General features: G+C 33.7%; 1 protein-coding gene and 1 long non-coding RNA gene across 5 annotated transcripts; one reads left to right on the top strand and one right to left on the bottom strand.

The window, feature by feature from the left end:
• Positions 1-25,219: 25,219 nt before the first annotated feature.
• Positions 25,220-28,965, top strand: LOC127148414 (uncharacterized). Its single transcript, XR_007819405.1, has 3 exons — positions 25,220-25,334; positions 26,082-26,304; positions 28,318-28,965. It is a non-coding gene; the product is annotated as an uncharacterized LOC127148414 (long non-coding RNA).
• Positions 28,966-40,984: 12,019 nt separating this feature from the next.
• On the bottom strand, positions 40,985-45,387 carry LOC103485436 (probable LL-diaminopimelate aminotransferase, chloroplastic). Of its 4 annotated transcripts, XM_008443028.3 has the most exons (10): positions 45,238-45,387; positions 44,927-44,955; positions 44,469-44,536; positions 43,978-44,094; positions 43,325-43,387; positions 42,757-42,861; positions 42,598-42,648; positions 42,175-42,495; positions 41,889-42,095; positions 40,985-41,499 (listed from the first exon to the last, which is right to left on the bottom strand). In XM_008443028.3, the coding sequence occupies exons 1-10, from the start codon at positions 45,318-45,320 to the stop codon at positions 41,191-41,193; spliced, it is 1,353 nt and encodes a 450-aa protein (XP_008441250.2). In that variant the 5' UTR covers positions 45,321-45,387; the 3' UTR covers positions 40,985-41,190. The 4 variants fall into 4 exon arrangements, with proteins under 4 accessions (XP_008441250.2, XP_016899412.2, XP_050937946.1 ...); XM_017043923.2 differs by lacking the exon at positions 43,978-44,094; XM_051081989.1 differs by lacking the exon at positions 44,927-44,955 and having other exon boundaries at positions 45,238-45,370.
• Positions 45,388-53,090: the final 7,703 nt, after the last annotated feature.

Raw genomic sequence — 53,090 nt, 5'->3', positions numbered from 1 at the left:
TAAGGATTTTAATTTTTCAAATAAACTCTTAATGTACGACAAGTACAAGATTATTGTATCTTTTCCAAATATATTTGGAAAATAAAATTCTCATATGGTTCTAATCAAATAAACCCTTATTCTCTATTAACATAATTTCGGTCTTACTAAATATTGTAACATTCACTTCAGGGAATGCTATTAAATTATTTGATCAAAATTTACCATCCTTTTTTTTTTTATAGAAACATATGCTCAATATATAATATAATATTTCAAACTTTCTCTATCAAATTGTTATTGTAAGAGCAAAAATGTTTTGATATGTGCAACTACTGGTGCACGACAAAAACAATGAGCACTAATTGATTTATGCAACTTCAGGTGCATTAAATCAACATTGAGTTTAAGAAGTAATTAATTATTATACGTAACTTTCATAAACTTTGTCATAAGAGAATTTAATCAAATATATATAATCACTACATATAAAAATTTTAAGACTCATAAAGTTCACATGAGAATAATTTAAATATTCAACAATCAAATAAGTTTCAAGCACAACATTGAGAATTTATTCTCATATTTGAAAAACAACATTAACATTATATAATCTTAACGTATAGAAGATAAATATTACCACAACATTTGTCAAGTAAAATGAAATCCAATTAGGAAAATAAATATTCTAATTTAAACTTTCATATAAAATTAATGAGAAAAACATCTCAATCAAATATTTCAAATATAAGAATTATATTTAAATATAAGGCATGATTTACCACCTTAATCTAAATAATATTAAAACATTTATAACATAAATCTAAAATGATATAACATATTTGACAAATCTATAAGTTTTAACCAAAAAATTAAAGTCAAGAAATACTTGATTATTCAATATCTTTTCTATTTTTGGATCACTTAAAACAAGGTTATTTAAATTTCTCGAACATAAATTTTATTCCTCAACAAATATGAAAATTATTTATGGCCTAAAATAGTAACCACACACATATATATACATATACTTCAAATAGAATTTAAGTTTGAATATATACTTATTCAACACATATGTCATGATATACATATCTCATGCACCCAAAATTTAATATCACAAAATTTTACCATGAAATGTCATACATAACTTGAAACCAAATTAAGGATAGTTTCATTAAGTCTATGCAATCGCAAATTTTTGAAGGATATTTAGCAAAATTTGAGATTAGTGTACATTGACTAAGGAAGACGAATTGTGGTTCAATTTTGAAGGATATTTAGCAAAATTTGGGATTAGGGAATTTGAAGCTATTGTTGTATTAAATTATAGACCATTGCCCCCTGTAGATATGGATAAAGTATGAAGAATGAAAACCATATTCCTAGATCACGGGTCTTATTCATTTTTAATGATTCGAAAAAATTAAAAAATGTGGATAGGGTGAAGATGACAAAAATTTACTTCCTCGAAAATTTCTTATTAGAAAAATAATTAACGACAGGATAGATTTAGACCACATCAAATTGGTAGATGATGAAAGTCAATTTGATGTATATCCATGAGGCAGAATAAGATATCATGTTTTATTATATTCTATAACGAAATCGATAAAAAACATACTGCCCTAGCGATTGGAATTGCTAGGTTTGCCTTTTCTCTTCTGGTGTGGGTGTATGAGTGTATACCCTTGTTGACCAGACCTTCAATATTCTACGCAAAAAAAGTAGATGGGAGGAATGTCTACATGCTTAACTGAGTTGTTAACAGCCACCCAGAATGGAAGAAGCTTGCGGAGAGAGTATTCAACAATGAGCAAGTATGTTGTATATTATTAAATTATTGTGAATATTAATAATGTACCAACATATACTGTATTAATATTCGTATGTCATTCCTACAATAGTTTGAATTCAAGCCTATGTTTCCTGAAGAAGAATTCATGGAATAAAGCACGTTCCATGAGGATAAAACTATAAAGGAAACTGAGAAAACTTTTGAAAAAGGAGAATGCTCAAGACAAGCTGAGGATATTAATGTTCAGGTGCCTGAGTACTTCTTAAGATTCCAAGAATTAATTTTGGCCAGTCATGAGGCATTAAACATCAAGGGAAAATTGCCAAAAATAGGTTAAAAAAGGAGGGTTAAATGACTTTTGGGATAACTTTTCAAAATGAAGAGTTTTAGGACAATTTAGGTGTGAATAGACAAAAATGCCATTCATTAAATTTCTCTTTCTCTTTTCCTTTCCCTTCTCTCCATTATCGCTTTCCCTTCTCTTTTGCGTAGAACACCTGAAGTAAAAAAAAAAAAATCTCCTTTTGTTGGCTTTTGAAATTTCTCGCTTTGCTCTTCGAAGATACTCCGACTGTTTGTCGCTTATCGTTCGTCAGTTCTCCAGTGCATTTCGTCGCTTCTCCTTTTCGAACCATTCAATCAACTTTGAGCGTTTTCTCTTATTTCAGTGAGTTTTATCTCTAACTCATTTTCAATTTATTTGCTGTAAATGTTTGGTTTAGGTATTTATTGTGAGTTTCATTCGTCTGGTTTAGGCTTTTTTGGAATCGACTTATTTGCTAGAAATTAGTTTAGTCAAAGTTTGGTTTAGGTTCTTAGAAAGTTAAATGGGTAGTGAAATGAATTGAAGTTAAATATAGTTGGCATTTTGCTCCTTTTTCTTTGGATCCCTTCTTTAACTTTAAATTTGTTCCTTTTTGTTCAGGCTTCAATTATGACATCGACATCGACCGACGGACCCGTGTACAAGATTAATCCTTTCCATCATTTTTATGCCCTAGTAAGTTGTTTGTCTCATTTAGAAAAGACAACACATAATATTAATGCCAAACTCAAACCCGATCAATTAGCCTTATTTAGAAAAACAAAGTTTTGGGCACTTTTTGGACCTAAATATTGTCTTTAATGGGTCACTCATCCACTACTTATTGTTAAGGGAGGTGGAAGATGAAGGAAAGGATTATATAAGTTTCTTACTAGGGGGCGTTGTTTTTACTTTTGGTAGGAGAGAGTTTAACATCATAACGGGTCTATGGGGTTCTAAAGAGGAGTCTATTTAGTTGGTTGGGAATAGTAGATTATTGGAGAAGTTTTTCAAAGACAAGAAGTGTATTTATGTAAGCGACATAGATGATATATTTTTGGAATATGAGGGTGATAACGATGATATGGTGAAATTAGCTTTAGTCTACTTTATAGAGCTATCTTTGTTAGGAAAAGATAGGCGAACCAAAGTCGACATTGGTTTTTTCAAGATTGTTGATGATTGGAATACATTTAATAATTATGATTGGGGCGGGATTATTTTTGGACGCACGGTAAGTGCCTTGAAAAGAGTCTTGGACATGCAATATGCCAAGGGAAAGAAGAAATCAACTAAGACAAAAAAATATACTATCAGTGGATTTTCGCATGCATTACAGGCATGCTACTTCTTACTTCTTACTTCAAAACTTATGCATACATTTATATATCTATATATACCTTGTGGCTCTTCCTAAACTTGTTTGTCAAATGTGGAATAGGTTTGGGGATATGAGTCTATACCAACCATCATTGGATGTGGTGTAGATAAAGTAAACGATGATGCCATATCACGAATGTTGAGGTGGGTGTGCCAACAATCACCAAAGTCCCAAACTATAAGCCAGGTGTTTGACTCGTCAATGGTAAGTAGCAAGCAATAGTAACTAACTTAAAGATCGCATGATTTTGTGCTTATTTCTTTCTCCTAAATACATTTGCCTTTTCTTTTTGTAGTTGATAATTAAGGCGGTCATGAGATGACACCTGAAGAGGAGCAGTTGAAAATTGCTTCAGGTGAATTTTTTGAAAACCTTCGCTCATCTACTGTTCAGTCGAAGAATGGTGGTTCAAAAAGAGGAAGACAATTTGGTAATGATGAAGGTGATTTCAAAAAAGAGTAAGAAATAGAAGTCGAAGTCTAAGATGAAAAAGGCTATTCGAAATCTCCAAGATCAAGTAGCGGTTGTTGAAGGGCAACTTACTAGTATAAAATCAGATATTGACAAATTGAAGGGCATGATGTCAACCATATTGAAGCACATTGGACTTCAAAGAAAGGTTAGGAATCAAACTGTTAATTGTATTGACTTTAGTTGTTTCATATTTGGTAATTACTCATACGTTAAGTTGCATGTTCTTGCTAATCTTGATGTTTACGTTCTATTGTTATCCAAACTAATTCATTTTGAGGTTCCATAGGGTGAAGAAGGAGACCGCAAGGGGTTTGAAGGCTTAGTAGATCATACACTAGAAAGTGAAGAAGTGGATAATGCTAAGACCAAAGATGTTGACACAGGCGGTACCTCTCATTGGTTGAGGATGCTAAAGAAGGATGACACAAGTAATGGAGCGAAACACATTGAACTTAAAAAGAAGTTTTGGTTCCATGTTCTTACTAATATTGATGTTTAATTTCTATCATTATACACACTAATGCATTATGAGCTTCCATAGGGAGACGAAGATGTTCACACCGTCGGTAACCCTCCATGGTTGAGGTTTAATATTGAGTTAGAGAAGCCAATCGACGTGTTGGAGAAGAAGGTTGAGATTGGTTTAGAGGAGCCAATAGATGTCGTTGACGACGAGGTTGAAATTGAGGACATTAGGAAAAAACTTCGTACTCATTTTGATTCAGACGTCACAGAGATAGAACCATTTCCCACTCAATGACCACATGTTCAGCCCGCCCGTAGGAAGCGTGCAAGTGTTTACCTATCAACCCCATTTACAACTCTACCTAAACGATCTACGACATCAACTTCTCAGTGTGAACCAATTGTTTATGATCTCATGCACAAAATACTTGACGTCAATTTAGATAGACTTCGAGCTTGGATTACAGACAAGCGTACAAACAATGAGGTGCGTGAAACTTTTCATGGAAAAAAATCGAAGATATTTTTCAGAGACTTGTTTATGTGTCGCCGGTGGCTAGCAGATGAGGTAAGGGATTATCTTATTATTTATGCCATTATAATTTTTTTTTATTGTTATGGTTCTATACATTTAGTGCTTACTTTTATTTCTATTAGCATTTGGATGCACTTTTTATTTTCATTCGCTTCAAGATTAAGGCAACCGGAATACCTTCTGCTCAAAACTTCACAACTGCAGACACAATATTTATGGTTTGGAATCATAACGTTACTTTATGTATGTATTTGCGTTTGATATTTGTCTTTCGGTTTGATATTTGCGTTTGTATGTTTTTCTTTGCAGCGACTTTTAGTTGCGAAGTGGTCCCAATACAAAGAATGTATTAAAGAGAATCGTCCGTTTGACTAGAAGGAAAAGTATAGGTTGGTTGACTATGTTGTCGGGTCAAAAGAGGACTTCCAAGATCCTTGGGCAAGTGTTGATTACGTTTATCCTCTATTCAATGTCTATGTCAACCATTGGGTTCTATTATGCTTAGATTTGGTACGTTGTCAAGCCAGGGTATAGGATTCGCTTCCGTCACTTACAAGTGTCGAAAAGATGAGAAACATATTACTGCCGATTCGAGAGTTGGTGCCAAATTTGTTAGATAGTACATGATTCTTTGCTAGGAGAGATGAATCATCTGTTGGGTTTTATGTCCTAAAACTCGTAGATAGTAAATATAATCAATTGACCGTCATTAATAAAGTGTTTTATTATTATAATTTCAATAAGTGTTATTGATTATATTATTAGTTTTGTCTTAATAACCTAAATCCAATAAACTAACATCCTAAGCTGTTTGATGAGTCTTGAACAGTATGTAGAGACATACGGGGATCAATGTTCAAGATCAGCTTAAATGGTCTATAGTATAGGGTTAAGGTTGGGTACCTTATCCTGTTAACACTATGGATACGACTCACTTTGTATTTGATACAAACACATTGATCCAATGTGTTCATGATACGACATGCGAGTGAGGGTATCCTATGCAATGAGTTTGCATAAGACTGGACCATGAAATAGTAATCACTAGATGTAACTCCGTTAGTTAGTTGGATTTCTATTTCATTAGGATGACCTAGGTCACTTAGTCTTAATCCTGAGTGTATTATGAGCTCCTGTTTGCGAGGGATTGTCCTTTGATTTGTACGGGTGAGAGTGGCCAAATTACCGACTCAATATGCTTATCATTTTGGGGACAAGACCGAGTGGGTAGCTGGGAACATAATCACACAAGATGGAATTCACTCCTTCCCACCTTTAGGGTAAGTAGATAAGTGTTCTCTTAAATGGTGTCTCCGAGACTTGAACAAAGGGCCCTACCCTCTCTATCGCACGAGAGAGGTTTCTGTTTCGTGGTTGGACCATAAACAGGCTGTTCATTAGAAGAGCACTGGTATTTAAGGACTAGAGGTAACCTAGGGGTAAAACGATAATTTGACCCAGCTAGTGTTACGAACACTTGTGAAGGACTAACTTACTGGTATTGGTCTATATCTGTGGACACAGAAATATATCTACAGTGAGAAGAGTTCAGCTGTGAGTCTTTAGTGGAGTGTACACACAATTAACGAATATTGATTAATGTAGTTAATGAGTTTAGCTAATTAATCTCATATTGTTGTAGCTTCTGATCTGTAGGTTCATTAGGTCCCCTTCCTAGCTCATAAAGAGTAATGAGATTTATTTATATTGGTTATAATTTGAAATGTTCAAATTTACTTTGGGAATTAATATAATGTATATTGATACATTATAATATAAAGTTTATATTTTAAGTAGACTTTATTATATAAATTTAATTTTGGATATGATTCAAAATTAAATTACGAGAGAATAAAATATTTGAATAAGTTCAAATATGGGATCTCTGCATTATGAATGTTGGTTTTGCAAATGAATGTTTCTGTAATTTTGGCCGTAGATTTACTGTTTTGATAAGATCAAAATGTAAAGGCCCATGCAGTTTTGGCATTTTAATTTGTAAATATGTAATTAAGAGTCCAATTGTTGGATTCAGAGTGTTTTTCTGAGTTTTTTTACACCAAATTTGCTCAAAACGGACAACCGGAAGGCCATCAACGGAGAGTTTTTCGATTCTGTACGAAAACCGAAGCGAAAAAAAATTATGCGTCTGGAGGTTGAAGAAGGGATGACGTCACCGGCAGTACGGACGGCTTGGCTCGGCTCGCTGTACGGACGGCTCGGCTCGGCTCGCCGCTCGACTCGGCTTGTATGGATGGCTCCGCAGCTTGGCTCGGCTTTCGTATGGATGGCTTCACGGCTCGGCTCGGCTTGTACGGATGGCTCGGCGGCACTTGTACGGTCGACTCGATTTGGCTCCGGTTCTACGTTTTTTGGCCGGTTTGGAGTGGTTTTTGACTGGTTCAAGGTTTTTGGGCTCGGTTTGAAGCTCTATGAAGGTTTTGAGATCGTTTTGGAGCTTTGGAAGTACTTTTAGGATAAATTTAAGGCTTTATTATTGTAATTTTTGCTTTATTTTTATCCTAGGGGCCAATTTTACAGGTTCAATTGTTATTTAAATGCTTTATGGATGTCATTTAGATAAATCCCACCTTAGGTTAAGCATGTTCATGCATTTTTATATATTATAAATGTTACAATGTATGGTTTTAATGCATGATTGTGAATTTCATGAGTAATTTAAAATATGTTGATATTTTAAATATATGAAATTGAATAAGCATGATGCATGACATTACTTAGTTAAATATAATTTTTTATATTTAAATTAAAATCTTGTATATGCTTGATTGATTTTCATATTTTATTTAATATAATTGTTATATTAATAAAGATGAAAATTAATTTGCATTGTGCATATTACATCTATAGTTTAATATAATTGTTATGTTAATATAATGTATGCATGTAATATGGTTTTATTTAATTATAATTTGATTTTAATTATTTAAACCATAGTATGCATGATTATAGGGCTAATTAACTAATTTTATAATAGTTATAAAATTTGATTATTAGAAACCGTCAACCTATAATAAAGAGTTGCATCCAAACATAGGATCTTAGGATTAATTTGATTTAATTTTAAATTGTTTAAAATTAAATAAACCTAAGATCACATTAATTCTAATAGGATTAGAATTAAGTCTTATTTTTAGTTTAATGAAACTAAATAGGACAAATAGGATTTAAGGTTATAAGGGAACTCCACCGGTAAAGTTCTGTCTAAGGCTGAGGGTACTTAAGTTGACGGTTTACGAAACACCTCCTACCTGGGAACTGGCCCGGAACCGGCGTTGAATTAACCTTATTCCTATTAGCATAAGATCTCACTAGGTAAATTAAATGGTTTAACACACCTAGAAACTTTAGTATAAAGTTTTATTATAAGTGTTATAATAAGAATAGACTTAGTTAGATTCATTTAGCCGGAATTTAGCTAAGTGCAACTAAACCCTAAATTAATAGAACATTTTAGTGGGAGAAAAATGGTATATATGATATATCAATTTTTTGCTCTCACGTCCCTAAGAGTTCATACGTGAGACATACTCGGCTTCGTGTCGCCCTGGGCGCGGCCTCCCTTCGGAAAGTGTTTGTATGGGTCAATAACAAGGTGAATAGGGGAAATGTTCATAGTAAGTGGGAGAAGGACGCGTGTCAACGAATCCTACGATCTCCTTCATTAGGTTGCACTGTAAGATTTCTATGATCTGCCTGCTTGTCATCTTGGAGCGACCATCCCTTCGGAGGGCTTGATCATATAAGTTGGAACATCGCAAACTCCAGAAATGGATAAGATTTCTTAGGTTAATCTTCAACAGTTGTCTTTCTTAACGGTAGCCTGTTGAAGCGTACCTCTGGAATCTGAAAATGGTAGGGTCACACTTATGGGATGAATTAAGTTAGTTAATGAATCCTTGACCGAACAACGATAGCTAAGAACTATAGGAATAAGAGTTATTCTGGTATTAGTAATTAGTTGAGATTGCCTCAATTCAGAAGAGAAGTAATTGATCACCCTTCGGTGATTGTTGCTCTAAACTTCTGAGGTATCGTTGCAAAAACTAAATCACTAGTTTTATTAGGATTCTTTGATTGTTTGTTTTTTGCTGAATTGATTGGATTGTTTTATGTAATGGGTTAAGACAAAGATAACTAATACGATCAATTGTTTGCTATTTTAGCATGTCTTCCTCAATTATTGCATTGCTTAAAAAAGATCAATTAACCGGTGAAAATTATGCGACGTGGAAATTGAAACTGAATATGATTCTAGTTATCGCTGATCTACGCTTCGTCTTAATGAAGGAATGTCCTCCTTTCCCCACTAAATATGCATCTCGAAGTGTTAGGGATGCATATGACCGCTGGACAAAGGCCAATGACAAGGCTCGCCTCCACATCTTGGCTAGTATGTCTGACATATTGAGCAGGAAACATGAGATCATGGTCACTGCACATCAGATCATGGACTCTCTTAGAGAGATGTTTGGGCAACCGTCCATTCAGATCAAACAAGAGGCAAATGTTGCCCATTCTAAGAGGTTTGCACCTTCATCTTCTGGATCTGAGAAAATTCAAAAGAGAAAAGAAGGAAAAGGGAAAGGTCCTACTATTGCTGTTGAGGGCAAAAGGAAGGCTAAGGTAGTCATCAAGGGAAAATGTTTCCACTGCAATGTTGATGAGCATTCGAAAACAAATTGCCCTAAGTACCTTGTTAAGAAGAAAGAAAAGGAAGGTAAATATGATTTACTTGTCTTTGAAACATGTTTAGTGGAAAATGACAAAAATGCCTGGATACTTGATTCAGGGGCCACTAACCATGTTTGTTCTTCTTTACAAGAAACTAGTTCCTTCAAGCAGCTTGAGGAGAGTGAGATGACGTCACTCAAGGTTGGAACGGGAGATGTCATTTCAGCTCGTGCAGTGGGAGATGCTAAGTTGTTTTTCGGAAATAAATTCATGTTTTTGGAAAACTTGAACATAGTTCCTAAAAATAAAAGGAACTTAGTTTCCGTTTCTTGTCTTATTGAACATATGTACTCAATTAATTTTTCTATGAATGAAGCATTCATTTCTAAGAATGGTGTACATATTTGTTCGGCTAAGCTTGAAAACAACTTGTATGTATTAAGACCTAATGAAGCAAAAGCAGTTTTAAATCATGAGATGTTTAGAACTGCTAATACTCAAAATAAAAGACAAAGATTTTCTCCAAATAACAATACCTATCTTTGGCATTTAAGATTAGGTCACATAAATCTCGATCGGATCGGGAGATTGGTAAAGAATGGACTTCTAAAAAAGTTAGAAGATGATTCATTTACCTCCATGTGAATCTTGTCTTGAAGGAAAAATGACAAAGAGACCTTTTACTGGAAAAGATTATAGAGCCAAAGAGCCTTTAGAACTTATACATTCAGACCTCTGTGGTCCGATGAATGTAAAAGCTAGAGGGAGTTTTGAATACTTCATCTCTTTCATAGATGATTATTCTAGGTATGGTTATTTATACTTAATGGAGCATAAGAAGCTCTTGAAAAGTTCAAGGAGTATAAGACTGAAGTTGAAAATCTATTAAGTAAAAAGATTAAAATACTTCGATCTGATCGAGGTGGAGAGTACATGGATTTGAGATTCCAGAACTATATGATAGAACATGGAATCCAATCCCAACTCTCAGCACCTGGTACACCATAATAAAATGGTGTATCATAAAGGAGAAATAGAACCTTGTTAGACATGGTTCGTTCAATGATGAGTTACGCTCAATTGCCTAGCTCGTTTTGGGGGTATGCAGTAGAGACTGCAGTTCATATCTTGAACAATGTTCCCTCGAAGAGTGTTTCTAAAACACCTTTCGAGTTATGGAGAGGACGTAAACCTAGTTTAAGTCATTTCAGAATTATGGGTTGTCCAGCACACGTGTTAGTGACAAATCCCAAGAAGTTGGAACCTCGTTCAAGGTTATGCCAATTTGTTGGTTACCCTAAAGAGACGAGAGGTGGTCTATTCTTCGATCCACAAGAAAATAGAGTGTTTGTATCGACAAATGCTACTTTCTTGGAAGAAGACCACATGAGAGATCCTAAACCACGAAGCAAATTAGTATTAAATGAAGCTACTGATGAATCAACAAGGGTTGTTGATGAAGTTGGTCCCTCATCAAGAGTTGATGAAACCACCACATCAGGTCAATTTCATCCTTCTCAATCGTTGAGAATGCCTTAACGCAGTGAGAGGATTGTATCACAACCTAACCGTTATTTGGGTTTAACTGAAACTCAGGTTTTCATATCAGATGATGGTGTTGAGGATCCATTGTCCTTTAAACAGGCAATGAATGATGTAGATAAGGACCAATCGGTCAAAGCCATGGACCTTGAAATGGAGTCTATGTACTTCAATTTAGTGTGGGAGCTTGTAGATCTACCTGAAGGGGTAAAACCTATAGGGTATAAATGGATTTATAAGAGAAAGAGAGATTCAGCTGGGAAGGTACAGACTTCAAAGCTAGACTTGTAGCAAAAGGGTATACCCAAAGGGAAGGGGTTGATTATGAGGAAACTTTTTCTCCTATTGCTATGTTAAAGTCTATAAGGATTATCTTGTTCATCACCACATTTTATGAATATGAAATATGGCAAATAGATGTCAAGACTGCTTTTCTGAATGGCAATCTTGAAGAGAGTATCTTTATGTCTAAGCCCGAAGGGTTCATAACCCAAGGTCAAGAGCAAAACGTTTGCAAGCTGAATCGATCCATTTATGGTTGAAACAAGCATCTAGATCTTGAAACATTAGGTTTGATACTGCAATCAAATCTTACGGTTTTGACCAAAACGTTGATGAACCTTGTGTATATAAGAAAATCAACAGAGGAAAAGTAGCTTTCTTATTACTTTATGTGGACGATATCCTCCTCATTGGGAATGATGTGGGATACCTTACTAACGTTAAAGCTTGGCTAGCAGTCCAATTCCAAATCAAAGATTTAGGAGAGGCACAATATGTTCTTGGGATCTAAATCATAAGGGATCGTAAGAACAAAATGCTAGCACTGTCTCAAGCAACTTATATCGACAAAATGTTGGTTCGATATTCGATGCAGAACTCTAAGAAGGGTTTATTACCTTTTAGGCATGGGGTTCACTTGTCTAAGGAACAGTGTCCTAAGACACCTCAAGAAGTTAAGGATATGAGACGTATTCTCTATGCCTCAGTTGTGGGCAGCTTAATGTATGCTATGCTCTGCACTAGGCCAGACATTTGTTATGCAGTGAGAATAATCAGTAGGTATCAGTCTAATCCAGGGTTAGACCACTGGACTGCGGTTAAAATTATTCTCAAGTATCTTAGAAGAACGAGAGACTACATGCATGTGTATGGAGCTAAGGATTTGATCCTTACAGGATACACTGATTCTGATTTCCAAACCGATAAGGATTCTAGGAAATCTACATCGGGATCAGTGTTCACCCTAAATGGGGGAGCTGTAGTATGGCATAACATCAAGCAAGGATGCATTGCAAACTCTACAATGGAGGCTGATACGTCGCTGCTTGTGAAGCAGCAAAAGAAGTAGTTTGGCTTAGGAAGTTCCTACATGATTTGGAAGTTGTTCCAAACATGAACTTGCCAATCACTCTATATTGTGATAACAGTGGGGTAGTAGCCAATTCTAAAGAACCTCGCAGCCATAAACGAGGGAAACACATGGAGAGAAAGTATCACCTGATACGGGAGATTGTGCAACGAGGGGATGTGATCGTCACCAAGATCGCTTTGGAGCACAACATTGCTGATCCATTTATGAAGACTCTCATGGCTAAAGTGTTTGACGGTCATCTAGAAAGTCTAGGTCCACGAGATATGTACATTATGTAACCTAGGGCAAGTGGGAGATGTGTAATGGATATGATGATGTCCTAGTTTATTGTATTTGTATATATACGTTTTATGTAATATACTTGTACATTTTACCATTTCCAATGTTTGAGGATTACTTTATTATGTACATCCCATAAGGACTAGAGTTTTAGTCCAAGTGGGAGTTTGTTGGGTTTTATGTCCTAAAACTCGTAGATAGTAAATATAATCAATTGACCGTCATTAATAAAGTGTTTTATTATTATAATTTCAATAAGTGTTATTGATTATATTATTAGTTTTTTCTTAATAACGTAAATCCAATAAACTAATATCCTAAGCTATTTGATGAGTCTTGAACAGTATGTAGAGACATACGGGGATCAATGTTCAAGATCAACTTAAAGGGTCTATAGTATAAGGTTAAGGTTGGGTACCTTATCCTGTTAACACTATGGATACGACTCACTTTGTATTTGATACAAACACATTGATCCAATGTGTTCATGTATACGACATGCGAGTGAGGGTATCCTATGCAATGAGTTTGCATAAGACTGGACCACGAAATAGTAATCACTAGATGTAACACCGTTAACTAGTTGGATTTCTATTTCATTAGGATGACCTATGTGACTTCGTCTTAATCCTGAGTGTATTATGAACTCCTGTTTGCAAGGGATTGTCCTTTGATTTGTACGGGTGAGAGTGGCCAAATTGCCGACTCAATATGCTTATCATTTTGGGGACAAGACCGAGTGGGGAGATGGAAACATAATCACACAAGATGGAATTTTCTCCTTCACACCTTTAGGGTAAGTAGAAAAGTGTTCTCTTAAATGGTGTCTCCGGGACTTCAACAAATGGCCCTACCCTCTCTATGACACGAGAGGGATTTGTTTGCGTAACAATCACAACGGGTGAGTTCTGCGAAGAAGAAGACTCTCCATTCTCTAAAAAAAAAATTCTCTCCGTAGAGAAAAATTCCTTATTCCAATTTTGGTTCCCACAAACCATTTCAATCAGAGAATAGGAAGGTTTCCAAGTGGTGGTGCGTAAATTGGTGATTGGTAGATTCAGAGTCGTCAACGAGCATATGTTTTCTTCTCTGTATTTTTTCTTCAAAGCATGTTTAACTATCAAAATTTTTGCCAATGTATTGGTAATTTTAAGGTTCCAATTAAAATTGAGTTTCTGTAATTCTTCCGCTGTAAAGGGTTTTCATCCCTTCAATTGGTATCAGAGCCATCTCAATTTTAATTGAGAATTTTAAAAATCTGCATTGGTTAGGTGGGATCTCTGCATTATGAATGTTGGTTTTGCAAATGAATGTTTCTGTAATTTTGGCCATAGATTTACTGTTTTGATAAGATCAAAATGTAAAGGCCCTGCGTTTTTGGCATTTTAATTTGTAAATATGTAATTAAGAGTCTAATTTTTGGATTCGGGGTGTTTTTCTGAGTTTTTTGACACCAAATTTGTCAAAAACGGACAACCGGAAGGCCATCAATGGAGAGTGTGACCCTACCATTTTCAGATCCCAAAGGTACGCTTCAACAGGCTACCATTAGGAAAGACAACTGTTGAAGATTAACTTAAGAAATCCTATCCATTTCTGGAGTTTGCGATGTTCCGACTTATATGATCAAGCCCTCCGAAGGGATGGTCGCTCCAGGACGACAAGCAAGTGGATCATAGAAATCTTACGGTGCAACCTAATGGAGGAGACCGTAGGATTCGTTGACACGCGTCCTTCTCCCACTTACTATGAACATTTCCCCTATTCACCTTGTTATTGACCCATACAAACATTTTTCGAAGGGAGGCCGCGCCCAGGACGACACGAAGCTGAGTATGGATCTCACGTGTGAACTCTTAGGTACGTGAGAGCAAAATATTGATATATCATATATACAATTTTTTTCCCACTAAAATGTTCTATTAATTTTGGGTTTAGTTGCACTTAGCTAAATTCCGACTAAATGAATCTAACTAAGTCTATTATTATTATAACACTTGTAATAAAACTTTACACTTACACTAAAGTTTCTAGGTGTATTAAACCATTTAATTTACCTAGTGACATCTTATGCTAAGAATAAGGTTAATTCAACGTCTGTTCCGGGTCAGTTCCCAGGTAGGAAGTGTTCCGTAAACCGTCAACTTAAGTACCCCCAGCCTTAGACAGAACTTTACCGGTGGAGTTCCCTTATAACCTTAAATCCTATTTGTCCTATTTAGTTTCATTAAACTAAAAATAAGACTTAATTCTAATCCTATTAGAATTAATGTGATCTTAGGTTTATTTAATTTTAAACAATTTAAAATTAAATCAAATTAATCCTAAGATCCTATGTTTGCATGCAACTCTTTATTATAGGTTGACGATTTCTAATAATCAACTTTTATAACTATTATAAAATTGGTGTTTCACTATTGTTTATATTGTGACTTCTTTTCGATTTATCCATCGGAATATGGTCACTCATATCCTAGCATCTCAAGGTTTAACCTAAGGTGGGATTTATCTAAATGACATCCATAAAGCATTTAAATAACAATTGAACCTGTAAAATTGGTCCCTAGGATAAAATAAAGCAAAAATTACAATAATAAAGCCTGAAATTTATCCTAAAAATGCTTCCAAAGCTCCAAAACCTATCTTAAAACCTTCATAAAGCTTCAAACCGAGCGCAAAAACCTTGAACCAGTCAAAAACCGCTCCAAACCGACTAAAAAATGCTTAGATCGGCCCAAAAATGAAGAACCGGAGCCAAATCGAGCGCCAGCCGTCCGTACAGCGAGCCAAGCCGCAAGCCGTCCATATAGCAAGCTAAGTGCGAGCCGTCCGTACAAGTGCCACCGAGTCACGAAGCCATCCGTATAAAAGTCGAGCCGAGCCGCGGAGCCATCCGTACAAGCCGAGTCGAGGACGAGCCGTCCGTATAACGAGCCGAGCCGAGTCGTTCGTACAGCCAGTAACGTCATGATGACGTCATCCTTCTTCAACCTCCAGACGTAGATTTTTTTTTGCTTCGGTTTTCGTACTGAATCGAAAAACTCTCTGTTGATAGCCTTCCGATTGTCCGTTTTGGGTAAATTTGGTGTCAAAAAACTCAGAAAAGTACCCCGAATCCAAAAATTGGACTGTTAATTACAGATTTACAAATGAAAATACAAAAAACGCAGGGACCTTTACAGATCTTATCAAAACTGTAAATCTATGGCCAAAATTACAGAAACATTCATTTACAAAACCAACATTCATAATGCAAAGATCCCACCTAACCAATGCCAACCAGCGTGCTTTTATGTTGATGCAGCCAATCACGTAGTTGACATCTCCCCACCCTGATTTTTCTTGGAAATCACCAAGAGCTGTGGTGAAATAGTATTCCAAATCTTTTTCTGCCCATATATCTAAGTGTGCTGTTGTGTCTGTCCATTCAGCTTTTTTATTGTCTCGTGTTACCAGATGAGTATAAAAAATATGTTGCCAAACTATGCAGTCTGGTTTATTGATTCCAGTCTTGAAGAACAAGTAAAAAAATTTAGTCAGAATATAATGATGCAGTTTAACTTCTATACAAAAAAAAAATTAAAGAAGAACAACTTACTATAAATGCGGAATCTATTATTCTAAAAGTATGCTTACAAAGTTGCTTGAGATGTAACATTTTTTCTGACAAGTGGAATAATAGAAAATCCATGGTCTACAAAGAAAATTAAACGATCGTTTAGTGAATGAAAGGAGAGTATAAACGATCGTGTAGAAAATACAAGTGATCGTTTACTTACTAAGTGATCGTGTAATATATATAAACGATCGTTTAGTTAATGAAAGCGATCGTTTAGTTAATAGAAGTGATCGTTTAGAAAATACGAGTGATCGTTTACATATAAAATGAAATTTGGAAAGAGTTCTTATGTCTCTAAGTATCCATGTGTTTTCTTCAAGCTGTTTGAAAAAATCTTTCTTTCTGGTTGTGGAGACTACTTTCCTTTCTTCATGAGTTGTTTTTCTTTATCTTTTCCATTCTAAGTATGCCTTCCATAATTTTGGATCCACTTGTCACATGGGATTATATCTATGTACATCTCTAATTTCGACATCTGGGACAGGTATTGTAGAATCCGATATGATCTTAGTAGATGTTGTGGGTGGATTAACTTGTTCATCTTCATCAGGCACCTTTTTATTTGCTATTTTACATAGCTTTCTTCTCTTTATTGGTTTTTGTTGTTTATCTTCATCAGGCACCGTTACTGGTTTTTTTTTTAACCAAAGTAACTGCTTCATCATTTTTTTGAATCTCAACTTGTTATTTTGTTGTTTCCTGCAATGTACGATATTAGACAAGTAACAAACTATTAATTCAAAGGACTACAAATTTGTTGTGTATACATACCAGTTGAGATTCTTCATTTACAATTGAAATTGATGGTGGCACTTCATGAATTTGTACAGTTTGATCCAATGGAGCCATTTCACAAAGTGCAAGAGGTTGGCTCACAAGTGGAAGGGTAGTAATCATTTATGGCAGGTCTTTTTCTTTCTGACTTTGAGCATTTAGATTATCCGATATACCTCTTATAGTCATTAGCAAGTCTGCATCCCTTCTGTCTATGCTTATATCACTACCAGATTCCTCTTGATGTTCCTTAAATAAAATGAGAAAAAAAATGAGAATAAGAAAAAAAATACAATTGTTGCTTATTTAGAATTTAAGAAATTTCAACATTATAAAGCAATAAACAATGAATGAAATGTTAACCTTTGGATTTCCTCTTGATGTTCAGTATGTTGTTCTTCAACATATGGTTGGTCACTGGTGATCATATCTTCTCTATTTTGATCATTCCCTTGATTTTGATTTTGATTCTAATAAACAAATAAAAACGAAAATAAATTAAAAAATAATCTATTGTTAAACTATCGTGTATATAAAAGTAAACGATCGTGTAACTTTGATAAACGATTGTGTAACTTTGCTAGAAGATCAGATATTTTAGTTAAACGATGGTTTATTTAAACAACTGATAAACGAAATACTATCTGAAAATAAATTTTACCTAGACCAATCTCTTGAGCATCTGTTTCATTTCAGACAGCTCCAATGACTGCTTTCTGATTGTGTCATCCATCCTACAGACTGTAGAAGTAAGTATGGATAAATCCTTATGAACTTCTTTTATTTCGTTTTTCAGTTTCTTGTAGGATTTTGAATGACTTTGTTGTTCTTTGTCATCAGACTTCTTTGATCTGCAACGTTTCTTGTTGGTGATTGGATGCATTTCAGATTGGTCAGCCACTGTTTAACTTTGTTTCCTTTGTGGTGACAGTTGTGGAGAGGAGTCTGATTGCTCCAATGATTTGTTGTTCATTGCATGATCAGGAGTATTGGTACCATTGTTGTTAATATGTCGAATAGATTCATCATCCTCAATTTGCATGTTATCATCCCCTCGAATTCGACTCTCCATGAAAGCTTTCTCTTGGGTTGACAGCTTCAGTTTAGGTTTAACAACAGTCTGCAATGTAATTAAATTATACGATCGTGTAATTGTATTATTAAACGATCATGTAATTGTATTAAACGATCGCTGGCAAGTTTTACTTACATTTTTGTTGTCGAATATGTTCTTCTGCAGCATTTTGTAAGATGGAGCTTGTGTACAATTCATCTCAATATCCTAGAGATTAATCCCTTACTGTTTCTTGTGGCCAGGTGCTCACTTGCAGTTGAGAGTACTTCATAAGCTCACACCTACAACATTTAAACAAATATGTTAAACTTTCATGATTAATTTTCATTTAATTAAAGTGTATAAACAAATAAAAATCACCTGAAAAGCAAGCACGTAGCCTTTGATGTTGTAGTATGCCACTGCTTTGAAACTTGTTGTCTTCTTTAGCTCGTATGCTTCTTTTTTCCCTTATAGACTTGTCTTTAAACTGTTGAGCAGACGAGTGTGGAAGAAAGTTGACCAATCGAAGCTTTTAAATGCTTCTTATCATCAACTCTTCCCAAAATATCCACGTCAAACTGTGTTTTCTTATCCTTCCCAACCATCACAGTTCCTATAAAGACAGCCAAGGCGACCTTCACAGCATCATCATCATTTGTAAACTCAAAATTCTTGAAAATTTCCTCAATTTCCAAGCTTGTTATTAGTTTCTTGTTTTCTGATCCGAATAGAAGGCTTTGTAGGCGCTTGTTATTATAATCTTTCTCAAATGTTATGTTTGTTGGCCACAATCTAGTTATGATGTTGAATTCCTTTTGGATGAAACGAACGTTCTTCTCCAAAACTGAAAAACAGATTCCATCTGCGTTGGCGTCTTCAAGTATCTGCCTTAGTAGGAAATGATGGATCAATTGGCCGTTGAAGTCCATGTTGACATTTAGGAATGGACCAAAAATTGTTTTGTCGAACATTTGCCATTGTTGCTTGGTCAGTTTATCCTTAATAAGACTACTGATCTTGTGCACTTGGCATGAGACAGTGGCAGAGAAATACTTATCGCTAGGTACAGCCATCCTGAAAATATAGTTAATCGACAAGTAATAAATTTAACAATCTAGAGAATAGAAGTTTAAACGAATTCGAAACCCTAAACGCTTGACAATAAGAATTTAAGAACAGAACGATAGTTTTTCAAGACAGAAGTCGAAACGTTTGAAATATAAAGCAAAGAAAAGTGTAATGTTATAGTAGGAAAAGTTCAGAAAAATACCTTTTGACGTTGAAGATAAAAATGGACTGAGAAAAAAATGGATTGAGAGAAAAATGGACTGAGTTCGGTTGTGTATTGCGAAGGTACGAAAAACGAAAAAGGCGGAACATATATATTGGTTGTTTTACCAAAGGGGCAATATTGTAAATTCACGTACTTTTTTTTAAAATGGTTGAATCGCATTCTTTAGTGTTTAATATATATATATAAACGATCGTGTAATTATTTCAAAACGTTCTTTTAAATATGTGTAGCAAATAATTAAAAAGTATATAAATTAAAGCAGCTGAGTAGCAAAGAATTAAAAACTATATAAATTAAAGAATTATAAACTAAACGAACAGTCGTGTGAAATATAAAAACGATCGTTTAATAAAATTAAATGATCATTTAGTTTTTTAAACCATCATTTAGTTATGCTAAACGATCATTTAGTTATTTTTAAATGATCTTTTAGTTATATTTAAACGATCGTGAAACCACTTTTTTGTGTTCCTAAATGAATAAGCCAGTTGTTATTTTCGTCTTCTTCATCTATCTGGAAGCACATAAAGTAAGAATGTTCGGAGACATCATTAAGAAAACACATCCAAACAGAGAAATAACAAACTAAAAGAAAAGAAACATTCATTAATTAATGTAATAATTAGTACATTGGTAGAGAAATATCTAATCTTGTATGCTCGACTTCTCGGTATATGAAATTGGACTGGTACATGTTAATCTGTTGTGACCTATTTGTTTACACCGACCACACTTATGCAATTTCGAAGCTTCACCAACACTTGGAATCCTCTTTTTCTTCAGTCGCCAACTCTTTTGACTACTTTCAAAGGTAAAACAATCATATGTACGTAGTCTTCGTTTGTCTTCCAATCTGACTGATTTTCAACTGGATAAACGGCCTCCGCATATGCAGCCAACAAACATTCATTAGTGTAATAATTAACACATAAAATATAAACATTTATATTGTAATCTCGTGCTGCAGCAATGGCATGTGAGCATGGTAGTTGCTCAGCTTGGAACTCCTTGCAAGTGCACTCTTGAGTCTGAAGATTTACGACCTCCTCCTTATCTAAATCTTTGACAAGAAATTGGTAACAGTCAATTGGGTTGACCTTCATTATCAAAGCTCGTTCTTGTTTCTTTTGAAGAACTAACTCTGCCCATTTAGTCAATGTAGACGTCACTTTAATGCCTTCTTCTCGACGCTCCCAAAACCAGCGTTGTAGCAAAGCTCGAACATGTTCAAGGAATGAAGCAATAGGCAAATCTCTAGGTTCTTTCAGTATAGAATTCATGGACTCTGCTCTATTTATTGTCATCATATTATATCGTCTTCTTGGACAGTGAACACGAGATCACCGTACTATTCCAATATCATTTAAATATTTCCCTAAACCATTAGGAAATGCAAGAAGATGTTTCTACGCTTCTAGAAACGTTGATTCATGATATGTTCTCGATGCATTGTAAAACAAAGGAGCAACCGTGTCATTCTTATATTTATCATGCAAATTTTGAGTCAAATGTTGGACACAAAGGTCGTGGAATGCAGAGGGGAAAACTGATGAAATACTCTTAGAGAAGCATGTTTCCCGATATGTCATGAAGCCTAGATTAGGCACCTCCCCTATTGCACCTTTCAATTTTTCTAAGAACCATTGTATCAAGTCATCTGTTTCTCTATCAACTACTCCAAAGGCTAGAGGATAAATCTGATTGTTACCATCTAAGCAAACGACCACTATCAACTGTCCCCGATATTTGTTCTTAAGAAATGTTCCATCCATGACTATAACCGGTCTAAAGCAAATCCTCTAACACATGGACCAACAACCATAAAAGGATATTTGAAGAAACGTCATCTTCGAGTTCCATGTGAAATATTGTACCTGGATTTGTAAGTTTGAGTGCTTCGCCATATCTACGCAAAAGATTATATGACTCTTTAGGAGACCCTCGCACTGGTTCATGTGCATTTTCTCTAGCACACCATGCTTTTTCATAACTCATATTTATGCCATAGTCCTGCCTCATGTCTTCTATGATATCACGTGGTTTGTATAGGCGACCAGTTCCCTTGAATTTGGACTTTATTAATTCTCCAACAACCCAAGATTTTGCTTGCCTATGGTCACGATTTAAAAACTCAAGAGAACACGAATGAACATTGACATACTTTTTAATCTTGAAAATATTTGAATCCTTCAATCTCACCGCTTGCAATCTCCAACCACACTTGTTGTCCATGCATCTAACAAAAAAAACCTCTTTTGTAGACTTTTTTACTACAAACTAAATTTTTTTTATTGCCAACACATTTAATCTCATTGACAAACCTCTCTTGTAAAAAAATATTTGTCCTACATCCAACTTCTCACTTGTAGAGCTTTCTTCGGACCAACCACTTCTTTCTGTCTTCAATTTTCGATTAGAGGAGCTGTAGTGAACTTTACCTTTTCCTTTGCAATCTTTTGTAGGAGCATCTCTTTGTTGTGGGATGTCAAACAATTCATTGTTCATCTCAACTAACTCTTATGTAAAAGTATCATCTTTTGAATCATAGGACTCATATGATTCCCATATAGCCGAATTGGTCCCTATCATGTTATCACATAAGCCAACCTGAACTTTACCAATATCAACTTCATTCTCATCTAATGTATCCATTGCAATTGGAGAATGAGGGTTTAAATTTTGAACTTGGTTGCTCTTAGATACTGAATTGTAATATTTGTTTAACACTTTCTTGCTTTGATTGCTCGTAGGCTCAAATGATACGTATAGGGGGATCTCCAATGGATTTTCACTAAGAATATAAAACTTCAAATGGTCATTGCTTAAGTCAAATAGAGGAGCTTCCTTTTCCCCTTTTATCTCATATATACATCTTATCTTTATGTCGAACTTTGTAGGGTCAACTTCTGCAAGGTCATATAATTCATCCTGTAAATCTTTGTGTGTTATTTCTTTAATGATAACAATGCCTTTTAACATGTCTCCTTCATATTTTCTTCGTCCCTCATCCCATGCACCACCACAATGCACTAAAATCCGAACATGTGACATCCTTAAGTTTTTTAGTTCCTACAAAAATTGATTTGAACTTAAGAACCTACGAGATGCCTACGAGATGTTTGAGAGATGCAAAGAAATAACAAAAATAACTGCGAGATGCAAAGTTTGAAAGGTGCGAGATGTGTGCGAGATAAAGCATGAGGGCCTAAGAGACTTACTAAACATACAAAGAATCGCTCTAAATGGATTAAGAGGTGTACCAATTTGATTTTGAAATAAATAGTGAAAGTTTGGAACGTGCGAGATGCGTGCGAGATACGTGCGAGATAAAGCATGAGGGCCTAAGAGACTTATTAAACATATAAAGAATCGCTCTAAATGGATTAGGAGGTGTACCAATTTGATTTTGAAATAAATAGTGAAAGTTTAGAAGGTACGAGATGCGTGAGAGATACATGTGAGATAAACCATGATGACCTAAGAGACTTACTAAACATGCATAAAAACAATTCAAACTAATGCATAAGTGCAGGTGGGAGAAAGTGATCAAAGAAGAAGCTAGAGTGGTTTGAGAAGCATTCATAGCAACAACATGAAAAATTGCTCACAATATAAGATAATATAGAATAGATAGAAAGCAATGTAGATAAAAAAAAAAAAAACCTCTATTCCTTCTATTCCTATTTCTTACTCCTCCTCTATTTGACCCAATTAAATCCTCTACTTCAATTCATTTTTCACTATCCATTGAGTTTTTTAAGAACATAAACCAAACTTTGACTAAACTAATTTACAACAAATAAGTCAATTCCAAAATAGCCTAAACCAGACATTTACGGATGAAACTCGCAACAAATACCTAAACCAAACATTTACAGCAAATAAATTTAAAATGGGTTAGAGATGAAACTCACTGAAATAAGAGAAAATGTTTGAAATTGATTGAATGGTTCGAAAAGGAGAAGCGACGAAATGCACTGGAGGATCGACGAACGACAAGCGACGAATGGCCGAAGTATCTTCAAACCGCACTGGAGCAGAGCAGAGTATCGACCACAACGATTTTTTTTTTTACTTCAAGTGTTCTACGCAAAAGAGAAGGGAAAGGGAAACTCTACGCGAAAGAGAAGGAAAAGCGAACGTGGAGAGAAGGAAAAGCGAACGTGGAGAGAAGGAAAAGCGAACGTAGAAGAGAAGGGAAAGGAAAAGAGAAAGAGAAATTTAATGAAGGGCATTTTTGTCCATTCACACCTAAATTGTCCTAAAACTCTTCATTTTGAAAAGTTATCCCAAAAGTCATTTAATCCTCCTTTTTTAACCTATTTTTGGTAATTTCCCAACATCAAGATGGACAAACTGTTTGTTGAGGTTGAAGGTTTAAAAAAACTTTTGAAAGAGAAAAGCAATGTAATAGTTGAAGACAAAGATAACACAACGGGGGATAACAATGACGATAGTAATGGAGGAACGGTCAATCAAATAATGGTGAAGATAATGAAGGGGAGGATAATATGGGAAAACATCATTTGGGTGGAGAAGAAGAAAACGAAAATAAAGATAATGAAAATGAAGGACAACAAGTATATTATTAATATCCATAGTATATGTACTTTATTATTTCATATAATTATGTTTTGCTATATATATATTACATACTAACTATCATGTTGAATAGGATGGCCAAAATGATTGCATTGATGACGTTGTATATAGCACAACTCTACTTAAAGAAGTACATAAAATTGAAAATGAAGCAATCAAAATGAAGGTAAGTATGTTTGTGAAATTCTATATATAGTTATTACTTATGAATTTAAATGTAGTGTGAAAACAATTAATTTATGTTGAATATGTTTGATGTAGAAAAAAAATGGAAAAAGTACAGGTACAGTAAAGTGTAATTGGGAAAAGTGCTACAGTCAATGTACGTATATTCTAAATGCTATGTGTATGTGTGTGTGTGTATATATATACATAATATGTGATATATATCATGTTAAGTTCTATATGATTTAACAAGCTCGAGGAAGAGATGTATTTGCTTATCGGTAGGATGTGAGGAGGAGCATGAGGAGAGAAACTCTACCTTTAAAGATAATGAGGTCTCTATTCACAATGAAATTTGGATCAACTGGGCCACAAAAAGGAAAAAGTAGAGTTCAATAGTGAACGATTTTAAGGACCAAGTTTTAAACTGCTTTCACAATGACTTTAGTATATTCAAGTTGAATAGAATGTTCTATATATAATGAAAACACATTAGAATATTATTGGAGTAGCTAGATATGTAATCCCAATGATAAAAAAGAAAAAGTTTTCTCGTTGGTTTAATAATAATAATAATAATTAAAATAACTAAGAAAGTCGTGTACCCGGTATACGACTTCCATACACTCATTCCACGTTGGACTAGTCGGACGATCAAATGGTCCAGATGCTGATGTAGAAGTCGTGTACGGGTACACGACTTCCATTGAAAAATCCAAAATCACCCTATATTTTTACAATAGTTTGCCCAAATACCCTATATTTACCATTTCTTCTCAACCTACTCTATTTTTGTCAATAGTTTGGAAAATAACTATATTTCTAAAAATTACTCCTAAAAAGTTATCCCTCAATTTTTCCTTACCTTTCTCCCCTCTATATCTCTAAATTTCCTCCATAACCTTAATGACGAGTATCTCTGACGAATTCCCTTCTCCCTTATGTTCTTTTCTGCCCAAGGGACAAATAGCTCCGACAAAATCGTCCAAGGAAGAACAGGTATATTCCTTCTTCACCTCACCAGCAAGGTGGTTTACAATAATAGGAAGATGTCCCATCATTCTTCTCTTTTTTCATTCTCAATTGCGTAAGAGGTTCTCTCATGAGTTTATGAGTCCGCTCAAGCAACCCAAGTAGCCCTTGGTCTTGATTGTCGTATCTTGTGTTTCTATGAATGTTTCTTAAGTGAGTCGAGAAGAGTTTTTCCAAGATTCAATATCTAACAAAAATGCCTACATGCAAGCAAGGTTTAATTTTCTCAAGTTTTCTTTGAATTAGTGCTTACCTACTGATTTTGAGATACGATTTTAATTATGATGCTATTTATTTACTACTGTTGTGCCAATAAGTTTATTTGTAATTAATAGACCTAATAATTATTCTTGGAATCATTTTAGGCATTTCATCTAGATTTACCAATTTCATTAGATAAGATTAGAACTGGGAAATTTTGAGTCTCTTATAATGAATAAATCTCGAAAGAAATCTGAATATAGTACACATCTAACTTAAATCTCTAAACGGTTAAAGGAGATATACGAGTCTTCATTGGTAGCCTGGTTTAATTTGTCTTCACTTTGTGTTCTCTTTTGAATAAGCAAAATGTTTATATACTTTAACCTTAATCCAAGAACCAAACTTAACAAACTTAAATAATATGAAAAAGATGATTTCATAACCATTTTTCATTGAATTGTATGATGTTGTGCCTACTAACAAACCTGGTTTGATATGAGATTCATACAGGTAATTACTAGTATTCGCGATATCAGTGTTCTTCTGAGGTTATGTTCTGCATGAGAAGATTTAAGGAGCCATTTAATTTCTACGGGTCACAGGTGATTTGAAGTTTATGTATGTACCATGGCTGAAAGAGATTATGCATTAGAAATGTGGAGGCTTCTTGATCTATAAGCACACCTAATTTAAACAAAGTAGCTTCTTCATCATGTTGTTTGTGTCAAATCAGGTAAAAAAACCTAATAATAATCCTATTTTGAAGTGGAAGCTATTGATTCTATACATTTGTGCCTTGGTACACACCTAATTGATAGGAGTCGTAGATTCACTTGTGTTACCTGATGGCTAATACTGACACTGAAACTGAAACCTAACTTGTGAACCTAAAATTTGCAAATTGTTAGGTGTTTTGAAATTTAATATTTTTTAGAGACTGTAGGATTTTTCTTTTAATAGTATGTTAATTGAAAATTATGTATTTTCATTTTATTTGTAGGAAAAGAGAGTAATCTTGTTGTTTTTCTTACATTTCTTTCTTGAGAACTTGAAACCGATGCTTAGGTTGGAGGATTTGGTAGGTTCTAAGAAATCGTTGTTGAATGTTTTCCAATTCGGTTCACATTATCCAAAGAGGGTCATGGTTATTGATGACTGTTCAAAGGTTTTGGAAGACAAAGTGTTAGGCCCTGATCCAGAAGAAAAATGACCTTTGCTGGAAGATTGATTTCAGATAAGTAATGAGAAGTCCTGAGAGAAAGGATGCAAAAAGAGAGTGGGATGACGCAAAGAGAAATGCGTAAACCAAGATTCTATCACGTGAAGGTAGACAACGCGATAAGGGTAACTAGCGAGGAAGGCATTACATTGGGAGCGAAGAGCAAGGCGTTTAGAAGGATACTGCGAGAAGAAGTGCATGCTCCTAAGAGATTGAGATGAGGAAATAAATGTCTTGTCAAGCGACATGACAACTCGAATGTGGGGAAGGAAACAATGGTGACTTTTCAGAAAGAGAAAAAGACAGTCAAACAATTAAGAGTTTGACTTCACAAAGCAATAGGGTGTGTGTCTCAAGGAAAAGTCAAATTGTCATTAACGATTAGGTTACATGTCAAGTTCTGATTGGTAGCATAACATAGTGCATTAATAAGATGACACATGTAAAGCATGGGAGTGACCCTTGAAGGTGAAAGGCAATAGGGTAGAAAACGAAAAGAAAAAGGGAGTTTTCTACAAAAAGAGACTCTAGTTTTCTGATGAAAGTAAGAGGAGAAGATTCTGAATGTTGAACGAATGGTTCCTTCAACCAGTGGACGAAGGAAGAAAGTCAGAAGCCGAGAAGGAAGAAGTTGAGGCTAAGTATCTTCTATGGGTGACAAGATGAACTATATGTTTTATTATGAATGCTACATTGTTTACGCTGTTTCGTTTTACAAGCATTGTTGAAAGTAATAAATGTGATTTACAAGCGTTACCTATGATAAATCTCATTTCATAAATATTTTCTAAAAATAAGCGTGAGATATGGATGTTCTTCAGCAAAAGGTTAAATGTTTTTCATGAATATGAGTTTTCTTCGGAATGTGATAAAGCGTGATTGATAAACGGTTGTGAATGGTTAATCAGATTCTAGTGTGATTTCTAAACTATTGTTATGATCCTGATTATGGAAAAATGATGTTCTATAAACGTTATAAGTTGAGTATTCTTTTCTCTGTGGTTGTATTTATAAGATATTTCACTAATCTATGGTAATCCATGTTGAGGGTAAGCAGTGAGTTATTGTTCCCTTATCGTATTCGCGTGGTTGTGTGAAATGAATCTAGCGTATGGTGTTATAACGCTCGCTGTGTAAAGTCCAAGTAAAACGTTGATGGAATGATGGTTGCATGACTTCCAGATCTGAGAATAAATGAAAGTGGCGGGACGCTGGTGGAAGTCTTAGGTAACTCGCATGATACTGGCCGTGAGAGTGAATCCCAGATTTAGGCGAGGGAAAAATACCCAGGATTCAAAATTATGCTTGTTGTGAAATGATTTCAGCGTATGCTGTTGTAGTGCTCGTGTGATTATTGAACTATTTTAGATCATGATGTGTGTTAACTATTCGATGCGACGTACTTTATCTATTGTGGCTTGATATTATTATCATTTTTTTATTCTATGTATTTTTGCAAAAAGGTTTTCTTAAAATCGTCGCTTGCTAAGTTTGTTGACTTATGTTTTAAGTGTTTCCTCTCCCTAGGTTGTCTAACATTGAGTCCATGTGCATGATGGTTCTGAGGCATTGTAGCCTAGTTAAGGAGGGAAGACAGAGGTACTCCATAGTCTTACAAGGTGCGCTAACCATGACATTTGATCATATGCTTAAGGAGTACGTTGGTAAGCGAATAGCTCCTTAGTGTGGATGACCCGACTCATGAGGAAGGCACATGCAATATCCAGGTTGGTGAGGCCTAACCCAGTGAGTCAGAGAGCCAAAGAGTCGAGTCTAGGGGAAGCTAGCCCTTAACGCAGTTTGCTAAAAGAGGTAGTTGGGCAACTTAGGCAGAGGAGGAAGTCCCATCTTTACACCTCTAGGTACCCGCTACAAGAAGCAGCATTTAGTAGAGAAGAAAGTAAATGAAGACTCTGGTGACTGTCCTTGGGTTGGATTGTAGAAGACAAAAGGGAAAAAGGATGTAAACGAAGTTGATGCCCCTAACCACCGCTACAGAGAGTAGCATTAGGCGGTGGATGAAGGAAGAAATGTGTGTTGCACCTTGGTGGGAAGAAGAAGGATGTGAGAATATCAAAGTTAGGTTTATTTTTACATAAAGCAAAGTTGTCAATTTTAAACTTGTACTTCTGTAAGCAATAAGTTAATAAAGAGAAGGAGTTTCAAGTTATTCTACTATGTTATTTCTTAAGTGTTTCTGTTGTAAAAGATTGAAGGTCTCTAAGGCTCAAATGGAAGAGCTTCACGAAGAGACAAATAGAAGAGTTTTTCTGCTCATTAGGTGTTTGGCGACTATCTCGCGTGAGGTATGCATTGAATGTCTGGGTGGCACACCCCTCCCCCCCCCCCCCCCCCCCAATTTGGTTGCATATTGTGGCATTTAGGGACGAGGCGTGACACAAAGACCAACTGCATATTCATGTAGTTCTAATATTTACTCTTTACTATGCTCCTCAAGCAAAGGTATGAAAATGTTGCCTCATTTCTAATTTATTTTTAAATAAAGAAATGAAGATCAAGACTAATTGAGTGCTTAATAATGTGATATTTCTTTCAAATAGACAACAAATGCAGTCTTTGTCCTCTATGTGGCAAGGAATGTTGCATGCAATGTAAGGGGTAGTTATTTTGAGTAATTGTAAATAGACGTACGTGCCGACTTACTTGCATACAAACACCTACCTTTAATGTTTATTGTTTTTGAAAGCTAACCGTATGTGTTTTTCCTTATAGAGAATTTGATGAGAGTTTGTTGTGATAGATTTTGGAATTGTTTTATGAAGATGATGTGGTTGATCTTCCTCCTGCTCCTAATGCGAGTAGCTATATGATGTCAGATGTTAGTGCAATCTTCTATAATAAGAGAATATTTTTTGATTTAGTTAAGATTTATCAAGAGTAAATATGTTTACATTGTATTTGTGCTCTGTGGTATTTTGCCTGATTTTTTTACTTATACAACTACATTGTATCTGTGTTCGAGGAATTTTCCATTGTAAAGGGATATACTCGGGCAAAAAAAATTTAGAAAAATTATCCAGCAGGCGGTTTTGCTATAAATCAAATTATTTTTTGGATTTGCTATTTTTCTGTTTGCTATCCAATATTTTGCTATTTTGACGGTTTTCTTTTATATTTATTAGTAATAAAGCAAGATGTTGATACTTTAGCTCGTCGAGGTTTCTCTAGACTTTCCTTTAAGTAGTAGTCGCGATTTTCTTTATGATTCATTTTCACTTGTTCGTGAAATATAAGTGTATTTATACATTTCAATTTTGCATTTTGTTTTAGATGTCAAACATGTACTTCTTGTTAGTAAATCCCACACCCAAAATCAATCAAATAACTCATATGAAACTATTTCTTTCATTATTGCAATTTCTAAAGACACAAAATACAAATCATATTATGGTACACAATGAACTCTTTTGGACCAGTATCAATTTATATCTCTAAACTATGTGATTGTATTTAGGAGTCTTTTAAAAAATATAACAAAGTGATAAAATATTTACAATGTATAGAACAATTCCGAAAATGGAAAAAGCTCATAGGTCCACCATGGAAAATACCAAAAATGTCTCGTCAACCACGTCGTCAACAACGCGTGTAATATATTTGATACACGATCGTTCATATTTGGCTATTGTTTGGTACACGATCATTTAGATTTCGTCGTTTAGATTTGGATAGTCAAATCTAAACAATTTATTTTTTAAATTGTCTGTACACGATCGTTTAATTTGATTACACGATCGTTTATATTTAATTACACAATCATTTAGATTTAGGTAGCAAAATCTAAATGATTTATTTTTTAAATTTTATGTACACGATCATTTGATTTGGTTTCGCAATTGTTTAGATTTATTTTTTTGTACACGATTGTTTAGATTGGCTAAACCATTTTTTGTAAGATTCTTTTGGTACACGATTGTTTAAATTTGTCTGCACGGTCGTTTATTTTTTTGTACACGATTGTTTAGATTTGGCTATCTCAATCTAAACGATTCTTTTTATGATTTTTTTATACAAATCGTTTAGATTGATTTGACTACCCAAATCTAAACAACGTTTTTTTTCAGTCTCTTAAATTCAGTACATGACCTTGAACAACCAAATAAAAGTTTGAAAAAAAATAGCTAACTTTTATATTTGATACACGATCTTGGACAAAAAAAGAAGGGAGTGAAAGACGATGGAACAGACGAAGAGGGGAAGAAAGACGGAAGGGCAAACCTGGAATATTTAAAAAATAGCTAACTTCATGGGCTTTGTTATATAGGTCGTATATATTTTACCGGTTTGTTATATTTATGAAAATTTCTCTTGTATCTATTTAGACTCTAAACTCTAAACTAATAATTGTATCAATTTAAACCCCCAACTTTCATAACCGTATTCAAATAAAACATAATTGTGGTCGGGTTTAAATTGATGTAATAGTGTAAGTTCAAGATCTAAACTAATACACTCATGAAGTTAAGGGGTCTTTTAAAAAATATAACAAAACGACAAAATATTTACGTTGTATAAAAAATTTCGAAACTGAAAAAAAAAACCCAAAGGTCCATAATGGAAAATACAAAAAATGCTTAATCAACCTTGTCGCACTACAAGAAACCTAGCCTTTAATGTCGGTTTAAAACCGACATTAAAGGCCTTCAATGTCACTTGGCGACCGACATCTTTGTGAGCGTTATTAAAGGTCTTTAATGTTGGTTGGACTTTAATGTCGGTTTATAACCGACATTAAAGACATCTTTAATGTCGGTTTATAACCGACATTAAAGACATCTTTAATGTCAGTTACAAACCGACATTAAAGGCCTTCAATGTCGGTTATAAACCGACATCTTTGAAGGTGTTATTGAAGGCCTTAAATGTCGGTTAATTTTTAATGTCGATGGATAACCGACATTAAAGATATCTTTAATGTCGTTTATGAGATATCTTTAATGTTGTTTTTCCACCGACATTAAAGATGTCATAAAGATTCTATTTTTTTAATTTGTGTTTGTATATATCTTAATTTATTTTAATTTAATCCAAAACGTCGGGAAATTTTTTTGAACAATTCGAACATCATTGTGAATGTTTAAGCAAAATATTATAAGGAAAAGAGTAGAAATAAAATATTTAAAAATATATATATAAAGGAATTCCCGACGTAAAGAAACGTCGAGAAAAAAACGTCAAAAAAGAGGTTTTTCCGATGCTGTACCAACACGGCATCGAGAAAGCCTCTCCCGACGCCTTTCTCCCGACATTCTTCCCGACGCCGTTTCGTACGTCGGGATATCCTTTTCCGACGTACTTTTCATTTTTGTCGACATTTTTTGGCGTCGGGAGTACCCCCGTCTCTTGTAGTGCGACATTAAAGATGTTTTTAATGTCATTTTTAAACCGACATTAAAGACACATTTAATGTCGTATTTACACTAGTTTTTATGATGGCAAAACCGACATTATTTGGCTTGAATTATATATAATAAAATGCAATTAAATAAACAACCAACAACTGTAAGTGAAAACTAAAAAATATAAAGATAATATATAAGATCGTGATTAATAACCAATGTATATGTACAACAAAAAGTTCCTCCACTAAATACATATTCATATTTGTGAATGTAGCAACCTCAAATTCAAGGACTAACAATTAAATACAGAACATCATTCACAAAATGAATAAACATACAAAAGTACTCATCAAACTGTTTCAATTCACGAAGCCTGCAATACAAGAATGGGTCAAATAATCAGACAACAGCTTATAGAGTTCATCTTCAAAACTACCAAACAAGCCATGTCTGAACGGTTTTTCTCATATTTCTTTAGAATCTACAAACTCAATTCAATAATAAAATAAAAAAATCAAAATAAACACAAGCCAAAGGATATTCTCCTCCACAGATAAAGAAATATCACGCGCGTAATATATTTGGTATATGATTATTTATATTTGGCTATTGTTTGGTACATGATCATTTAAATTTGATCGTTTAGATTTGAATAGAAAAATCTAAACGATTTATTTTTTTCAATTTTATCGTATAATTTGATTACACGATCGCTTACATTTGGTTACACGATCGTTTAGATTTGGTCGTTTACATTTAACTACATGATCGTTTAGCTACCCTAAATTTAAACGATTTTTTTTTCAAAATTTGGTACATAGTCGATTAGATTTGGCTAAAAAAATTTCAAGATTCTTTTGATACACAATCGTTTAGATTTGTTTACACGATTGTTTATTTTTTTCAAGATTCTTTGGTACACGATCGTTTAGATTTGGTTACCCTAATTTAAACGACGTAACACAAAGAGAAAAAAGACGATAGAAAGAAATCAGATTTGGTTACCCAAATTTAAATGATGTAAAAAAAAAAAAAAAGGAAAAGAAGAAAGACGATGAAAAAAATCGCAGCGAAAAAAAAAAGGAAAGAAAGAAAGACGGTAGAAAAATCATAGCGGAGAAGAGAATAAAGGCGAAAGAGTAAACCTGAAATATTTAAAAAATGACTAACTTTATAGATTTTATTACACGAGTGTAAATATTTTAGTAGTTTGTTATATTTATGAAAATTTCCCTAAAATTAATCTATAAAGTTTAAGTTGATACAATTATTAATGGGAAACTTACATAAATGTAACAAAACATCAAACTATTTACGACCCGTATAACAAAGCCCATAAAGTTAACCATATTTTAAATATTTCAAGTTTTCCCTTCCATATTTGTTTTGCGATTCATCTTCCTCATGCGATTTCGTCTTTCTTCTTTCTTCTTTCCTATTTTTTTTCTGCAATTTCTTTCCATTATCTTTCTTATTTTTCAATTTTTTATTTACGTCGTTTAATCTTTTTATCGTTTTTCTTCTTTTCCTCTTCTTTTTTTTTTTACTTTTCCATCGTCTTTTTACTTTTCCTCTTCTTTTTTTTTCGCTGCAATTTCTTTCCATCGTATTTCTTTTTTTTTACGTCGTGTACAAAAAATAGCAAAATCTAAAAAATTGTGCATAAAGAATCTGGAAAAAAAACCATTTAGATTGGAATAGCCAAATGTAAACTATCGTGTAAAAAAGTAAACAATCGTGTAAAAAAAATAAAAGATCGTGTATAAAGAATCTTAAAAGAAAATCATTTAGATTGGAGTAGTTAAATGTAAACGATCGTGTAAAAAAAAAAAGATTGTGTATAAAGAATCTTGAAAAAAAATTCATTTAGATTGGAGTAATTAAATGTAAACCATTGTTTTAAAAAAAAAATAAACGATCGTGTAAAAAAAATAAAAGATCGTGTATAAAGAATCTTGAAAAACATTTGGATTGGAGTAGCCAAATGTAAACGATCGTGTAAAAAATAAAGTAAACGATCGTAAAAAAAGTAAACGGCCGTCTTCTAAATTAAACGACACATGAACTTTTACTAGCCAAACAGAGATGAAGGGAGAGATAGCAGAGCTTCTCTCTCAACTCCTCAAGCCGGCGGCCATTACGGTTCACAAACTTCAGAGAAACTCAAACAAGTGTCATGGAAAACCTTTGCGCTTCCCCTGAAAAAATTTACTATACTCAACAACCAAATTTATTCCAGCTGATACTCCCGCCAACCAAGGAAGATCTTCGATTATCTCAGGCTATTAAGGTACATTTACAGAAGTCGTCAAACTCACTCTCTGTTTTCTGCTTTGCATTGCTTTCTTTCGCAGCATGTCTACACTACGACAGCTCCCTCGCTCTTGCACCATCGAAAAAAAAGACTTTGTTCTATCAGTGGACAACCGATCACGTGACTTCAAACTGCTTATTACGGAGGTGGGGCCATACAAATCTTTCTCAATTGCTGTCACTTTGGAATCTCTGGAATGGTTAAAGTCGTCTTTCAGAACTCTGTTGGATACTCCTCGTACAACCAGATTCTTCTTGGAAAAAAGATTTGAGGATTACTGCCTGTGGGTCCAAAAAACATACAACAGGAAAGGCTACATAGCTGAAATTTATCGAGTAGACGATAGAGGAAGGAAATGCTGTATTCTTGTCCCTGAAGGATCAGAAAAATCAAGTTGGGCACAATTTGTCAGTCTGTTATATGGAAAGAAGGATTCGTCCTAAAAAACAAACTACAGAACTCTTCTAAACACCAAAATGAAAGACGGCTTCTCTAGCTCTGATTCAGGGGACGACACAAAGAAGAGATCCTATGCCGAAGCGGTTATCAAAGGCAGCTCATCCGATGAGGAAACAAACTCAAGGACCACAAATATAAAGGAAACAGGAAAGTCCAACACTAACTTCTCTTTTGAATGGGAAAGAACAGTGGTCCTTACTAGAAGATTTTTTCATGATGATTGGGAGAGAATAGTGGAGAAGCTTAATGAACAACTTGATAACACTGTTAGATACAAACCTTTTCATGCTGATAAAGCGCTGATTTGCTTCAAAAATGAGGAACAAGTCAACCTGATATGTAAAAATAAAGGTTGGACCACAGTGGGTCGTTTTTATGTCAAGTTCGAAGAATGGAACCAGAAAACCCATGCGTCGCCGAAAGTCATCCCAAGTTATGGAGGATGGATAAAGGTGCGAGGAGTTCCTCTGCATGCGTGGAGTTTAGAGAGTTTTATTCAAATTGGAGATGCATGTGGTGGTTTTATTGAAGTGGCAAAAGAAACAAGGGAGCTCACAGATATCATAGAAGCATCCATCAAAATCAAAGACAACTACTCGGGGTTCATTCCGGCGTTCATCAAGCTGTTTGACAAAGAAGAACACAGTTTCATTGTACAAGTTATAGTCAAAACCGAAGGGAAATGGCATCGGGAGAGAAGTCCTAGTATCCATGGTACTTTTACTAGAGAAGACAATGAGCAATATTTCTTTGAATGGCATCGCCAAAAGGTTTGATGAATTTAACATGAACAGTGAGCAATATTTCTTTGAAGACAATCTCGCAATCTCGCCGGAAAAAGCAGTGTCCATGGTGGTCGGAAAGAAGGATAACGGTCAGAATTTGGAAAATAATAAAAAATTGGGAGCAATGATGGATTTTTTGAATTATGACGGCGACAGCTGCTCAAGTGAGAAAAGAAAGATGGAAGCTAATGATGACGAGATGACAGTGATTAGCCAAAAAGGAGGGAAGTTTTTTTATAAAGGGGAAAATTCAAAATCAGTTGGGCAAAAGAAAGGCAAAATAAAAGTCTCTTTCGAATCTCCGAAATCCAAGACGATGCTATATGACCCAAAGAGTGCCCCACAGGCCCTACTAAAGTTAAAAAGCCCACTTGAAAGTCCAAAGAAAAAATTGATGAAGAAATTCAAAGAAGAAATCAAAGGGAAAAGCAAAAAGGTGTACAGAATAAAGAGCCCAAAAACCAATCCGGACTCCCAAAACGAGAAAAAGACAAAAGGAAGTGGGCTAAAAATTCAGCCCATTGACGATGTAAAGGGGCCAAACTCATTCAGTCTCACAGTGGACCTCGGGCCTTTATCACCCTTCTCTGATGAATTTTTATCCAGCCCAGATCAATTATCCATCTCACAATCGCCCACATCTCCAACACATTCTGATCTCATAAAAGACAGTATTGAGCAGCTTCTAGTTTCTGAGAATGAAGAAAAAACTGAAGAAGAAAAAGAGGAGGAGAAATCTGAAGAAGAAAACTTCAAGGAAAAATTGATTGATTGGTTAAAAACCAATAACCTCAAATTGGCACCGGTGGACTGGGACATTAACATAAACTCGGCCTCAAATGCTTACATGGAAAGCTCTCCAGCTGGGAATTTTGAAAAGGGGAATTCTAAGTTTAAATGAAAATTGTAAGCTGGAATACTAGAGGGTTAAACTCTCCCTCAAAAAGAGTTCAAATAAAAAATCTTCTTTCCCGCTATCTTCCTGATTTTGTGATTTTAGTTGAGACCAAACTTACTGTGGTTACAAAAAAAATTGTTAAATCTTTGTGGAGCTCTATTAGTGTTAAATGGCGTTCTTTAAGTGCATCTGGAAATTCTGGGGGTATCATTATAATGTGGGACGATCTCAGATTTAATGTTACTGATTTCATTGAAGGAGAATATTCTTTATCCATTAACATAAACTTCCCTGATGGGCCTTCGAGTTCGGCCTGGTGGTTGTCGGCTATATATGGGCCTACGGGTGGTCGAAACAGAAACTCTTTTTGGGCTGAACTGCTGGACCTAAAAAACAAATGCTCCCCCACTTGGCTTTTAGCGGGAGATTTCAACGTTGTGAGATTCTCCTCTGAGACTTCTGCTTAAAATCCAAGTAAATACAGTATGAGAAATTTTAACAATTTCATCTCTGACAGCAATCTTATTGACCCGCCCCTCTCAAATGCAAAATTTACTTGGTCTAATCTCAGAGTTCAACAAATTCTCTCCAGAATTGACAGATTCCTTTATACAACCGATTGGGAAAATTTATTTACTGCTCACTATTCAAAACCCTCTCTAGAGTTACTTCAGACCATTTCCCGATTGCCCTTGAATCCTCCATGATCAGTTGGGGCCCTCTTCCTTTCAAGTTTATAAACGTCCATCTGAAAGAGCCGTGGTTCAAAAACAACGTTAGAAATTGGTGGAAAAATTTGAGACAGGAGGGACACCCGGGCTTTTCTTTTATGAAAAAGCTAAAGCACTTATCCGTCATTATAAGAGATGAACAAAAAAAGAATAATCGTCAAAGTGATGAAGAAAAGAGAGCTTGGATCAAAGAAGTCGACAACATAGACAGATTAGAAGCTGAAGGAAACTTATCTGAAGAGCTTAGCCTTCGTAGGACAAAAATAAAAGCTGATATCCTTCTGTACGACTTCAAAGAAGCACAAATTTGGTACCAAAAAAGCAAGAGACTGTGGAACACTGAGGGAGATGAAAATACCTCTTTCTTTCACAAAATTTGCTCTGCCAGACAAAGAAGGAGTATTATTTCAAATATTAACTCTGACGATGGTGTTCCTTGTACGACAAATGAGAACATTGCAAAGGCCTTCTTAGACCACTTTGAAGGAATCTATAATGGGGGTGGAGTGGAAAACCCCTGGCTTATTGAAAATCTCAGTTGGTCCCCTATATCCACTACCCAAGCTCAAAATTTATGTTCTTTTTTCACGGAGGAGGAAATTCATACAGCCCTTACTGCTTTCTCAAACAATAAAAGCCCGGGTCCAGATGGCTTTACCATGGAATTCTTCAAAGCAGCTTGGTTTGTTCTCAAGGATGATATCTTCAATATCTTCAGAGACTTCCACATGAACTGTATCATCAATAAAGCAGTAAATATCACAAATATTGCTCTGATTGCCAAGAAAGAGAAGTGTGCGGAGCCGGCGGATTACAGACCTATTAGTCTAACGACTTCCATTTACAAACTTATTGCCAAAGTCATTGCGGAAAGACTAAAAGAAACTCTTCCCTCAATGGTGGCAGAGAACCAATTGGCTTTTGTAAAGGGAAGACAAATCATTGATGCTATCTTAGTTGCAAATGAAGCCATAGACTATTGGAGAGTTAAAAAAATTCAAGGCTTTGTTATTAAGCTGGATATTGAAAAAGCCTTTGATAAACTAAATTGGAGATTCATTGATTTTATGCTTATGAAAAAGGGCTACCCCATTAAATGGAGGAGATGGATAAAAGCTTGTATCAGTAGTGTTCAGTACTCTATTATCATCAACGGCAGACCTAGAGGTAAAATTCAACCTTCCCGTGGTATCCGACAAGGAGACCCTATATCCCCTTTTATATTTGTCCTAGCAATGGACTATATAAGCAGGCTGCTGAACTCTGTGGGCGAAAACATCAAAGGGGTGAAAATGAATGACAACCTAAATCTGACACACTTACTTTTTGCAGATGATATTCTGCTTTTTGTAGAAGATGATGAGCACTCCCTACAAAATTTAAAGAATATCATCAATCTCTTCCAGCTAGCATCGGGGTTGAATATCAATCTCAATAAGTCCACCATCTCCCCTATAAATATTGATGCTGCAAGAACCGATCAGATAGCTTCTCAATGGAGAATTACTACTAAATTTTTTCCAATCAACTACCTTGGAGTCCCTCTCGGAGGCAAACAAACAACAAAGGCTTTTTGGAAGAACATTGATGAAAAGATAAGCAAAAAACTTGCCAGCTGGAAATATTCCATGTTATCCAAAGGTGGAAAAATTACCTTGATTAAATCTACTTTGGCCAGCCTTCCTACTTATCAACTATCAATTTTCAAAGCCCCTGTATCAACATGCAAAATCATTGAGAAATCTTGGAGAAATTTCTTCTGGAAGAACCCATCCGAGACCCACAAACTGCACCTAGTTAGTTGGGCGAAGATTACTTCTCCAAAAGAGAGAGGGGGGTTGGGCATTAGTCGGCTGAAAGATACTAATTTTGCTCTTCTAACAAAATGGCTCTAGAGATATATCCATGAAGACTCCCCCCTATGGAAGAAAATTATAAATGCAAAATACAGAAGCCAATCTAAAGGGGACATCCCATGTGTTTGCAATCATAGTAGCAGCCGCTCCCCTTGGTTTTCCATCTGCAAAGGATTGGCCTGGTTTCAAAGGCATGTTTCCTGGAAAATTAAAAATGGTAGAAACTTCTCTTTTTGGCATAGCCACTGGCATCAAAATAGTCCTCTTTCATTACACTACCCCAGATTATTTGCTCTCTCTACAAACCAGGACAGCTCCATAAAAGATATGTGGAACACTACTTTGATGGATTGGGATCTAAAACCAAGAAGACAGCTAAGAGATTGGGAACATCCTCTGTGGGCTGAGTTAAAAAACTCTCTAAATGCCAGTTTTTGCGAAAATGGCAGAGACTCTCCAACTTGGGTCCTAAACTCTGATGGCTTTTACTCTGTTGCCTCAGTTAAGAAAGCTCTTCAACAACCCGATCAAGGTTTTTTAGACCTCCAAAACCAAAACACATACAAAAATCTTTGGAAGTCCAGCATCCCAAAGAAATGCAATTTTTTCATCTGGACTCTGCTCTATGATAGTGTGAATACCACCGAACAACTTACAAAGAGAATGCCAAATCTCTGTTCTAGACCAAGCTGGTGTGTGATGTGTAAAAGGAATGACGAAGACAGAATCCACCTCTTTATCCTTTGCCCCATTGCAAAGTCCATCTGGAATTTAATATCATCACACTTAAACAGCAATGTAAACTGTCTCAGTCCAAAAGTTCTATGTACTACCATGTGCAGCTGGAAACAGAAAACCAAAAAGAATATCATTCTCTTCAATACCTATGCCTCTGCCCTTTGGAACATATGGCTGGAGAGGAATGCCCGTATCTTCAATGGGAAAGAAAAAACAGTTGCTGACTTATGGGAAGATATAAAAGCTCTTGCAGGACTGTGGACCAGTAGATCTTCACTATTTACAAATTATCAAGCTACTTCCATAGCCCTAAACCTTAATGCTTTTAGTTAGCTTTTTACTTTGCTTTCTGTCCGCACTCTGTTTTTCTGGGGCTGTTCTCAAGCCCTTTGTCTTTCGTTTTGGGCTCTCCTGCTTCCGTGTACTGTTAATGCTATATTATTAATGAAGCGGGTATGATGATGGTGCTAAGGGGGTGTCCACCTAGTGGAGATGCCCGGGTGCACCTACTGACCCACTGTTTCTTGTTCAAAAAAAAAAAAAAGTAAACGGTCGTGTAAAGAAATCTAAATGATCGTATAACAAAAGAATTAAAAAAATCATGTACCAAATTAAAAAAAAAATCATTTAGATTTGGGTCCCCAAATTTAAACGATTGTGTAACCAAATTTAAACGTAACCAAATTAGACGATCGTGTAACAAAGTTAAACGATGGAATTGAAAAGATAAATTGTAGTTATATCTAAACAATCGTGTATAAATTGTAGTCATATCTAAACGATTGCGTATAAATTGTAGCCATATCTAAACGATCGTAAATATATTACGCGTGCGTCATTGACGGCGTGGTTGACGGAACATTTTTGGTATTTTACACAGTAAGCCTCCAGGTTTTTTCCGTTTTTTGAATTGTTCTGTATAGTGTAAATATTTTGTTCATTTTTTATATTTTTTAAAAGACTTCATTAAAGTAAAGTTAATTTATAAAGTCTAAATTCATAGAATTATTAATTTGAGAATTAAATTGATATAGCTTTTAAAGAACAGAATTTAAATTTTAGTCATTAAGTTTTATCGTTATTATTAGTTTAGATATAAATAATACAAACCCAAAGTTGATATATCAAATATATGTAACTATTGTGAGAGTTTGTTTGCAAGGAGAAAACATTTCCCACTTATTTAATATTAACTTTATAATTATATAATGTAAAACCACAAAGGGTGGAGAAAAAGGATTAAATTAATCTCTCACCTAATTGAAGTTAAATTTGCGAAGACTACTAGTGAGTCTCTTGGAAGCTTCAAGAATGGTTTGTCTATGGCCGAAGGAACTGACTCGGATATACGACTCACCTCCGGGTCCGAATCCCCTCCCCGGAATGGTTAAGATATGGGTCTTCTCTAGAATCTCAGCGAATACCTCCCAAGAGCTTGAACCTGGAAAATGGACCCATAAATACGGTGCATTTTCGCCTCCATACACCTCCATTCCCAAACCTCTGAACGCCTCTATTAGAATCTTCGCGTTCTCTTTGTAGTGATTCAGCACTTTGCTCACCGCCTGAAACTCAATCAATTACGAACCGCCGTTACACGTATCGGAAACATAACTGCTGCAGCCGCCGGAAAATTGACAAAAATATTGGCACACTTCCAATTTTCAGTTCTCAAAATGGGTCCAAATTAATCGATGTTTTCAAAATTTTCACCAACTTTACAATAAAATATCCCATTGTTAGCGCAAACAATTTTTATATTAAACAAATTCTTTTTTGTACGCTTTTGGTTCATACTAATTTTCACCACCTTTTATAATAAAATTGATATTTTTTAAGAAATAATTTTTCTTTTATGAAAATTGAAAAACTCAAATGACATATTTTCATCAATTTCCCAAAAGTGGCGGAGCCACACTTCCGGCGAGATTTGGATATTTAAGTTTTTACTTACCTGGAAACCTTCAGTGGAAAGGCAAGCAAGGCCACCGGCCTGAACGATATTGGAGGCGCCATTAAAACACGTACAGACAATTCGATCGTAATCCTTTACGATCGGAAATCCATTCGAATACGACAGCTCCTTCGGAACTACCGTCCAGCCGAGGCGGACGCCGGTGAAGCCAGCGAATTTGGAGAATGAAGAAATTTCAATTGCGACCTGCAAGAGACAAAAATCGACGATAATCAGCGTTCAATTTGAGAGGAAAATGCAAAGAAAAGAAAAGTTAGGGCTGTGCCTGTTTGGCTCCAGGAATTTGGAAGATGGAGGTAGGACTGCCGTCGGAGATGTAAGCGGCGTAGGAGGAATCGTAGACGATGATGGAACCATTGGCGGTGGCGAAATCAACGAGACGGCGAAGTTGGGAAGCGGAGGCGGCAGTTCCGGTGGGATTGTTGGGAGAGCAGAAGAAGATGATATCGGTTCTGGGAGTGTTTGATAAATCTGGAAAGAAATCATTTTGGGGTGTACACTCCATGTATACTATTCTTTCGTATTTACCGTTTTGCTCTTGTAGGTTCCCCGCTCGTCCGAAAATCACGCTTGAATCTATGTATGCCTGTCCAACCAAAGTCTCTTCCACTAATTTGAGTATTATATCCATAATCAAATAACTTCATTTGTTCATTTTCTTTTCCCAACGTGTAGTAGAAATACTTACGGGGAAAGACGGATTTTGTACTGCCACCGTTACATGTGATCCAAAAAGCATCTGCATATCCATTTATTAATTTAGAGGAGTATACTATATATATCCTATAGAATCTATAAGTGATGTATGTGTGTCTATTTGACGATTTTGTAAATAAATTATAAATACCTGAACACGAGAGATGTCACATTGAGCTCCATCGGAGACAAAGACTTCTTCCCACTTTACGTCCATGTTTTTGTAAAACTTTTCGGCAATCCTCTTCCTAAGTGCCTACACAAAATTCAAAATTGGCTTAAAAAGATGGAAAATTTTAGGATTCCAGTAGCATTTTAGTTTAGGGAATGAATTGCAAATATTATTTATTAGTTTTTACAATTATACATTCAAATTTTCGATCCTAAAAAATTAAGTATTCAAAACTTAGATAATTATAGAAAATTTCAGTTTGGTAAGTATCTTGTTTTTCGTTTTCGATTTTTTTAAATTAAGTATATATTTCCTCAACTTCTAACAATGATATGCATCTTACATAGTGCCTCTACGCTTAACGTTCATAAATTAAAATTTAAAAGTAAAACAATTACCAAATAGAGTCATCATATTTGTATTATTCTATAGGTTTTTTTTATCAATTTAGCCTAATTACTACCGTAATTCTAATTCTAACTATTATCCTTACCCTAACATGGTGTTTCTTTACAGTTTAACGTTGAACATAAGCTGTTGAATTTACCTTTTCTCCCTGCTCGTCTCCGTACCCGCTGTAGCCTTCAACAGTTGATAATGCCATTGCTTGCTGCATTCAAATGATTAACGTTTTCATCCTTTCTATATTTCTAAAACAAAATTCTTATAATATTAAACTTAAATAAAATCTATAATTTTGTTGTATTTTGTAAGTATTTTGTCAAATTTACATTTTTTTTTTTTACCGTAAAACCCACTAGAAATATTTTAAGTAGAGGAGAATATAATTGAAAAAGAAAAAAAGAGTGGTAAAGGGAAAGACTTGAAATGACTTATAATTTTATAAGTCAACCAAGTGTGACGTTGGTGAAGTGGAATAATAGTTAATGGGGTAAAGGGCTCCATTTCATGTGTTGGCATCCCAATATTGACTGTGGGATTTAATTAAAGCACGTTATTCATATTTGAACATGCATGCAATTCAACTTTTCTAAAAAGAATTATTTATAAAGTTCAACTTTTAGGAACTTCAATAATTATTGAAGGCTTACTTTACATTGATTGTGAAAATTTAGTCCTTTCATGAAGAAGATTTATAATAATAAAAAAAATAATATAATCTATATTTCTATGACCAATCATTTTTTTTTCTCATCAATTTATTTTTATACAAAAAAAAATAAATAAAAGAAAATTTACTTTTGCCATCGCAGATGCAATACAGTCCGGTATAGGTTCTGAAGTATCACCTATTCCAAGTTTAATTATCTTTGCATCTGGATACTTCTCAGAGTGTTCATATTCTCGTCTAGATATCTGATTCAAAAATAACATAATCAAAAGTTTCATCAAATAATATTTATTTTTTTTAAGATTTTAATTTTATGTATTTTCAAGATGTTAATTCTTGTTACAAAATGTTTAAACAAAACAGATATAAATTCTTATTATTAATAGATTCACTCATCTTAGTTTTTTTTCCCTTGTCGTTGGAGTTTTTATTGTAGTTAATAAAAAATATTTTCAGTTAATTAATAACATTTAAAAGATTGAAATAATGAATTGAAGATTGGGGTCAAACAATAATTTGGAAGGTTTTATCATTTTGAAAAGAAAATTTGAATAATAATAATAATAATAATAAAAAAGGAGATATGAGGTGGTGTAAGATATATATGAATGGTGAGTACCTCAGGGAATAAATACCCAGTCCTCAAGTTTTCCATATTGACGCTTCGCATGACTTTCGTCCATTGATCTACACGTGTCAACAAATCATGTCACATCAATCAATCACAATTTCACTTTCCCACCTTTTGTTTTTTACATTTTCAAATATATCAAGTTATCAACTATAACCCTAAACACAAAACCCATATTTAATTATCTCAATCTTAATTACCACAATGTATTCATTTTTCTCTTCATTTCAAAAATTTTCAATTTATTATAATCTTTCACCAATATTCAAAACCTTTGGTTGAACCAAAACATATAATTTAGTAATCATTAACAATTAAAGCATCAATTTAGTTGTTGGATCCTCCATTGTTGTAGTTAGATTAAACTCAAAAACTGAACCAAAAAAAAAAAAAAAAAATTGGAAAAGCTAGAGAAATTTAAAGGAAGAAGCTTTGTTATATCTTACCATTTTTGTTTTCCTTCATACCCTTCAAACTGCATTAAATCAACCATTAAATTAAGTCGAATCAATATCTTACATTTTAGCTAAAAACGTTACTAAATACATTTTACCTTGTGGTGTATGGTTTGAATCTACGATAAAAAAATTACTATCATATATTAAATTCAAGTTTATCGATGTATTTCACAGCTTCGCGTATTTGATGAATGACATGAAGTTTAAAGTTTGAGATAAAAAATAAAAAACATCATAATGTATAAAAGTTCGTTTAGCAATCAAACTAACATGGAGTTGGTATTAGAAATGAATGATACCTTTCAACAAGAAGCTTGGTTTTTGGCTGCAAGGAAGTGCATGATGAAACTTGAAAAGCATAATCCAACATTTGCTTCAACATTTTTCTTTCTTCTTCTTATTTTCAATAATGCCAAAATTTTTTACTCTTTATACTTTTCTTCGAATATAATTCGTCCCATAAAGTGATACATATTTATACATATTATTGAATAGAAGTTTAAAGTCAATTAAAAAATTAAATAAAATGAGAAAATTTTCTCTTATTTTGAGAGAGTGACAGAATTGGTTCAGTTCGACAAATGAAATTAAATTTCCTTGTTGGTTCTTGGTAGGTGAACTTAATTTTCTTGTTAGGTTCCACGAAATTACAAAGTTGTTAACATACTCAATATAGAAAATATAATACTTTCCATTTTAAAGACTTTTGTAAAATTATTAAGAAGTTTGTAGGTGATAAAAAAAAAAATTCCAATTGATCCAACTATTTCTTTTTTTAATTATTTTTGTCAATGTGAACATAGCATGTAAGAATTGATCAAAATTTAATTTTAAAGTACAGGTTGAAATATCCATGCTCTCATATTTGTTGGATTAGAAAAATAGTTAAGATACTTAATTACTTTGATTTAATATATATATTTTGCATCATGCTAAATAATCAATGAAAAAGTTATATTTTATTATTTCATTAAAAAGAAAAAAAAAATACATATTTTAGTCATAATTCAAATAAACAACAATATTTATTTGATTGCGATGAGATTAGTCATTTCATTAAGGGAATTGAATATTTCAATTAGTATTATATATATGTCTTCTCTCATATTAGGTTGGCTAAGAATTATACTTAAAATAAAATAGCTATGAATTAATATTTCATCAAATAACTTATAGGATAACATTAAGAAAATTATTGTAAATGATAAAAGTGTTAAAAATATTTATAAAATATATAATATTTTTAAAATTATAAAATCGATAGGTATCTATCAACCATATTTTTGTAAATATTTTGATTCATTTTGCTATTTTTAAAAATACGATTTAATAATATTATCTAATAATTTATTTTAGTAAAACTATTTCTAAGTATGTATATTTTTTTTTATATATAAAATTAATAATAATGTATATGTTATTCTTTTTCTCTCCTATACACATTTCCCTTTCCAAAGCAGTAGTGATTGTTTTTGGTTTGAAAACTTAAAGAAAGAAAGAGATGAAGCCATTCCATGCATTAGGAAACAGCAGCCTCTTCATATTTTAATAATTTTTCTTTTCTTCTATACAAAATTACACTTTCTAGTTTTACAGTACAAAAGCATGGACTTTTTAAACAAAAATATAATTATGTAATCTCGTATGAACGAATATTACACTCAAGCCTTCAACATACATATATATTAATCATTGTTCCCATCTACTTTAGATAAGATATTTATTCTAAAAAATTAAAATAATTTGTAAATTACATACACATTAAAATATTATAATTCTTTTCTCCAATATTCATAGTTTAATAAATGTCAATAGACAAATTGTCAAAAGAAAGAAAATAATAATAATAATATTAGGATATGGTTGAAAATGGTTTAGTTAATTGAAACATTGACAACTAATATTCTTTTCACAACATAACTATTGGAAAAAAAAAGATAATTAAAGAAATTGAGGTTGTAATTTAAATTAAATTTCGTTGATAGTTGTAAGGAAATCGACAAGAAATTTATGGTCGCATTCATAAATTATTGGATTCGCCGGCGAAAATAAGAACAGAAAAGCAAAAAATAATTTTAAAAAATTGGTTTATAGGCCAAATTGGATGCACCATGGAAAATTTACAAAAAATAAAAAAGGTTTTTGAGAAGACACGAGTGTTATTTTCCACATCAAGAATAATGATTCAAAATTCATTTGATAAAATTTCCATGCAGTTCACATCACTTCATTATTGGCCTTTTAAACTTTGTAGACTTGGAAAAGTCTCTCTCTTTTATTTTTATTTATGTCATTTTTGTTATTATATTTAGCAGTTGGTTTAGTTTAATTCAATATGTCTAATCTAAATACTTTTCATATATATTTTCAATGGTAATTTATTCTTGATTTTAATTTTTTTTTATTTATGATTATTTTTACTATAAATTTTGAAAATATATAGGTCACGCCCCGCCCTGCACGCGTTCCAAATGTCACATTGTGGCATGCAGCATGATCTTCCTCGTGACTAGTGTGACTATACGAAGTTGGTAGACGTAGCTTTGCGCGTTGAAAAGAGTGGGAGGAAAGAGACCAAGTTCAGAATTTAGTGAAGAAGAAGAAGAGAAGAAAAGTGTTGGAGGTTCTAGTAAAAAGTCCAAGCCCGCGTTCGGTCAAGGATCACATTGGAGTGACGATCCAAAGCAGAGGTGCAATGAATGTGGTAAAAGATATTCAGGGGCTTGTAGGCAAAAGAACGTTGTTTGTTACAAGTGTGGGAAGACATGGCATTATTACAAAAGTGAATGCTAAGACAAAACTAAAGTAGGCGAGGAACCAGCGCAAATAGGGGTGCCATCACACTCAGTACAATAGCCTTCACGAGGAGGCTCTACGATAGGCAAAGGAAAAAGGATTGTGGATATAGAATTTCGGGGACGAAATTCTCAAGGAGGAGAGAGTTGTAAGACTCGTGTATGAATAGAACGGTCATTTTGGAAAATAAGAAGTTAAGTAATGGATTCTAAAGAGTTTTTTCTTTTCTTTTTTTTTTTTTTTTTGAAGATTTAGGCGTTTTGATACTTGGCATTGAGTTAAGGCAACATGAGGTAAAGGAGAAGGCAAGCAAGACTAAGTGGGTGTGCGGTTTGAGGTTTAATGCGAGCTGAAGTCAGACGTTGAAAGTCAGGAAAATTCTGAAAAATTTTCTAATTGTGTGCAATAGGCCACGTATAAGAGTTTAAGCTAAGTATAGTTTGAAAAGTTATTAAGCTTACACACGTACTACTTTACGTAGGAGTTGGCAAGTTTAAGAGAAATAAAGGATGCCTAATATGATTTTAGAATAGTATAAATAGGAGGAGAGGTCAGAAGAGAAGGAGTGTGTTACTAATCTGAAAGATTGTTAAGAAGAGCCAAGTGTAAAGTTGTTGTTAGACGAGAATAAGAGATCTGAAACTAGGCGTTCTGAATAAAAGAAATAAGTGTTGTGAGTAACTTTCCAAGTGTTTAAAGATTTTAAAGCTTTCTTCTAATTTCCTTGTTGATTTGTAATGATGTTCATCAATTAATGTTTATGAAAGATTGATTTTGGAAGAAAGCTTATGTTATGTTTAACAATCGTATTGTATTCTATGTTTGTTAGTAAACCATTAGTCTTATTCCTATCATTTGAAGCAAAATATTATATGCACATAAGAAGTTTGTAGCCATGTAGAAAAGGACTGCATGGTAGAGTGAAGTTGGCCAAATAAAAGGAGCGTGTTGAACTTAGCGGCCTAAACAACTGAAAATGGACAAAGAAATTCTCCAAGGGATGCTGTTGTGATGAAAATGACATCACAGTAGTCTATGTGTGGGAATGGTTCACATTCTTGGTAGAAAGGAATATGAAAGACTAATGAGTATTTTTGTGTTCTGAAAATGTTTTCAAATGTGTTGTATGCCAAAAGGGTTTTCAAAACTAACTTCAAGCGTACGTTAAGGTCAACTCTGGATAAGGAAGGCGAGTTGATATGTGAGGAAGCTGAGCAAGGCGTTCTAAGTTGTATTTCATAGTTTATGTATCAGAGAGAGTGTGTAACATGTGTATTTGGATCACATACTGTTAAGGAATAAAAGAAGTCTTTGTTACTAATATCTTGTATTGCCTATTTTCTTATGGCCTAATGCCTAAGTATTAAGCTAATTGAATTGGAACTAGCTAGCAATCAAGCTTAAGCTCAAGAATTTAAGTTGAGTATCTTGGTGTTTCACCTTAAGGTGTCAGGGCTGTTCAGGTTGCATCGCGTGCCGCAATGCGAGGTTTAGGATGCGTGCGGGGCAGAACGTGACAATATATTAGTTGAGAGAGTCGTGCAATAGAAGAGGCTTGATTTTTTTATTTGACATAAATTATATATTAATAATAGAGGTGGAAGCAGTTTGATTCGACTTTTGATACTGAGATGATTTTAGAGACAGGGAAGATTTTATAAAGGAAAAAGGTGAGACGAATAGGAATGAGATTTAGGTCAAGGGTGGATGTGTGGGAAGGAAATATATCCAAAAAGGTAAAAGGGGGATAAAAAATAATTAAAATAAAAATTTGAGTTTTTTTTTCTATTTTTATAGAATTTTAAAAAAGAAAATTATAAAAAAAAAAAAACAGAACATTGAACAAAATATTTACACTCTATAGAAATTGGTTTTGTTTTATGAAGTGTAAATAGTTTGTCAATTTTTTCTATTTTTCTTTTAAAAATCCTTTTAAAAAACCTTGACTATGTTTTTTATTTCTTCAATAAGTTTTGTCACCCATTATAATTACCCCAATTTTTTTAAAATTTTAGAGGAATGACCATATCTGGCTACAACATTTCACAAATATCTTAGGACGAATTAGACCTTATCATTAAATTTAGCAACAATATTTTTTTTAAAATTAATAAGATTTAGCAAATTTTTAGGACGAATTTGACCTTATCATTAAATTAAAATAAAAATATTTATATGAAAATATTATATTTATTTATCATAAATATTTTAGACTGCGTTTATTATGGATACTAAAACTGACATATTTGAGCTATTAATTATTTAATTTATTTGTTTGCATTTATGATTAATCATAACTAATTATGGTATATGTGACATACAATTAGTAAATGTGTTAATTGAAATTAATTAACAAATATATTATCTACAATCTTTCCACAAAACACTTCTACCGTTAATTTCTTGTTTTTACTTTTTCTTTTTCTTTTCTTCTTCCAATCATTCATCTCCTTCATGTTTTTCGATGAATTCATATCTTTTTCATGTTTTCTATTCTGCCTAATTATCATTCTATATATGTGTTTTTTTAAAATGATTATTAATATAAATTTTGAGGGTTTTCGATAGATTTTCTAGTAAAGATTAACTTTTGTTGATTTTAAGAGGAATATATTTTTAATTTATAACGATCATATTACATCCAAGTTTCAATGTTATGCATATATTTAAATATCATTTTATAATTTTACACAGTATATAAAGTTGGGATCAGTTTACATGTTTTGTTCGTTTTATACTAGGAGATATTGTAGGATTGGATTAATTTGGTTTTTAGGGTATAACAGGTTTTATATAGAACATTGTTACAATTGTTTAATATATAATATGAGGTATATATATGCGAAGTAATTAAATATACATGTGTATATATGAGAAAATACATAAAATATATATCTTACTATTATGTAACTTACTAAAAATATATAATTGTTATAATTATATTTGATATAAACATGATATATATATTTAAAATTAATAACTAAACCAAATAAGTGCACGAAGAAAATAATTTTACAATATATCATCTTACATACCAAATAATATATGAGATGTATATTATCATTTTTTAATATGTTTATCAACACATAAAATAAATCATGACATATTTTCGAAAAACTATAAAATTTGTAGAATAAGAAAATAACAAAAAAAAAAATGTGCATACATTTATACAAAACTCGAGCAATATAAAAACATAGGAATGAAAAAAAAAAGAAACAAAATCATGTAAAAATATTAATTTTCATAAATATAACACAACACCAAAACATTTACAACTCATGTAACAAAATAAAAAAACTCACGAAGTCCGTCATTTTTTTTAAATATTATAGGTTTGTTCTTGTCGTTTTTGAATTTTGCGTGACTCTGTTCTTCCTTTTTCCTTTCCATCTTCTTCATTCTCTTCTTTTTTTGCAGTTTATATATATATATATATATATATATATATATTTGAAATCATGATCATTGTTTTACAATTTTTTTATTATACTTTTGCTATCATTATCTTTGTTTTCAATCAATTATCAATATTGTATTATTTTTTTTCAATGTGTCGTGGACATAGATGAACTACACGATCATTTACCATAGGACTTTTCAAAACCGTCGTTTATCATGAACTACACGATCGTATATCATAAACTACACGATTGTTTACTAGGGTTTTTCAAAAACCATCGTTTATCATGAACTACTTGATTATGTATAATGAACAATACGATCGTGTATCATAAATCCTCATTTACATGATCGTTTACTAGGGCTTTTTCAACATCATCGTTTATCATGAACTAACAATCGTGTATAATTTCCTACACGATCACATATCTAATTGTTTAGAAGAAAAATTAAACGAGGGCATGTGGCGAGTGTTGATACTACCCTACAACACGACCGTGTATCATTTCCTATATGATCGTGTATCATGATTGTTTAGAAGAAGAATTACACGAGCGCATATGGTCGATTAATCGCGTGTTGACCTGGGAATTTTTTATATTTTTAATTGTGGGACTGTGGGTTTTTTTCGTTTTTAAAATTGTTTTATACAGTGTAAATATTTTGCCAGTTTGTTATATTTTTTGAAAAAATCTCTATAAAAACCATATAACAATGACAATAAAAATGAAAATAAATAAAATTTATATGAAAAAGAAAAAATAAACCAATTACAATTTTAAAAAATAAATATATATTCTCTTATATTAATAAATTGAATCTCATACGATTAAAAAGAAAATGTATTATCTCACATTAAATGCTTCAAATTAAAATGAATAATAAATAACCAAAGTCAAATTTAAAATTAAAAGAAATTGTTTTCATTTTTTCTTCCTCTACTCTATGTCATTACAAATTTCTTTTATCTTTTTAATAAAATCAAAATGATGGATACGGCTAGTTACTTGAGTTTTACTTTTGTGTAAATTTGAAGCTTAATATGTCTTCTAGGTAAAAAAAAAAGTATTTTAAAGCTTTTTATGTAATTTGGCCTCTATATTTAGGGTTTACCCTTTGATTTTTTATTTTGCATGAGATGTAGATAAATTGGTGAAGATAAATTTTGATTTCTTTTAATTCTTTTATTAAAATAAAAAGGAATAAAATGTGGTCTCTTTTGCCAAAAACATTATTAGATTATGATTTTTTTTTTAAATTTTACATGTATAAATTTTGTTTATTTAATTATAGATAAATTTTGATTTTTTTTAATTTTACATGTGATGCTCAGGAAAAATTATTTAATCATTTAAGAAATGTGAAAAGTGTCTAAGATATTTTTCCAACCATCATCTAAAAGAAAAACCACATGTGTTTCTCCCCATACACCTTTATATGTGATGCTAATAAATGTTAGGAGATAAGGTCGATCAGATTTATTGCTGTGCCGTGACGAACCACTGCCTTGAAAGCAATTTCGGCTGACCGTGGTGCTAATCGTTATGTCGTTTGCTCCCCAAGGTTAAACACAACTTCCCAGTACGAATGTGCACTCGTAAGTACAGGGAATAGAAACAAAGGGCTTATGTAAATGCTCAGAACACAGGGCGAAGACGAGAGGAGAGGAAGAGAGGATTACGTTTTTGTTGTGTTTTGATGGAATGAGTTCTCTCCAATTTATAGAGAGGCGAGGTAGGCAATGCGTGGAGGAGAGCGTTTATTGGGAAGAAGAGGACGCGAGCGATCTTCGCAAAAGTTTGGCAGAGAGTGAACGTCGGAGGAGAACGAACGTTTGAATTGCGCGAACACGCGCCACGTATGTCGGATGCCTTGACTGTTTAAATAGGTTACACGTGTCCTAGCTGCCAAAAAGAAAAATATAAATAAAATTATATTTCTATCTTTCGCGCAA

Source organism: Cucumis melo, chromosome 3 (genome assembly GCF_025177605.1).
Source record: "Cucumis melo cultivar AY chromosome 3, USDA_Cmelo_AY_1.0, whole genome shotgun sequence".
Lineage (NCBI taxonomy): Eukaryota > Viridiplantae > Streptophyta > Magnoliopsida > Cucurbitales > Cucurbitaceae > Cucumis > Cucumis melo.
This window is presented reverse-complemented; position numbering and strand designations above follow the sequence as displayed.

Coding starts and splice junctions, on each gene's coding strand:
- LOC103485436 (XM_008443028.3), bottom strand. CDS start 45,320: ATGTTGAAGCAAATGTTGGATTATGCTTTTCAAGTTTCATCATGCACT. Junction 44,095..44,468: donor CTGGGTATTTATTCCCTGAG/GTACTCACCATT, acceptor TTTTTGAATCAG/ATATCTAGACGAGAATATGA. Junction 43,388..43,977: donor TTGCATCTGCGATGGCAAAA/GTAAATTTTCTT, acceptor ATTTGAATGCAG/CAAGCAATGGCATTATCAAC.